The sequence below is a fragment of the Lactuca sativa genome, chromosome 1, assembly GCF_002870075.4.
Source record: "Lactuca sativa cultivar Salinas chromosome 1, Lsat_Salinas_v11, whole genome shotgun sequence".
Classification (NCBI taxonomy): Eukaryota; Viridiplantae; Streptophyta; class Magnoliopsida; order Asterales; family Asteraceae; genus Lactuca; species Lactuca sativa.
This window is the reverse complement of record NC_056623.2, coordinates 29,687,993-29,760,081: the sequence shown is the minus strand read 5'-3', so window position 1 is coordinate 29,760,081 and position 72,089 is coordinate 29,687,993. Positions and strand designations below refer to the sequence as shown.

At 37.7% G+C, this 72,089-nt stretch overlaps 2 protein-coding genes, 1 long non-coding RNA gene and 1 pseudogene across 15 annotated transcripts; 1 reads left to right on the top strand and 3 right to left on the bottom strand.

The window, feature by feature from the left end:
- Positions 1-27,970: 27,970 nt before the first annotated feature.
- Positions 27,971-30,291, bottom strand: LOC111889129 (cytochrome P450 81Q32-like; annotated as a pseudogene).
- A 10,643-nt stretch (positions 30,292-40,934) lies between these two features.
- Positions 40,935-43,533, top strand: LOC111889117 (uncharacterized). Its single transcript, XR_002849421.3, has 2 exons — positions 40,935-41,730; positions 42,935-43,533. It is a non-coding gene; the product is annotated as an uncharacterized LOC111889117 (long non-coding RNA).
- Positions 43,534-44,732: 1,199 nt separating this feature from the next.
- LOC111889115 (dihydrolipoyllysine-residue acetyltransferase component 5 of pyruvate dehydrogenase complex, chloroplastic) lies at positions 44,733-47,581 on the bottom strand. Of its 13 annotated transcripts, XM_023885255.3 has the most exons (9): positions 47,364-47,530; positions 47,095-47,256; positions 46,935-47,026; positions 46,780-46,835; positions 46,585-46,689; positions 46,400-46,483; positions 45,586-45,656; positions 45,414-45,497; positions 44,733-44,980 (listed from the first exon to the last, which is right to left on the bottom strand). In XM_023885255.3, the coding sequence occupies exons 5-9, from the start codon at positions 46,601-46,603 to the stop codon at positions 44,876-44,878; spliced, it is 363 nt and encodes a 120-aa protein (XP_023741023.1). In that variant the 5' UTR covers positions 46,604-46,689; positions 46,780-46,835; positions 46,935-47,026; positions 47,095-47,256; positions 47,364-47,530; the 3' UTR covers positions 44,733-44,875. The 13 variants fall into 13 exon arrangements, 5 of the variants coding, with proteins under 5 accessions (XP_023741023.1, XP_052625209.1, XP_052625208.1 ...); XM_052769249.1 differs by lacking the exon at positions 46,780-46,835; XR_008230816.1 differs by having other exon boundaries at positions 45,586-46,305; positions 46,585-47,026; positions 47,364-47,581.
- Positions 47,582-60,714: 13,133 nt separating this feature from the next.
- LOC111889103 (cytochrome P450 81Q32) lies at positions 60,715-63,344 on the bottom strand. The gene is made up of 2 exons (XM_023885245.3): positions 62,317-63,344; positions 60,715-61,469 (listed from the first exon to the last, which is right to left on the bottom strand). The coding sequence occupies exons 1-2, from the start codon at positions 63,193-63,195 to the stop codon at positions 60,849-60,851; spliced, it is 1,500 nt and encodes a 499-aa protein (XP_023741013.1). The 5' UTR covers positions 63,196-63,344; the 3' UTR covers positions 60,715-60,848.
- Positions 63,345-72,089: the final 8,745 nt, after the last annotated feature.

Here is a 72,089-nt window from a genome sequence, read left to right as displayed (position 1 = left end):
GATCCCAAACCAAAACCTCCATGGATTCATAAAAAGCTTGGACAAAGGGACACTCTGGACCTCCAAGGGTCCAGATCCAGAACCTAACTCGCTTAAGGGACCAAGGAAGCACTAGATCTAGCCACAAAAGGGCTCAATAAGCCCTAAATCAACATGAACATCACCTTAACAGAAAATGGTTCGAAAATAGTACCTCAAACGTGATGTTCTGGACCTCAGATCTTCAGGAAGTTGATCCTCTTGTTTCCCCTTGGCTATAGCTTCCTTTCCCTTGCTAGATAACACCTCCAAGGTCAATAATGGCTCCTTCTCTCACTCCAAACGCTCAAGCTCACTAGGGTTTCGCTCTGGGGACTGGTGAGCACAAATGACGGCCATAAGGCCCTTTAAATAGGCCCCAAACCTGAGAAATTAGGGTTTCATTAAACAGCGCAGACTCGCCGAGTCCACCAATGCGACTCGTCGAGTCCGGTCATTAATCCGGGTGAGAAATCGCGTCTCTACTCGGCGAGTCTACGCACCAACTCACCGAGTTCTTCCAAAAAAACTCAAAATAAAAAGAATAAATATAATACCTGAAATTCCGGATGTTACACGGTTGGTTAAGGTGAAGGGTCTCTTTGTGGCACATGAAATTTGTATGGTGAGGATCAAGCCAGCCCATGCCAACTGACGCTATTGGCTCTTTTCTATAATAGATGTTGGATTGATTTGGAAGGAATGGTTGTGTGGAATGATAGCATGTTCTATGTACACGTTTTTAATGTTACCAGTTTCGTCCTTGTTATCACTACTGTGAATGTTTTGCACCACTCTTAGTAAGTATTAGCAATATGAGTGCTCCAATTATTAGTGATGAGATTTGATAGGTTGGTCCCTACCAAGCCCTTCTATAATCGTTTGGTGTATACGAGTCATGTATAACTAAGGATGGGGAGACCGTCGACTGAGGGACTCTACCCTAAATCCAAAACCAAACAAGGAACAAGAAATAAGGCGGAATCACACACTCTAAGCCCTTAGAATCTCAATTATATATGACCCTAATGTATACACTAAGCCATCATAGACCACATTTTATGAAGGCTAGCTCCATTTAAAAAATACAGTCCATGACTCCTACTGGATCCTCTTTCCCACTAAATGATGACGACTTGCAAGTCGTAAAGTCCTTAAACTTGTAGTTGCCTCGGGGTTCATCATTTCTTCCGACCTGTGGTTTTTTTGGTCCTTCATAACTCTCAGGCTTGTTTTTTCCTTCCTAGATCGTTGTTGCATGAGAAGGAACCGGACCATTGTTAACTTGGTTGACAATTATTGGTTTGTTGATCACCGGTACTCCTCCCCTATCGTTAACTAGCTATTGGGTTAGCAGTTCTCTAAACTCACGCCTTTGCTGATCTAGCATGTTCTGTATCATCATCCAGACTTCATCCATCATGAATCGGAGCAGCTCCTACTCCTATGTTTTAAGGTGCTAGACCTCCTTCATTATTAATGACTCTTCCACTCATTGTGATCGTCATGCCGTTCTATTCCCGTAGGTTCGAGTAGTTTAGCATAGCAATTTACTACTTACTATATATATATATATATATATATATATATATATATATACATAACTGCAGTTTAGGTATCTCCCTATAGTATGCTATTGCTTAAGTCTATAGCAGTTTAGGCATCTATCCTCTAACAGGCCAAAAATCATGGATACAATTTTTATTTTAATTTAATAAAAAACCAGTATTCAAAACAACCCCAAACAAAGTATGTCATTATGTGAACAATCATCAGAGTATAACATCCAAATCATAAGAAAATACAGAACATGGGTGGATGCGTTGTGATCATGCCAGACCCTTCCCTTTTGAACCAAAAGTACCTGAAATGACTCCCCAAACAAAGTATGTCATTATGTGAACAATCATCAGAGTATAACATCCAAATCATAAGAAAATACAGAACATGGGTGGATGCGTTGTGATCATGCCAGACCCTTCCCTTTTGAACCAGAAGTACCTGAAATGACTCCAAGCCCAGATTGACCCATATGACAGCATGCAGCTATGTCGGGTCTGTATCAACCCAGAGTCCTTAATGACACTGAGCCCATATTGACTATATATATATATATATATATATATATATATATATATATATATATCATTTGACTCTATCAAACATAGTCACATAATCACATACATTCAACACATATAAATTAGTGGGCTGACATTGGTGCCTTCGACCCACTAGTGTGGTAAGAAGACTCACCTCTAAATGAAGATAATCGAACTGCACACTCGAGTTGCTGCTAACATGACTCCTTACACTAATTATATCCTAAAAATAACCCTAATTAATAATCTAGGTTTTAACCCATTATAAATGGTTCGATTATTCCATTATCCTAATAAGGGTAAAAAAAGGCATTTCTTATTTCTAAACCCAGCTCAACTTATCAATCCCAACCCTAAAGGTCCAAGGCTCAAAATAATGGCCTAAATGTTGAAGTCCAAGCAGTACGCTCCGTGTACACCCATGTACTCCCCACGTACAAGTGATTGATGTTGAAAAGGAATTCGGGGTCGAGGTGCAGTACGCATAGCGTACGTCGATCTATGCATGGCGTACGTACCACAGTTCAAAACCTCCTATTAAGGTCTTAATGCCTTAAGACCTTACGTTTAAACTTTAGATATGAGTTCAATAAAACATATAAGCCCATAAACTTGCAACCTTTATTCATTTTCATGGCTACAAGGATTCCAACACTAAAATCATAACTTATTCAACCATTTACAATTCCATAACTCTTGCATGGAAGCAACCAAGATCCAAGCTTGTATTTTTATGACATAAATCATCCTAAAACGTTTGAATCAACAATGTAAAGGCTTTGGAGTAATCCATACTCAAAAAGATCAAAGCTTTGGGACAAAAGAGTGTAAATCTAAGCTTAAATAATACCTAAAGAAGTATACATCAAGGTTGGAACTTTATACATCCAGAAGATGCACAATGATGAGTAGTTGCTAGATCCAAAGACTTGAGAGCAAAACCCCTTCCTTGATGATCTTCCTTCACACACAAGAATATACAAAACTCACTCAAAAGCTTCATCTTCACACACAAGAATATACAAAACTCACTCAAAAGCTTCAAATATCACTCTCAAGGATAGGGTTTTTGTGACAACCCGAAATCTTCATTCGGTAAAACCCTAAAGTCAATCATTTCAAATTATAAGTCAAGTTCACTTTTTTTTTTTTTGAAAATTTAAAGTTCGTTTGATTATTTTAATAATTAATCTTTAAACGAACGGGTGAAAGGAAATGTCGTCTTGGGTCTTGAAATTTCAAAAACCGCAAGTATCACGTAGTTAAGAAATTCACGGCCAAACTTTTATGTTTGGGCCAAAAATTTCCCCAAAAACCATAAACTCATGCTTAAGCATGAGTTTACTCCCCAAAACACTTCATTTCTCATTTGCAACCTCAAGAGTAAACTCCAAAACTCTCTCAAGTATCAACCAAGTTTTTATTCAATATCTTCAATCTAGTAAGTGTTTCTAGCCCTTTCAAGTTAGTATATCACTTAATCTAGTTATTGTACATCTTTTCATCCATCCATTTATGTGTTTTGACTAGATTTCCAAAACACCAAGAACACACACTAGTGTTCTTGGGCCCTTAGCACCTTTTCGAGCTTCTAACTTGTAAGTGCTTCTATCCTAGAGTCTTACAAGCTTTGTTACACTTCTATACATCTAGAAATAATCCAAGAACACCAAGATCAAAGGTGTTTACGGTTTAAGAACACCTTGGAGCGTAAACCCTATTTAGGGTGCCAAAGTGTGCTTTATCTTATCCTAAGCCTTGGGTATTAACTTAGAATCCTTCCTTGATTTGTTTAGCACATGAAAACCACCAAAATCCCTCATTTATATGTGTTTACGGTTTGGGGATCTCCCAAAACCGTAAACACCCCAAAGAGGTGTAAAAATGGCCCTAGTCCCTTCGCAAGCTTAGGAAACTAGTCTAGATTTATTCCTTGTTATGCTTGGGACTTGAAAACATCAAAATACCTTAGTCCATAAGAGTTTACGGTAATAAACTCATGGAGAAATGGTCCATGGACCGTAAACTCCATTTAGGAGCGTATTGATGCCACAAAACATTTCCTAAGGCCTAAACATGAAGTAGGAATGCTTGGAATGGCTTAGAATACTTCAAACCGACAAATTGTCAAAAGGTTATGAGCTTACGGCCATAAACTCAATAGTTTACGAAGGTAAACTCAAGGGGTGTTGGTCGTTAGGGAGTAAACTCATATTAGGGTTTCTCTTGAACCCTAAGCTCAATAGCTTTGTCCTACAACACTTAGATGCAATCCTTAGAACTTATAACACTTATACAAAGTGTTTATCATGCCCTAGGATGTCTTACCTTTGTTTATTAGTTGTTTAGAGACTAATTGGGTACACATATGTGATATTATATGTTATCTAGGATCATAGAGTGTGTACAAGTCTTCACTTGACACCTAGCATCCTATTTCAGTCCGTTCATCCCAACCACTTGCTACAGGTGAGTTCATACCCCTTAATCAATGTTTTAAATGTTTTTATGGGGGGGGGGGGGATACAAGTAGAATCATGCTAGTTATTATATCAATCACATGTGATTAATAAGCAGCATTCAAATGATTTACTACTCATTAGTTGTTTTACCAAACAGTTTTCTTCAAATGATTTTCATAAACGTTTTATATGTTCAAAACTCCTTATTAAACTGTTCATTATACACTGTATGTTTCATTTCAAACTCATTTACAATTGTGTTTCAAACAAATGTTTCTTTATACTTAAACTGTTTTATCAAACAAATACTTTCAACCCGTTTTATAGGCTGACATCAAGTCGACCTTTTCTTAGATAGTAATCATGTTCAAAGGTGTTACAAAACTTATTTTATGCTTTTATATTGTCAATTGCATGCCTATGTATGTATAGTTATATAAGAAATGTTTAAAGGACTTAGGAAGGCTAGCCGCTTTATTTCCTTTTCCCCGTTGGGATGTGGTCTAGTAAGGTACCGGGTATCCGTCCGAAGGTCGTTTAAATATTAGTTATGTATCATGTGTACATATATAGTCATAAAGGTTCTTCCTGTCAGTTCAATACCCTTGGGTAGCAAGGGTATACTTCCATGTTCATACGTACCAGTTATATTACTAGTAAGCTACCATATGGGTAGTTTAGGAAAATACTAATACGTTTACTAGAATGCGGAATCGTACCACGAGTCGGTTCATTCATGAGTCTATACATGCTAGATAGAGAGAGAACACACATTACAGCTAGTACACACAGTACATTACTATACATGCTAGATAGAGAGAGAACACACGTTACAGCTAGCACACGCAGAACATTACAGTACACTACTATACTATTACATGATTACGTTTAGATGATTACGCTTACATGAGTACGTTTACATAGATACGTTTACATGAGTGCGTTTACATATACGATAATAGGACAGACATGACTAGGTGCTATAGCATGGAACGATTTCAGGACCTAACTATACCAATGAATCACAATGCATTGTGATAGTTATATTGGGTATACGTGATCATTGTAATGTGGATGTTCACAGCTTGCAAATATGCAGGGTTGTGTATGGGTCCCAAAATCTCTTTGACAGGGGAGCGTCTAGCCTGGGATCTAGCCATCACATTATGCCTTATCCCTCAAATAAGGCAATATTAGTACAAAAGTAGTCACTTATTACAAATACTACAGTACTTACGAGATTACAATAGGTTAAAGGTAGTTAGTATGGTTGTAGTTATTTGATACTACACCATAGTACCATTTCATTTTCCCATTACATTCACTTCGTGAACATTCACACGATACACGGTAATGTAGAAGCTATATTTTAAATAATGATAGTCGGATTTGGGAAAATACACACTCCTACAAGAGACACACACACAAATACTAGATGCCTTGGTAGAAGGATACTTTTAGTAGGAAACATATGGTTTTCTAGGATGTTCAAAACGTTTTCCAATACTTACAGTTCATATACATACAAATACTTACATTTCATATACATACAAATACTTACATTTCATATACATACAAATACTTACATACAAATTAAGACACTAAAATACTTATGATCTCACCAGCTTTAAAGCTGATACTCGCTTTCAAAATAACTTGTATCCTCAGGTCAACAGTAGACAGGTACCGATGCAAGGTTTAGAGAAGATGGTGCTCGTTCAAGACTCATCTTTCATTTTTGATTTATACTTTAGTGTGTATTATAATTTGACAGAACACACTTGTATTAAAATTATATTATTAATGCAATGGATGATGTTGTTGCTTGCTTACTACTTTTCATTGTTGTGATACTGTACATGACGTCCTCTGCCCCAGAACGTTTCCGCCGTTCATGGTTTTGGGGTGTGACAGTTTTCATTCTTGCAGGTTAAAGGAATGGAGGTTGGGAGGTGAGAAGGGTTGGAGACCATAAAGTCTTTAAATAGGGTCCAAACCCTAAAAATTAGGGTTTATCCCCTGATGATGTAAGCCCAATGTACATATACGTACGCCCAACGTATGTGGTTAACTCCATGATTCTCATGCCAAGCCCATATGCCCAGCGTACCTGGCTCGTATGCCTAGCGTAAGGACTAATTTGTCAACTTCTTAAAACATGAAGCTAGAAATGAAAATACCCGGAACACTTGGTGTTATAAATCTCCCTTATGTGAATCAGACTTCGTCCTCGAAGTCCACAGCTGTAAACAAGTATGGGTAATGCTCCCTCATCTCATCCTTAGGCTCCCAAGTCCATTTCAATCCTTTCCTGTGTTGTCGTTACACATTTACTAGGTTCACCTCTTTGTTGCGCAGATCTTTGGTCTTCCTATCAAGAATCACAATCGGCCTCTCCACATAGTTCAAGCGCTCGTCAACCATGATATCATCTAGAGAAATCACCGTTGAATCATCGACTACACACTTTTGCAATTGCGAGACATGGCAAGTGTTGTGCATCTGGCTGAGCTCACCAAGAAAATCCAACCAGTATGCAAGCTTGCCCAACCGGGCGGTAATCCTGAAGGGACCAATAAATCGGGGGCCCATCTTGCCCCGCTTCCAAAATCGTATGAAACCTTTCCAAGGTGACACCTTCAGAAGCACCAAGTCCCTCACCTCAAAATCGAGGTCTGAACATCGTCGGTCTGTATAACTCTTCTGTCGGCTTTAAGTGACTCACAACCTGTCGTGCACCTGCTGAATTAGCTCAGTAGTCTTGAGTACTACTTCAGTACTCCCCATGAACCGATGCTCCACCTCGCCCTAACAAACCAAGGTCACGCACCTGCTCCCATACAACATCTCAAAAGATGGTCGGTTAATACTAGAATGATAACTGTTATTGTGAGAGAACTCAGACAATGGAAGGTAAGTATCCCAACTCCCTTCAAAATCAAACACACATTCTTGGATCATATCTTCGAGTGCCTGAATCGTACGCTCAATATGTCCATCGTTTTGGGGGTGGTATGTTGTGCTGAAGTGCAACTGAGTAACCAAATCCTCATGAAATGTCCTCTAAAACCTAGAGGTGAAACAAATATCCCGGTTTGAAACCACTGAAACTGGCACCCCATGTCGAACCACCACCTCCCGGATGTAAATTTCAGCCAACTTTTCCATCGATATACTCTCAATAATAGGTATGAAATGCATGCTCTTGGTAAATATATCCACAATGACCCAGATAGAGTTCACTCCACGCGCCGTCCTTGGCAGCTCCGTGATAAAATCCATGGTGATCTCTTCCCACTTCCACATGGGAATGGGTAATGGTAGCATCTTGCCGTGGGGTCTCTGATGCTTGGCCTTAACTTTTCTTCAAGTCAGGCACCGCTCAAAAAACCGTTCTATTTCCCTTTTCATATAGGGCCACCAATAACTCAACTTTAGATCCCTATACATCTTTGTGGTCCCTGGATGGATCGAAAACTTTGACTAGTGTGCCTCTTCCAGAACTGTCTGTCTCACCCCACCAATAGTCAGAACCTAAAATCTACTACACTAAGTCAACAACCCCCGACTGTCTCTGACAAATAAAAGAATTTTCCCTGATTCACTCAGCCTTCCAATTCTCATTTTTCAATCCCTCTACCTGAGCCTTTTTGATCAAATCCAGCAAAGGTGAAGTAATCCTCAAACAAATATCCCTGATAGGAGCACTCACTTCCTTATTAATCAAAGAATCGGACACTACATTTTCCTTCCTAGGGTGGTACAAGATCTCATAATCATAGTCAATTACCACATCTAACCATCTCTGTTGCTGCATATTCAAATTCGGTTGATCCATCAGATACCTCAAAAACTTATGGTCAGTGTAGATAGTACACCTATCCCCATACGGATAGTGCCTCCAAATCTTAAGGGAAAAAACCACAAACCCCAACTCCAAATCATGTGTAAGGTAGTTTGCCTCATGAGGCTTCAACTGCTTCGAAGCGCAAATAATCACATGACCACTCTGCATAATAACAACTCCGAAACCCAATATATAAGCGTCACAATAAACCAAAAAAATCATCCATACCATTGGGAAGCACGAGGATAGGGGCCTCACATAATCTTTGTCTTAAAGTCTCGAATGTTGAATGATGATTGGGCCCCCACCAAAAAGTAACATTCTTCTTTTTCAAGCAGATCAACGACACTGTAATTTTGGAGAAATCCTGGATAAATCTCCGATAATACCCGACACCACCAAGGAAGCTCTGAATCTCATATGGGGTCCTCGGAACCTCCGATCGCATCATGACCTTGATTTTGGTTGGCTTAACCAATATACCATTCTGGTTGATGGTATGCCCTAAAAACTGCACCTCACGTAACCAGAACTCACATTTAGAGAATTTGGCATACAACCTCTCTCTCCGCAGAGTCTCCAAGACCTCTCACAAGTAATCCTCGTGCTGCTCCTTGGTCTTGGAATAGACCAAAATATCATATATGAATACGATCATCGACCGACCCAACATCAACATCTAAACCCGATTCATGGGATACATGAACGCTGATGGTGCATTGGTGAGCCCAAATGGCATCACTATGAACTCGTAATGACCATAACGAGTCTTGAAGGTCGTCTCCTACACATCATCATCATCCCTGAATCACATCTGGTGGTACCCTAAACGCAAATCAATCTTGGAAAAACAAGATGCACCCGGAATCTATTCAAATAAGTCGTCAATCCTTGGGAGTGGGTAACGGTTCTTCACTGTTAACTTATTTAGCTCCCGATAGTCGATGCACATCTTGTGTAACATCCCGAGAATTCAGGTATTTCTAAATTCATCCCTTGGTTTTTAATGTATGTTATTTTGGCCCTTGGATTGGAGGAAGTGGTCATAAGAAGCCCTAGTGGCAAGTTTGTAACTTTGGGGTCAGGAGGAGTACGCTAAGCATACATGTGGGTACGCTGAGCGTACTAGGGCGCTCGCTAGTACGCTGTACGTACACGTGTGTACGCTGGGCGTACTCATGTCTGAAGGAAACCCTAAGTTTTAGGGTTTGTTAGGTATTTAAGCATCCTTATGGCTCATTTATCCCCACCTTTTCACCCTCCAAAGTCTTAGAGTTGTTCTTGCAAAACCCTAGCTTCCTAGAGTGAGATTAAGATCCCTAAAGTGTGTTCTTGGTGTTTTAGAAGAAGGAGAAGTGCATAAAGAAGCTTGGGAGCTTGAAGCAAGGATTGGATATGGAAGTTTGGCTCTCTTCTCCACTATCTAAAGGTATAAAGTTCATACCATTATGGTTTATTTGATAGATCTCATGTTTGAGTCTTTTTATGTTTCTTTTTGGTCGTTGTATAGTGGTAAGTATTCCCGCTTGTTTGAGTCTTTTTATGTTTCTTTTTGGTCATTGTAGTACAGGGAAGCAGGGTCGAATCCTCAGGGACACAGCCTAATGGTTAATGCCTTTTTTGCATCAGGCACAATCTAATTAAGACAAAAATTATTAAGAAGGGGGATTTCGATTAAACTAAAAACTAAAAATGCAGTGATATTAAAATTAAACGAAAATCAATATTAAAAATAATTTCAGCTCTGCTGCGACTTTCCTAATCATGCAATCAACATTGAACTGGTTATTTGAGATGCGTTCTATCTAAGCCGGTACTGAGAAAAATTAACAAGCTCTAGTATAATCTCTTTTACCTTATTTAGTTAACCAAAACAAACTCTTCAATTAACCCTAACTTTTTATTGTCTAATCAAACAAGCTCTTAATTAAGATCACAAAAGTTGCATTAAGTTCTTTGTAAAAATCCCAGCAGTACCTAATACTTCTCACAAGCTCGGAAGTGTAAAGATATGATTTTTACAGTTTATAATAAAGTCAAATCCCAAACACAGAACCGATTTATTACTTGTTACTTATTACCAGTTGATAAGAACAATTATGTACTCTATAACTGATTAACCGGAATGATAAAACCCTAGCTAGCTGATCAGACTAACAAGAATCAAAATCAAACATGCATTAAGAACAAAACTGAAGAATCTAGATAGAAACACAAATCAAAAACTTGATCTAATAATCAATCACATGAAAAGTACTCATATTTGCAGAACTAAAAAATAAGGTTTTAGAAAAACATGGCTAAAATCTGATAAAAACAAATGAAAAGAGACATTAAACAACTAATCTTACTATTCTACTTGAAGGAGATGATCCACAGTCTTCAGATCTTCAGAAATCGTTGAAATCGGAGAAGAAACGCCTCCGAAATCGTATTTTTGTTGTCTAGTACCTATGGAATCGCCAACTTAGGTTACTGGAAGGTTATGAGGGTCTATTTATATGTCCAACAGCAAAAACGACGTGCATGCGATCGCATGTATTAAAGTTGTGATCGCAGGTTTTGAAGAAAATGTGTCTCGGGCCTTTTTAATGAAGTAGGGTTCTATTTTGGCACGTTTTGGGATACCTGCAATCGCATAGAGGGAAGCTGCGATCGCATGTACATACGTTGCGATCGTATGTTTTCATTTTTTACTTCCGGATGAATTTTTGACACTAAAAAACCTCGAATCCAAGTTGCGACCAAATGTACGACCGCATAAAGGCTCCATGCGATCGCATGGACTAGATTTGCGATCACATGTTTTTCCTAAGATGTTCAAAATTTCGTCTACTTTTCATGTCACGTTGAATCGTGTCAATCAAAGTTACAGTTCATGAGATATGGTCAAAATACTGACAAGGGGTCAAAGCTGCCAACAACATCCTTTAACTTTAGATTGCAGATTCTATCTTCGCGTGATTAATTCAGTCGAATTTCTCTTGACCAAAGCATCTTCCAATCATTCCTTAACATACTCCATAAGTTCCAAACGCGCATACAACTGCTCCCAAAGCACTGCTCCACTCGAACTATCTGAAATTGGCATAAAAACATGAGCAGTAAGGGAATTCTAACGAAATAAATAAGTTGAACATTATTTAAATATATGACACGCAAATGTACAAAATATGATGCTAAAATGATAATAAAAAACTACCCTAAAATATGAAGGGTTTTGAGCATTCTAACACTCCTAAGGTGTACATGCAACCCTAAATACCTTGGATCTATGTTTTCTCTATTATACATGCAAACTTGAACTTCCCAAGGTATTACCCTAACTAGCATACAAAACTTGATAATTGGGTTACAAAACAAGTTAGATAACATTCCTTTTCTTGTAGCTTATTGGAAACCTTGAACCTTTAGCCTTTAAGAACTTAGCACCAATAGTGTGAATGCCTCAAATGGAATCACAACACACCATGGACAAAGGATGACATTTTGAGAGAGAATTCCTTTCACACAAAATCGGCTTATAGTTCTGTAAGAATCCACACGTTTTTGGTCATGGAGCAACATATTTATATGTAGGATTCCAAGGGTCATGGGTTAACCATAATCCATACCCATGGGTTTATGATCCATGGTTCATGTGGCCCAACTCTTTATGCATCCATACATAAACTTAATCCAACATGGATTATAAGCCCAACATATAAATATAACTAATTTACACAATTAGTCCCCATCGATTTAATTAGTTCTTTTGATCACTAAATTAATTCCAAACTAATTCTTGATCAATACTAATTAAATCATATGATTTCATATTAATATATTAGAACTTATAATATATTAATAAACCATATATAACCTCTTCTCAAAAGTCCATCCTAACAAATTGTCCTGATGATATGCAACCCAAATACTCTCGGGTCAAGTACATACCAATTATAGTTATGGGCTTAGACACCTAATCCAACAAAAGATGCATAAAATGGCATCTAACACATGTCCTGGATGTTTTGAGTCGTCCTTTCAGACCCTTGGAGGGGTCCTTAGTCATAATAATGAGGTCCCAATGGCTAGAAGTGTCCCATGCATTTGGAAAAAGGGTCTTAATGGATTAAGACCTTGTATTAAGCACTTTTGGATGTGTAAAGTCATAAATTTGGAGACTTTATGACTCTAGGGTGCATTTGGACCCCGGATCTGTAGTTTGGGTTTAAGTGCTTAAGCCATTAAGCACATTATGGGACTATTGGATATGCGAGGGTACGTCCAATGCAAGGGGAAGTACGCCCCGTGTACTCAGTCATTCACCTCGATGTGGGTCAATATGAGGCTTGGTGTACGCTCCGTGTACCACAGGAGTACGCCCCACGTACGCCGTCTGTTGGATTTTGGAATTTGGGCTTCAATTTTGGGTCACCTTTTGGGCTTGAATGCTTGGGCCCTTATTGGACTATCTATGTATGAGTGTTTTCGGCCAAGTGAAGGGTTGGACCTTAGGATAAGGCCCAAAAAGGAGTTTGGGCCCAGTTTGGAAAATTTGGGCCAATTATGGGTCTTGAATAATTTTGGGCTTTTTGGATCAAGAATGAGGCATGGGTCTTGGCCCAATTAAAGAAAGGGTAAAATGGCCATTTACCCTAAATATGGGTTCTTAGTCAAGAATGGTAATCCAATTATTAATTGGATGTTTTCTTTGTTGTGATAGTTCGGGGATTTTAGTGAGCCAGCAGCCGGAGGTTTTTAGTGCGATTCGTCAGTGTGAGGTGAGTCTTCCTTACTGTACTTGCAGGGCGAAGGCACCAATGCCGACCCTTGGATTGATATCCTGTTATGCATGCTTTTGTACTGTTGAGATTTGCATCCTGGTAGATAGGATGATGTTATGCCATAGTGATCTGTTAGATTGTTATCCTGGTAGACAGGATAATTTTATGCTTAGTGATTTATAAGATCTGTTTATTTGTTTTCTTGGTAGTTAATATTATGCTTATCTGTATTATGTGCACATGTTTGGTCGGTAGCTGAGGCTTCACTGCTTTGTGCGTAAGCCAACAGGCCAGGGCATTCTAACCCGATGGTTGAGGGCCTAGGGTATTCCATCCCAAGGATGATTGGATCCAAAGTATGTTGGCATTCCAACCTAATTGTTGAGGGGCCTAGGGTATTCCAACCTGATGGTTGATTAGACCCATAGTATGTTGGCATTCCAACCCGATGGTTGAGGGGTTGGGGTATTTCAACCTGGTGGTTGATTTGACCCATAATATTATGTTATTGCATATGTGTTATTTGTTGTGTTGGCATTTTGGGGGAACGCACTAAGCTTTGGGCTTACAGTTTTGGGTTATGTTTCAGGTACCTCATATGATCGTGGGAAGGCAAAGGCTTGATCGTGTACCTCCTCATGTTGTGTTTTTGTGATTTTGGGAAAACTCCGATGTTAAACTTGTTTTGAAAACTAGATGTAACAATTATGATTTTTGGGTTGGTTTGAAAAAGTTTAAAGTTTATGAAATTTTATGGATGTCACATCTTGTGTGAACCGTCCTTCTTCTTCACGAACAGGACCAATGCTCTGTAAGGTGAGCTACTCGGTCGAATAAATCCCTTGTCTAGCAGCTCCATAAACTACATAGACAACTCCTATATCTCTGGTGGTGCCAAGCGGTGCGATGCCTTAGCTATTGGAGCCATACCAGGCAATATATCATACCGCAACTCGACTTGCCTCTCAAGAGACACTCCTGGCAGCTCCTCATGAAACACATAAGAGAATCCCACACAATGGGCACCTTACACAATGATGTCGTGCCCTCAAATCGAGTATCCTCCACATAAGCTAGGAACCTAGAATGATCTGCTACAGATATCTCCTAACCCATGTGAAGCTTCCTCGCCTGGAATAATCAGTTCTCCCCCACTCGGGGTTCGTACCCACACCAGCTGGCGCTCACAGTTAATCATGGCCCCATTAGGGCCCAACCAATCCATCCCGAAAATAACCTTCGATCCACACAGGGGGATCGACACTAAATCAATGGAGTATCTCTCACTGAATAGATTCAGGACACACCCACAATGAACCCTTGAAGCACTCACATAACGATCATCCTCTATCTCAACCTCCAATGGGTAATCCAGAGTCCCGGGAGCATCAGAAAATTTCTTGCTAAAAGCAAGAGATACAAAGGATCAGGTAACACCCGAATCAAACAACACATGATGAGCCATACCATTGACCAAAAATATCCCTATACAAGATCAGATATAACATGAGTATAAATAAATAAAGCAATAAAAGACATAACGAAATTACATACTGGTAACCACATCAAGTGCCGCTCGAGCCTCATTGGTAGTCAGGTGAAATGCCATGCTCTTCACCACAAGTGCCTCCGCCTTGCGCTAACGGCCGTCAGTAATCCTCACAGTGGCTGGCGCATGCGCTGCTACTACTCCTCCTGGAAACTTCAGACAATTAGCCTTTTTATGGCTTGTCTGGTTGTAATGAAAACAGATCAATGCACAATGGGGGAAGTCCTTACTCATATTCCCAGTCTGACCACACCTAAAATATCCCGAAGCAGACAACCAATGTACCCCGCTGTGCGACTTGCCTAACATGTTGCAGCGACCCCAACCCTGCTGGCCCCTAGAATGTGGCTTTAAAGTCTTGGGCGTCTTTTCCTGGCCCACAGTTGTCTGCACCTGCTCCGACTTGTGCTTCGTCCGAAGCTCCAACTCAATCTCCCACTCTGCCACACTCATGTAGTTGGTAAGTTTCCTTTACCCCACCCCCCTCCTTAATGCAAACTCTTTTCATTTTGGTCCTTGGCTAGTACATGGGGCGTACTCCATGAGTACACTTAGTGCTTAATGTACTAGCTACATGTTGGTCGTGGTCATCACCCACATACGTTGGGCATACGTGGGAGTATGTTGGACATACACATGCTTTTGGCATACCCAAATTTTTAGAATTTGCACCATATTTAAGGATCATGATATCATCTCTTGGACATTTTATACTAGCCTCCATCTCCCTTTACGCTGAAAACAAAACCCTAAGAGCTTTTATTGAGATTTGAGCTTTAATATTGATTTGTTGGTGTTTTGTGGTGATGAAGAAGAAGAGGAATACCTGGAGGAGTAGCTTGAGCATGTAGATCCAGTATCACCTTCTCATTTGCAAGCTTTTTGAGGTAAAAATCTCTCGCCTTGATGATCATTTATGTTAAATTTACTGTATGGTGTTTCTTGGGCATTTTGAGCCTTTTGAAGTAAATATGAGCTTTTGATCTACTCCATAGGTATTGGATGCTAGATCTAAGCTCCATTTAGGCCCTATGTTCATAAAAATGCAAACTTTATGGATGTTTTTGGTTCATGTAAGTATTAAGACCTTTATTAAGCTCTTTTTGAGCTTTAAGTCCCATTAAGCCATGCACGAGTGTAAAGTTGCCAACTTTACGTGATAAGTTCCCCTTTAGGACCAGATCTGAGAGTTTGGCTTGAGGTCTCAACCGATTAAGTGCTTAATCAGTAGGTTGGCAAACTAGGTTGTATGTTGGACGTACCCAGTTGGTACGCTGCACGTAGTAGCCCCAGATGGAGTACGCTAACGTACGAGCCGAGTATGCCCTGGCACCCCGCGTACTCAACTTATGGGATTTTGGGATTAACAATCTCGATTTTTGGCCATAGCTTGGGTTTGTAGGTTTGGGCCTTGTTGGGCTACTAGACTTCTGTTTTGGACATCAGACTATCATGTTGGGCTTCCTTAGATTTAGGCCCATTATGGGTATTGGGCCTAATTTGGAAGATTGGGCCATAAATTGGGCTTTGGGTTGTCATAAAGGATTTGGGCCTTTTGAGTAGATGGATTGGGCCTTGGCTTTGGGCAAAGTTAGATAAAGGGTAAAATGGTCTTTTACCCTCGTTATAGGCCAAGTATCTTAGACTCTTCGTTATGGGTTTGAATCCAACTAATATTTGGATGTTATTTTGATGATGATAGCGCGGGGATTTTCGGACCAATAGACAGAGATTCATTTGAGTGATTCAGTAGCTAGAGGTGAGTTTCCTCACTGTATTTAGTGGGTCAAAGGCATCAATGTTGGCCCATGATTTATTATGTTAGGATGCTAGATGCCTGCGTGACTCTTGCATGTGTTATGTGCTTGTATGCTTGTCAGGCAAGGCCCGATGTCTTTTCTGTATGCTATTTATCTTTGTGATTATTGCATGTGTTATGTGTTTATTTGTTATATGATTATATGTATATCGGGCGGGGCCCGATGCCGGGCGAGGCGCATTATGTGTTTATTATGTATGGTATGTGGTATTTTGGGGAACTCACTAAGCTTTGTGCTTACGGTTTTCAGATTATGTTCCGGGTACTTTTGGTTTGAAGGGGAAGAGCTCGAGATGTTTGCAGTGCACACACCACCTCATTCCGCATTTTATGATTACTTTGATGTTTTATGATGTATTTGATATACTTTGTTCCACCATGGTTTTATGATGATGCTTTGGGATATAGTTTTATTAATTTAAAAATGAAACTTTTTGGTCTTAATTTTGGGACGTTACAAGTTGGTATCAGAGCCTTAGTTTGAGAGATTCGGATGTACTCTTGGGTATGTCTGAACTCAAACTGAGGGTTTCAAATAATTTTTCAAAAACAAATGTTTATGAAAAGGGTTTCTAATAAAAGAAAAGGGTGTGGTGCATGTAATCAATCGAGCTCAAGTAAGTTTTCCCAAAATACCCATACATGATTATGATATGTTTTGAGTTATGAATTTGTGAATCGCATGCTAGTTAGGGCTAAGGATCTGCTCAGAATTTGCATGATAGAATGCTAGGAGGGATGTCTTTGTATTCCTACTATATGAGCTTGTAGACATGCATGCTAGTACTGATCAGTCAGTGATAGGATGGTCTGTTTAGGTTATGCTTGATTCCGATTACTCAATGCTTCAATGCTGCTTGCTTTGTGCTTTTTTGGAGTTCTCATTAACCTTAGCTAAATAGTAAGCGAATATGCTAAGTTACATATTATTGAGACTAAATATATTTATAAGGTTAGGTTTTAGCTCTATTGCACAACTCTTGTTTGAGTCCAACCGTTGTAGTGTGAGACCTTTCATTCAAGGAATTATCTGGTGTCGATAATATGTAATTGTATTCATGAGCTAGTTAGATGGGGTTAGAGGGAGTTCCTTCTATAGCTAATAACAGAGAGTGGTGTGGTGATTGCACTAGGAAAGCCTAGGAAGTGATTTAGTGTTGGGAGCCTTGTCTTGTTGAGGGTTGTATGTATGGATAGGGGAGTGACTTGGAGGATTTGGAGCGGTCCTTAAGGAAAGTATGGATAGATGTTGAACGTAGTATGGGCCCGTACTACTAGAAGCAGAGGATTTGTACTCGAGTCAAGGAAAGTCGCGATGATACCAAGAAACTTGTAGAGTATGGGACTATATGTATGTTCTGATGGTTTATTTGGTCTATTTTACGTATGGTGGCCACACGAGGAGGATTTGGCAGTGGTTATGCTTCGAGTTCTAGAGCCAGACAGTGGATGAGTATATGCGGGAGTTCATTTCCTCTGAGGACACCCACAACATACTTGAACATACTCCTATGATCCTGGTACGGTCAAGGAGAGCATTTTGGAGATTTTGGATGAGCACTTGAGCGCTTTTCATTTTGAGATGGTGTCATTGATGGGAGCTCACATGTTGACTATCAGGGAGTTTCGGGCATGTGGTGCTCCAAATTAGATCGTGGAGAAAGAACCGATCGCGAGCAGACGGTGGTTAGCGGATCTCGCTAATGCCTTCCGCACTAGCAGTTGTCCTGATGGGGAAAAGGTCAGACTTGCTTCCTGTCTTCTGAAAGACAGAGCTCGAGATTGGTGGGAAGAGGTTGGACGCGCCCTAAGGGACGAGGCTGTTGATTCGATGTCGTGAGATGACTTTGTGACGAGATTTCTAGTTAAATTTGAGCTAGTGATTGAGGTGCAGTAGTTGGAGAGGGAGTTTTAGGACCTTCGCCAGACTACTGAGACGGTGGTTGAGATCACCATGATGTTCCGGGAGAGGAAGTTATTGGTTCTGTAGTATATGGCGGACGAGAAGATGAAGAAGGCCAATTTACCGAGTTTGGTAGTAGCGGGACCAGTGGTAGTACCCGCTCCAACGATTCTACGTGTTACTGATGGCTTCTAGGGCAAGGCGGATGCGCCTGTTGTGAGGAACAGGGGTTTCAGCTGACAGCCGAGGACGATCGCGCATCACTTGATGTGGTGACGGGATCATTCCTTGTGAACGATATCTCTGCGTTGGTATTGTTTGATTCAGGGGCTACCCAATCTTTCGTATCTCTTGCGCTTAGCAAGAGGTTTGTTGGTGCTCCGGGGAGTTGGTTTGTCCATTCGAAGTTAAGATTTCGGATGATCGATTTGTTCGGGTATCGAGGGTTCACTGAGTTTGTGTTTTAGAGATGTTCATCGAGTAATATCTGATCAATTTGGTTCCTATTCCATTGCGAGAGAACAAGTTTATTGTAAGGATGGACTGGTTGACCACCAATGTGGCAGCGATTGATTGCGAGCATCAGTTGGTACGTATTCAGACCCCAAGTGGGGGAGAGTTAGTGATTCAGGGAGAGAGTGCTAAGTGTGGGCCGATTCTATGTTTAACAGTTAGGATTAGATGTTATCTTCATCAGGGTTGTTCCGGCTATGTCGCCTATGTTATGGATACCCGAGATATGGGTAAGGTGACTGCTTATGTTATGGATACCCGAGATTTTTCCTGGAGTGTCTCCGGAGAGGCAAGTAGAGTTTCAGATTGACTTGGTTCCTGGTACGGCTCCAATAGCTAGGGCACCGTATTGATTAGCTCCTCCAGAGATACAAGAGTTGTCTACACAGTTGCACAAGCTGTTAAACAAGGGGTTCATTCGACCGAGTAGTTCGTCATGGGGATCATCGATCTTATTTGTGAAAAAGAATAATGGGTCGCATCAGATGTGTATTGACTACCGTGAATTGAATAAGCTAACAGTAAAGAATTGTTATCCACTCCCGATGATTAATGATTTGTTTGACCAGCTTCAGGGTGCATCTTGGTTTTCCAAGATTAATCTACGTTCAGTTTATCATCAGATGAGGGTTAGAGAAGACGATGTGCAGAAGATGAGCTTACAGACTCGTTATGGTCATTACGAGTTCGTGGTGATGCCCTTTGGGCTCACCAATGCTCCAGCCGCGTTTATAGACGTTATGAACCGCATATGCAGGTTGATGTTGGATCTGCCTATGACTATATTAATTGATGACATCCTGGTCTACTCCATTACTAGGAGCTCGATGAGGAGCACTTGAGGGAGGTATTAGAGACTTTGATGAATGAGAGATTGTATGTGAAGTTCTCCAAGTATGAGTTCTGGTTATGCAAGGTGCAATTTCTGGGGCACCTTGTTAACCAGAATAGTATTCTAGTCGATTCGGCCAAGGTCGAGGCTATGATAAGTTGGGAGGTTTCGAGATCTCCATCTGAGATTCAGAGTTTCCTTGGGTTGGAAGGTTACCACCAGAGATTCATTCAGGATTTCTCCAAGATAGCGGTTCCTCTGACTCGATTGACAAAGAAGACTGCCATTTTTCGTTGGCGGCCTGAGCAGCAAGCAGCTTTTGAGACCCTGAGACAGGGATTGTGTGAGGCGCCGATTCTGACCTTGCTAGAGGGTGTCTAGGATTTTGTGGTTTATTATGATGTGTCGATCACTAGTTTGGGCGCAGTTCTGATGCAGATGGGTCGTGTTATTGCTTACGCTTCGAGGAAGTTGAAGCCTCATGAGGCAAATTATCCTATGCACGATTTGGAGTTGGGGGCTGTGCTTTTTGCCCTAGGATTTGGTGACATTACCTCTATGGGGTCCGCTGTACTATTTTCACGCGTCAAAAGAGCCTGAGGTATTTGATGGATAAGCCGAATCTAAACATGAGGCAGCATCGGTAATTGGATGTGGTGAAGGATTATAATTATGAGATCCTTTACTATCTGAGGAAGGCCAATGTGGTGGCCGATGCTCTCAGTTGAAAGGCGCTCGCGACTCCGATTAGGGATATTTGTATGAAGATGACAATGATTACTCCACTCTTGGAGCAAATTCGAGAGGCTCAGGTTGACGCTATGAAGGAAGAGCACCAGAAGAGTGAGTGCATAGTAGGTTTGGTGGTTTCCTTCGATTATGATATCCGGAGGTTAGTGACTCTCCATCGGAGAGTGTGGGTTCCTTATTGGGGTGGTGCACATCAGGTTCTAATGGAGGAGGTGCATAAGTCAAGGTTCTCTATCCATCCTAGAGCAACAAATATGTATCGAAATCTTCGTCCTAATTATTGGTGGCCCTGTATGAAGCGGTATGAAGCGGTATGTAGCTTGTATGTGGAGAGGTGTTTGACTTGTAAGAAAGTCAAGGCCAAACATCAGCAACCTCACGACAAGATGTTGTTGTTCGACATTCTCGTTTGGAAATGGGAAGAGATTACCATGGATTTCATTACAAAGTTGCATCGGACAACGTGCAGAGTGGATTCGATTTGGGTCATCGTGGAACGATTAACCAAAAGCGCGCATTGCATTTCGATTCAGGAGAGTATCTCTGCCGAGAAGTTGGATGACATATACATCAGAGAGGCCGTGGCACGTCATGGGATGCCGTTTTCAGTGGTTTCAGACAGGGATGTCCGATTTACTTCCAGGTTTTTGAAGAGGTTTCACGAGGAGTTGGGTACTTGTCTGCACTTCAGCACGGTTTTCCACCCGCAGACTGACATAATAAAAAAAACCATTCGGACCCGTACAAAGTTTGGGCACCTAGTTTATATAATGTTTAGAGGTAACAAATTATAAATATTGTAAAGTTTAAAATTAAAATCGCAATCATAATCATAGGATGATATAATTCAATACAATTCTATATATGTAAATTGATCTTAAATTTATCAGGGTCGTTTATTGGTAAGATCGGTAAATGATCGTAAAATCGTAACCTCTTTTAAATAAATTCTAATATTCTAATGGACTAATAACTTAGAATATTGCTTTTGAATTCTTTATCATTAGTTGATGTATTGTTATGTTTTAAAGTATTTATTGATAACCGAATAGTTAATTAATATATAAAAATGTATTTTTTTTAAATGTTTCGGCAAAATAAAAACACGATAATATATAAGATCCCGATCATAACAACTTTAACCTAAATCTCTTCCAAAGCAATTAAATGTTGGTTGTGATTTAGGAGTGAAATGAAACATGGTATGGAAATTAGAATTGGCCGATTAGTTCGATTGTCAAGGTGATCCACTCGTGCAATAATTTTTGTTATGGTAGATCGAATTGACCCCAAACTACTTTCATTGTTCTTATAAGAACTTGGGATGAGATTTAAATCATAAAGGAAAAATGCCCCAAACTATTTTCATTGTTCTTATAAGAACTTGGGACGAGATTTATATCATAAAGGAAAAATGCCATTGTACTTCTATGAAGTATTCATTTTTGTTTTAAAATGTCTACAATCTTATTTGTTGGTAGCCATATTAGGGGGATGAAGTCTCTTTTTACCTATTAAGAGTATATGGCAGGTACTGATCGGATATAATACAATTTAGTGAATTCTTTAAATTTTGAAATCGTTGCTTGAGTTTCAATTGAAGTATGTTAACTACAACTGAAAACTCCAATGCTAGATTTGGACTATGGAGAGTGTCTAGACATTCACATCCATCTCCATCGCTAGAAATGGAGGTTCAAATGATTGTGTCAATCATGGAGAGTATCGAACTACGTTGAGGGGTGTAGTGACAACGGTTACAGTAACATATGGTTGTTGTGCAAGCAATGTGGTCATGTCAATCATGTTGATTGTTTGGCGATGGATAAGAATGAAATCAAGAGAAGATGAACCTCATACGTGGATACTAAAAGTCATGGCTTACCTTATGGAGATCGAGAACTTCCTTCTACCATTTGGATTTTCTTGGACAAAATATGAACTTTATGCCCCTAAAGTATCAAATTATCTCCAAACAAGTGAAATTGGATAAAAAAAAAAACAAGTTTAATACCCTATTTATCAAGTGAATATGGACTTATGCCCTTAGAGTACTTAAAAATTAGATAAACGACTTCTTAAAACAAGAATGATAAGTTTGGATGACTAAAATGTTATTTTACCTATGATAAAAATACAGAACGGGGTTTATATATGATTTGGTTAAAAATCATTTTGAACTTCCATAAGTCATTTTCTTTATAAAATTACTAAAACTTATACGTTTTGATATCATAAAATAACTTATATATTTGGTTTTTTTCCGTATTACATATCAACTTTATTTTTTTTCTAGATTTATTTTAATAATTTTTTTCCAAAAAAACATCTGATATTTTTCCGGAAAAACTTTAGACCTTTTAATATTTTCCGAAAAAACCCTTAACTTTTTTTTTTCTGTGTTTCTTTTCCAAAAAAACCTTTTTATTTGTCAAGGTTGTTATTTTTTATTTTATTTTATTTTTTGAAAAAAGTTGATAAATGGTCAAACCAAAATAAAATGCAAATTATAAAATCTTTTTCCGAAAGTAAAATAAAATAAAGTTAGTCTAAATTCTGAAAAATATACTATATATAAAGTCTTTAATGTTATTAACACCAAAAAATAAGCTATTAGACACTAATAAGTAATAATTTGGTAGCGCATCGTAAACAAAACACATAGATTGAAAGAGAATACTAGAAATTTTGTGATGCATTTCACATGTTAAAACCGGGTCCCCTGGACCTTAGGCTCAACTATTAGTCCAACGGCCCAGACAATAAATACATTATTAAAACGTTTGGAAAGAGACAATAGCCCACATGTCAATCGATAATAATTAAACTTGTTCAAGTGCATATATATATATATATATATATATATATATATATATATATATATATATATATATATATATATATATATATATATATATATATATATATATATATATATATATATAGAGAGAGAGAGAGAGAGAGAGAGAGAGAGAGGTGGGTTCAATTGAGAAAATAAAAAAGATTGAGAATGGGGGAATCATTCTCAGCCACTCATTTTATTCAAGCATAAAAAGACACGGTGGCAAACTTGTAAATATGAGAACAACCTTCAATCTCAAATACGTATCTGTAGTTCAAACCCATTCATCGTTCATCATCCAAATTTCTTCTCCAACTTTCAACAATCATTCAGATTTCTTCAATTAAACCACCATCAACATCATCCAGTGCTAATCAATCATCAATCTTCGTCAATAATCAACACGTTTCAACAGTTAACAACAAAAATTCGTTTTTGGTTCTTTTAATTCAACCTTCAATTGTGCTTGAATACGATCAGATCTTCAACATCTATGATTAATTATACTCCCAGCGTTATTAGATCAACATCATCGATAATCAACAAAAATCCACTTCATATCATTCATTCAACATCGATTATCAAATAAAACTTGAAAACTGAGGTTAGAAAAATATCAAATCGTTTTTTTTTTTTTTGAAAAATTTCATATAATTTTCTATCAATCTACTCTTTTGTAAGATTTAAATGGTCAAAATATCATGTTTTTAACATTTTAAAAAAAAGTTAAATTGTATGTACTCCAACTGTTTGATGAAATGCATGAACTAAATTACCACGTTATATTCATATATGAATATGTTTTCTCAGTATATGATTATTAAAACAAAAAAACAAATATGCAAGTCTGTATGTTATTCATATGTGAATAACATATAAAAATTATATATATATATATATATATATATATATATATATATATATATATATATATATATATTTGTGAAAATACCTTGTAATATTCATATGTGAATATACTGTGTAATATTCATAAGTGAATATATCATCTAATATTCACAAATGAATATACTATGTAATATTCACATGTGATATATCATGTAATACTATGTAATATTCAGATATGAAAATATTATCTAATATTCACAAGTGAATATACTATGTAATATTCATAAGTGAATGCATCATCTGATATTTAAATATGAATATACTATGTTTATTATATGTTATATTCATATATGAATGATACTTAAATTGTAAAAAAAAAATTAATCATAGTTTTTATTCATAACTGAATGACGAATGTACTGTAGTAAAAACCTGATTCATTTTTATTCACTTATGAATAACGATAGCTGAAAATATAAAAAAAAAATTATTTTATCTTAAAACTATATCAATATGGATGTCTATTTGTAGAGAATAAAATCATGAATTTTGGTATATTTAAAATCATTTTTTGATAAAAATAGCTTATAAAAATTAAAAAAAAAACGAAAAAAACTATGTTTTTGTATATATTAAGGTAATGATTACCATAGTTTAAGGAAATATGTTATGTTGGAAATTACATGTGCATTCGTTTCCCATTTCCGCCGGTACAATGGAGGATTTTGCGGCAAAAATAAATGATTGGCTGAGAATGATTCCCTCATTCTCAACTTTTTTTTTTCTTAATTGAACTCTCCCCTATATATATATATATATATATATATATATATATATATATATATATATATATAGAGAGAGAGAGAGAGAGAGAGAGAGAGAGTTAGGTTCATATATAATACATATTTATTGTGTGAACGTATGACTAATTTTTAACCAATTATTTTGATAGGGGTAATTTTGTAATTTTATTAATTAAATTAATTATTTCTATTTTAATCTACTAGAATTATGGTAACTGGGTTTTGTCTATAATTAAGGTCACCAAGAACCTACACAAAAATCAAACCCTTCCCATCACTTATCGCTCATCGGCATACCACCATCATACACGACCATTGCACCTACCTAGCACCAACCAAGATGGAGGCCCGTCTCAACCTCATCGTTAGAATCAGACCCGCCACACAACAGTGTCCTTCGTTGTTTGTTCTTGGACCGACGTAATCGGTATGGGTCTCGATTTCAAGATTGAGAATCCCTACCTGCTACTTGTTTTGAAGATAATTAGTTTATCTCCCCTTGTAATAATGGAGATTTTGTAACAATTTCAAATACCCATATGTATATTTTTGTAAAATCAAGAGCAGGGAGACACAAGTGATTTCGAATGGGTATTTTTTTCGTTGTCTCGGTTCTTCACTGGTTCGAAAACGAAGAAAGAATATGAACAAGGTTATTCCTCGGGATCAAGTAAGAGCAAATCACTTCCACTTTTTCTTTAAAAACAAATTTTTTTAACTTCGATTTGAATTGATTTTTGTGGCGTGTTGTTGTTTTCTAGTGTTTGAATTTGATTTTGAGTTTTATCATATCTGATTCGTTAGTTTCCTAACTACTCATGACAATGTCAAATGTTTGAATTCTTTGATTTTTTTTTTCGGGGTTTCAGTTTATGATGCACAAAATTGAATGGAAACCACAAATTATAGATGAAAATTGAGGAAAATAGAGATTAATATTTTTTTCTGGAAAGACCAATAAACTAGATGAAAAAATGGATGTGAGTTTTTTTAAGTTCATTAATCGAATTTATATGATCATTTTGTCAAATTTATAGATAGTTAAAAGTGATTTCCAAATTACATTCTCCAAAAAAGCATATCGTAATCCTTGAGAAATTTGTTAGAATCATAATTAGTGTATTTAAACTTTATGAATCTGAATGAGATGTGAAGAGACATTTGTGTTAAAATTGATTGTCACAATTTCAAAGTGGTAGAAACAACATCCAACAAAAATTATCTCATTCTACTTTAGGATTAATTTGTGTTTCAGTACCATAAAGTTTAGAAGCTTGTGTAACCTGATGTATCTTTTGTACAAATCATCAAAGATAAGCCCTCTTATCACTCTTAGAATCACACTAGTTTCTCTTCTTGATGTTATTTCCATTTGTTAGTTTAAGACCTGCACTTCGTTTTCGATCCTTTGGTGTTTATCTAGGAGCACACCAAACAACATATATATGTGTTTAGGTGCCAATTACTTTCTATACCTTTTTCTCATGGATTGAGGAGATTAAAGACGTGCCCAGCAAATGATCGGTATATAATAAAAAAAACTACATACGTCTTGACCATTACAATAAATACTTGTTGTTGAACACCTTTGTAGAATTATATTAAATCTATTTATTTATGAATATGGTAAATATAGTCTCAAATACTTATAGTTTCAGCAACAAATTTTGATGTCCAATTTGACAGTTGACTTTCTTTTATGAGGATATTTTATATTCTATTGCATACTTCAATCTTCGATATCAACTATTTTAGGATGCATTTTTGTTGATTGTGATTGGACATCATTCTCATGAATGTTCTTGAGCTATTTTGAATCATATGATCTCTCATGTATGTTATTGTGTTTTAATTGAATGATTTGTGTGTTTATGTTCAAACATGAAGAGGTAAAGTTAGAGGCATTGGAAAACCATCAAAAAGAAAAAACAGATTCTTAAAGAATGATGACAAATTCTTTAAGAATGTATTATATATATATATATATATAATACATTCTTAAAGAATTTGTCATCATTCTTTAAGAATCTGTTTTTTCTTTTTGATGGTTATATATATATATATATATATATATATATATATATATATATATATATATATATATATATATATATCATATTTTTTTTTATATATTCTTCAAAAATGATGACAAATTCTTGAATGTAGTATAGAAGCTTGTATATATTATTTAAAATGATGTATATTTATTCTTGTTTTATGTTATTTATTTTCATTCTTAACCATTCTTTCTCACTTTGTATTACTCTTACGTAATATGATAAAAAGAATGCAAAGAATGCTCATATTCTCACAGAATACTCTAATACTACGTGCTATGAGAAATTATGATTTTTTTTTTACATTATTCTCAATAGAATATGCCAACTTTGCAGTAAAAATTATTGTTCTATTTATTCAAATTGTTATTACTGAAAAATATATAAAAGTGTATTCTTTAAAAAATTTAATTCTCAAACAATCATTAGGTTGTCGTTGGATTCTTTAAGAATGAAAGGACCATATGTGTTCATGGTTAAATGACCTGAAACAACGTTCTACAAAAATTGTTAGATAATACGGATTTGAATAAAAAAAGAATCGTAACTCCCTCCTGAAGAATAGCCACTTCCTTACTCGATGTTGAATAAAATGTCTATAATGTCCTTAGATACAAGTTTTTTTTAATAAAACAATGTTAATGTGTGATCTATGACACAATAATTATGGTATACCATAGCAATCTTAGCCATTAACAAATTATAATCCAATGGTCAAAATCTAGTCATACAATCACACAATATTTGTGATTCACATTTGATCCTAGCCCTATATAGAGTTAGGTTCATATATAATATATATATATATATATATATATATATATATATATTCAGAACATGAACTATGATCACATAATTACATAGCACACAAATCAATAAATCGTATTGATCCCAACATTAAATTCTATTAGGAGTACACAAATATTTTATAATTGTATAGAAATACTATAACATTGAACTTGCTTCTGAATAGACAATAGGCCACATGACAATCGATTCATACATGCAACAGTAGCTTCTCCATCTGTAAATGTGGTTTGTACTTGACTACAAGTAGTTTAGCCTTAGGCATGTTAAGCCCAAAACCTTCGGTCATATCAATCATCTTTTCACTCATCCTTTCCTACTCAAAACATTGAAGAAGCAACCTCAAAGTCAATCTAATTACCCGCATTGTCAGCCCTTCCCCATGACAACTCCTCCTTCCCGACCCAAATGGCATAAACTTAAACCCGTCTTTTGTCCCCTCAAGCCCTTCAAACCTTTCAGGGTCAAATCTTTCCGGGTCGACCCATATATTCGGGTCATTGGCCCATTGATTGACAATTAAATTGTGCCACTTGGGATTTTATACCCACCGACAATACAATCTTCTGATGACTCGTGAGGGACGAGTAGCGGGTCTACCGGATACAATCGTTGGGTCTCGTTTATGATACAACGGAGGTAAGGGAGGTTGATTACGTCTGATTCATCAATAAATCTGTCTGTACCAATGACTGTATCCATCTCGTGCTATGCCTTTTGTAAAATTTGTTGGTTGTTTAGCAAAAGAGACATAGCCCATTCCATAGTTCTAGCCGAAGTATCGGTTCCACCCGATAATAGAACCTAATCGATCAATCACCATAATCATTGATTGTATTAGATGCCGCATCGAAATTCAAAAGCAAATCATATATATATATATATATATATATATATATATATATATATATATATATATATATATATATATATATATATATATATATATATATATATATATATATATATAATTGTAATGAAAAAAACTTTATACATTCATTTACATTCTAATTATCACCGACAGATTTATGTTAAAGTCTTTCCAAGAACATATTTTGATCGATCAATTATTCAATTATTAGGATTATGTTACAGTCAACTAAAAATCCATATATATCAAAATATTTAATGCCATGGACACTATCAATAATTGAATATTGAATGGCCTCCATTACTAAAGTTTTGAATGTTCGCACGTAGGTCTCTTAAAAAAAGGTATGAATGAATAGTGTAGGATTGAAATATTACAGTTTCTATGGTTTTTTTTTTCCTTTTTTTTAATGGTTTGGAATTACTTGAAAAAATGGAGGGATGGAAAGATAGAGATCCATTATACCGGATTTGAAATATTAAACTTGAAAATTACAGAGAAACAAAAAAGAGATATTACCATAAACAAGCCTCTAATCATTTCGTCGGTGTAGTAATTGGGATCTGATTCTTGACGAGATAATAACACTTCAATCATCGTCTTCTTCTTTTTATCTCTCGACTTTCTAAGTTGTTCGATCAAACCTTGAAAAAACACATCCCTCTTTTCCTTCAACGCAAGCAATTTCTTCTCCAGTCCCTTCCCTCCCAAGCAACTCAAAATCGGCAAGTAATCACCAACATTAGCTGCGTCAGAAAGCAAAAAACTCTCTTCTAGTATCTCCCTTATCTTTTTCCCTTCTTCCTCCACCTCCGGTGTATCGTCGCCGAAATACCTCTTCCCGGAGATCATCCTCATCATCACATTCAACGTATCAGCTCATACAAAACCGACTTCATATTCACCATGGACGAATGAGAAAGTAGTTTCCGGATCAGGGTCCTGCCTTCATCGACACGTATATCCTGGAACTCGTTGAGGCGAAGAGCAGAGAGGATCTCATTTGAGGCAATTCGCCGGAAATTACGTCAGGTATCAGGCTATTCTAGTTGTTGCTTATGATCTTACCGAATAGCATGCGAGGACGGTTGGCAAAAATGATGTCATTTTTGGTGAAACATTCTTCAGCTCCAGAAGGGGAAGAGAGCAAGACGACACGGTGGGATCCAAGGCGGAGGAAGAGGACTGGACCATACTTGGCGGAGATCTTGGTGAACGTTCTGTAAATTGGTGGTTGTAAAAGATATAGGTAAAAGATATAGGTGCCGATTATGGGGAGGTTAGGGAAAACAGTTGGTGGAAGGTTGGAGAATTTTCGATGCATATGGAGTGTGAAGAAGTAGGAAGCCAGAAGCAGTAGGAAGGAGATGTACATGTATGGAACCTCCATTGTTGAAGGCTTAAAGCTATTGATGCATGCTTTAATTCTTTGCGGATTTGGGTTTTGTTTTTATAGGACATGCGAGGTAAAACCAAGGTTAAGACTTACAAAAATACCACTTTGGGTTACAAATTACTCAATATTGATTTTTGAAGTCCACTTGTTTATTACTTGCAATGGTTATAACTTACAAATTATAAAACTCATTTAAATAAGACCACAAAACTTAGGAACCTCGAAAGCAAAACTTAACATTTGATTAAGAAAATGGACAAATAAGATACACCGATTTTTAGGGGTGTTCACGGTACGGTTTAGTACGGTTTACAACAAAAACCGCAAACCGCATCACATATATAGTTTGGGTTTTTCGAAAACCACAAACAACGCAGCGAACCATGTAAACCACATTATACGGTACGGTGCGATGATCTTTATGCGATTTGAAAAATTATATATATTATTAAAGTATTATAAGATATAATAAAAAAACATATAAAGAATTAATATAAAAAAAGATGTTTATGATAAATGACACACAGGTTAAACTATACAATTATCAATAACTTGAATGAAATAAAAAGTTTATCTAGGTTATGAAATCATTTCAATCCATATCTTGTATCCTTCAATCTTCGATTTGTTTCTTCGCTTGTTTATATGTATGAACAATTATATATATATATATATATATATATATATATATATATGTTGTGGTGCGGTTTGAACCGTGGTTTCATATTTAAAAACCATAAACCGTACCGCGAATGTTCCAAACCACGGTATGTGGTGCGGTGCGGGCGGTTTATGCGGTTTCTGCACACCATTAATGATTTATTTTCTTTGTTGTTTTTGGTTTTTTTAGTAAACGATGGCAAAATCGTAGTAAACATTATTAGTAACTTAATAAAACATTCATGGTTCAAATGCAAGGGGAAATAACTTAAAATGTTAACATTGTTCATGATTAGTCATTATTATTATTATTATTATTATTATTATTATTATTATTATTATTATTATTATTGCAAAATACATTATTAAACTTGTTGGTTTTGTTCACATGATGTCCTTATGGCATGTTGTTGCAAACTACATCATTAAACTCCGACGAGCCTCAGATCACTTTGTTTGGCGAGCCTATGATCACCACCTTGCCGGAATTTTCACGAATCTATTTGACGTTTAATTTTCACTAGTCTATTTGATTTTATAAAGATTATAAAGAAATAAATCAACGCCTAATAAATTATATTGTTCTAAACATGTATGTAACTAAATTCTAGCATGTACTTGAATGAAAATGGAGACCTGAACCAGGTTCGATGGCTACCACATTTACTTGTGACATCCCCAAATTCACGGTTTTTTTAAAAATTATATTGGTGTTTATTTTAAAATCAGAGTATTTTTTTCAAAGAATAATATTGCGGAATTTGTTCAAAGCAAAACATGATAAATATGTTATTAAAACATTTCTAAAGAAATGTATATTGTTTATATTAACTTTAGAATGTCATTGTCAATACAAAAATATAAGCATAAACAGACCTTACATTCATTTACACTAGTGATTTACATCTTTTTTAATCTCCCAGTGTAATGTAGCTTCATATCGACATCTATGATACAAATAAACTGAGTTAGTCAGGTTGGAAAACCTAGTGAGTACATAGGGATTTCATTATATATATATATATATATATATATATATATATATACACACACACACACACATCATCAAATTTTAAGACAAAGTCTTAAAAATAAAGAGATGGATTTTTGTACTTTGAATTATTTTGGATCACTAGTACAGAAGAGGTTTAATAAAGCAGTTTTTTTATTTCTTGATGCGGTTATTCAACTGCTTCAAAAAATATAGCATTATAAAATACTGTTGTTTTTTCAGGCGGTTCTACAACCGCCTTAGAAAATGTCCAAAACCGCCTCATAAAAATAGCTTCATAAAATAGACTTAATTTTTGATATTGTCCAAAACCGCCTCATAAAAATAACTTCAGAAAATAGACTTAATTTTTGATGCTGTCCAAAACCGCCTTATAAAATATAGCTTCATAAAATAGACTTATTTTTTTATGCTGTTATTGACAGCCTTAGAAAACAAACTGCCTTTTAAAATACATTACAAATGGCAACATAAAATATCATCAATCATTTGTTGATGCTATTAGTCAACAGCTTTAGAATATATAGAACCACCTTATATAGATAAGAAAGGCGCCAATCTCACTTGTTATTTCCTTTTCTTATGATTGCTACTTTGGTCTTGTATTCTTCCCTCAGGATGCTTCTGTAAATCAATCTCACTTGATGAACTCACGTTACAAATAAGACATATCCACTCCATTTTCTTCTTTAAACCCTCACTTGAACCTATAATAACTAGCAATGACGGTGGTGGTGGTTTCTTATCTTTTTTTGAATCATCTGGAGCACATTCAGATGAGTTCTCAGCAGACTCCATGGATTTGACAGAGTTTTCGGTTGTCAAATATGCCACTTTGGCTTGATGTTTCTTTCTTGCAAGATGTTCCAGTAAACCACGCTCAGATATGCACTAATTTTCCCGATCGAACACCTCCTCTCTTCATTCCCAACATCTCTTTTCCCATCATCATTTCCTTATTTACTCGTGCTTCCTAAATGTAAATATGCTCCACATTGTAGCACCTGGTTCCTGGTACGTAAATCTTATTTGAGTATTCTTTTTTTGTAGCCTTGGACTCGGCGAGTCATAGGTCCGACTCGCCGAGTAGATATGGGACCCGGGACACGTTTAAGTTGGCGACTCGGCGAGTCCATATCCTGGACTCGGCGAGTCACCGCTGTTGGATGAAACCCTAAGTTTCAGGGGTTTGCACCCTATTTAAACGTCTTATCCGCCCCAGGCCAGCCCCCAGTCACCCTCAGAGCTCCCAACCCTCGTTCTAAGCTTGTTCATTAAGAGTTTGAAGAAATTTTTGTGTGTTCTTGAAGGTTTTGAAGCAAAAGGGGAGTAGATCAAGAGGAAGGGAAGGAATCCAAGCATCTTTGTGCTCTCTCAGCAGTTCCTTTGAGGTATAACCCGTTTTCCCCCTGTTTCTATGCTTATTACTTCATTTAAGTCATTCTTGAGCCAATCCCCAAGCTTGTATGTGCAAAATAAGTCGTAATAAGTTGATTGGCCTTTAGATCTAGGCAAGATTGAGCTCCAGGAGCTCAGATCTGTTACCTTTTTGGACCCATGTTGCTTGTTCACCCTAGATCTACCCTTTTGAGGCATTTTGAGCCCTAAATCCCTCATTGGTGAGTATCTACACGTAAAGTTGGAAACTTTACGTGTCATTCATGCTCGAGGAACCCAGATCTGTAAATGGCATGGACTGGAATCGAGCAAAATCGCATATATAGTGAATGCATGGCGACGACTCGGCGAGTCGTTCATCAGACTCGGCGAGTCTGCTCGCGAGTCTCCGAGTTGTCCCCTTTTCGTTGTGTCGAGTGGGTGTAGTGAGTCACGGGGTGTGACTCAGTGAGTTGGAAGTCAAACTCATCCATGGAGGAACTCGGCGAGTCCATGCCCTGACTCGGCGAGTTCAAGGCAATCTCCTTAGATCAAGAACAGACTCGGCGAGTTGTTCCTACAACTCGGCGAGTCACAGCATAAAGTGTTCTTCGGATGAAGATGAACTCGGCGAGTTGTTCATACAACTCGGCGAGTAGGATGAAGGACTTGAACCTCAGTTAAGAAGAAGAACTCGTTGAGGCAACGCCTAACTCGACGAGTAGGGTCGGGATCCAGGACAGTCGTTTGGTTAGGGACTCGGCAAGTTGGAGAGCCAACTCGGCGAGTCGGGTCAACTGAAAGTTGACTCTGACTTTGACTTATGACATGATCAGGGGTAAAATGGTCATTTTACCCAATGGGCAGTTAGTAGTGATTGACTGAGTATGTTGTGGGATTTGTAGCCGGAGGATTTCCGGAGCAGCAGTAGGCAGTCAGTTATCGACCAGATTAGCAGCTATTTCGAGGTGAGTTTCCTTTTTAGTAGAAACGGGTCTAAGGCACCAAGGCCGACTCGTGTAGACGAGATGTTAGTACGAAAGTGTGGGCCGAGCCCGTATCTCTGGGTTTAGTCGAGTATGATATATGTGTCAATATGATAGAGTTGCTTATACTTGTTGTCTGTGTGATACTTGTATATTATGGGTTAGCGGTTGAGTGTGGGCATGACCCGTATCTCTCCGAGGTTGGAGTGTGGTCTAGGCCCGTATCTCCCAGATAGTAGAGTGTGGGCGAGGCCCGTATCTCCCGGCTAGCGAAGTGTGGGCAGGGCCCGTATCTTCACAAGTGTGGGCGAGGCCCGTATCTCCCGGCTAGCGAAGTGTGGGCAGGGCCCGTATCTTCCCGAGTGTGGGCGGGGCCCGTAACTCCTAGCTGAACGTGGTTTGTTATATGATTGCATGGTATGAGGTATTATGGGGGGACTCACTAAGCTTCGTGCTTACGGTTTTCAGTTTTGGTTTCAGGTACCTCCTCAGCTAGGGGAAAGGAGCCGGCGCGGTAGCAGCATGTCACACACACTCTCTTGGTTCCGCAGTTACGAGTTTATTCTGGGATTGATACTCTGATATTTTGATCGATCGAATGTTGTGGTTTTTAATTTGGTTTTCGATGTGAAGTGGTTCAACTAAACAATGTTTTAATTGTTAACATTTTCTATGTAATGTTTTATAAACGAAATTTTCGAACGTGAAATTTTGGGTCGTTACACACATCCTCTAATATAATCTTCATGCTGAATCACTTTTCTTATATCTATCGATCCTCCTTGAAAAGTCATAGAAATCCCGGTTTAAATAAAAGAAAAACAACACAAAACATGATTATTTCAACTATACTTGATGAAATCGAAAAAAACACCAAATTGAATAATGCTCTTTAATTGAATAGTTATTGTGATCAATATTGAGTACCTTCCATAGCCTTTTTTAGGGAAAAAAATATTATAGTTGGAAGACGTTGATGCAGAAGGTGTAGGACATACTTGATTGCGTTCATTTTGAGACTGAATCCTGGCACCCTGAAATCTACTGCTACAAGGATGGAGATATTTAGGGTTTTGCACTAGGGAGAAGTTTAGTCGAAGTAAAAGAGATGACGATGAATTCTTAGGAGTAAATTCTCATTTATGAAGAAGAAGCAGAGGATTTAGTGGTTTCATCAGATGCAAAATGGAGATAACCAGTAACGTTTAGGAATATGAATGGTTGATGAAGCGATTTATGAGGGGTCGGTTGGATTTCAATCATAAAATTTTCCAGTGGGAGGGAAACCTAGGTCGGAGGGAGATTAGAATTTTTTTGAAGGCGAGAGGAACTTAGGTTTGGGTGGAGATTAGAAATTTTGACCGCCATTGGGGGGAAATCCGCTGAAAATATTAGAAAGCTAAAACGAAAATTTTAGAGGGAAAGAGATGATTTGGGGCGGTTTTAGGTTTTACTGATGCGATTTGTGTGGAATTTGGTGGTGGCTATGGAGGGTTTTTAGAAAGCTAAAACGAAAACTTTAGAGGGAAAGAGATAAAGATTTAATGATGCTATTATATTAAAAAGAGCATCAAAAAATCCTTATTTAATGATGTTTTTACGTGAAGTAGCACTAAAAAATCATAGTTTTTTCATTTGATGCGTTTTTCAAAATATAGCATCAAAAGACAAAGATTTAATGATGCTCTTTTATAAAAAGAGCATCAAAAAATCCTTATTTAATGATGCTTTTACATGAAGTAGCACTAAAAAATCTTTTTTTGATGCTATTCATTGTTAACCGTCTTAACAAAAGCTTTTGGAAATTTATCTAGTGCTTTTTTTAAAACGGTTTGTGTATTATTTAATGCTCTATACACTACAAGGAAATAAGCAATTAGCGGCGACAAAAGTCGCCGGTAAAGGATCGAGAAGTCGCCGCTAAAGCTAATAGCGGCGACACGTCGCCGGTAAAGAGTCGCCGCTACTGCTTTGTCGCTATTGATCAGATTGTCGCCGCTAAAGACAATTGTCGCCGCTAATGTACCTGTCGCCGCTAATACTTCATGTCGCCGCTAAAGACAATGTCGCCGGTAATACTGTTTTTCAATTTTTTTTATATATATTTGCAATTTTGGGTATAATTTATTCCAAATACTGTTATAATTAATTATATACCAAAAACTACATAACAACATCAAATTAAATACCAAATACTGTTATAATTAATTTAATACCAAAATAAAACAACCAAAAGTTTGATAATTCTAACAAGTAGCAAAGTAAGTTTTACAATTCTAACAAATAGCAAAGTTTGACAAGTATAACATACAAATAAAGCTTCTCCCTACATATCATCATCTTCTGTTCCCATCATGTCCTCCTTGATTATTCTGTGATTGAAAAAACGAATAAAGTTCCTCCCTACATGCCGGGTCGTTGAGCAATGCCCGAAGATTTTCCAACTACATAATAAATAACAACATATATAAATTATAAGTTAAAATTTCCAACTAGGGACGAAAACACAATTACCAAATCCACATGCATTTCATGACGCCAAAGTACATTGCTATTTTTAAACTAAGACAAAAAAAAAAAACAAAGTACATTGTTATTTCTTGCATATGGGACAAAAACTCAAATACCAACAATTTAAGCAAATACTCACCAAAAACCAAAATGACCAAATCAACTTACATTTTATGATGCCAAACTACATTTCTATTTTTAAACTAAGCCAAATAACCAAAGTACATTGTTATTTATTGCATTTGTGACAAAAACATAATTACCAAAGCTTTTAGTAAATCATGATGACCAGCACCTCTACCACCCGGGAAAGGTGGGTCCTCAGCTCCATCACCCCCATGTCCACGGCCCATAACAACAACCATGCTATACACGAACAAAAGCCAAATTGACAACATTTCCTGAAAAATTATATACAGATACAATTTTTATTACAAAAATTCACATTACATAGAAATAAACATTTACATAGGAATAATTTATATTTAAACTAAAACTTTCTAATATTTGTATATAAGTTTTTAACCAATTTTATAACATTTTTTTTGTTTTTTTTTTCAATTATAACAATAATTTATTTTTTTTTTCATTTTTTTCCAATTATAGCATCCTACTTATACCAAAACTTTAGATTTGAATTTATTTCCTTAATGCCTTTTACTTTTCAAATTTTCATATCAATAGTTTGAAATATTATGCAAGAATGAATAAAACAATAATAATAATAATAATAATAATAATAATAATAATAATAATAATAATCAAACAAATGTAATGTAGACTTTATAACACATGACATATATATAATTAAACTAAAATTTCACATATTTATTAATTTTATTTTTTAATTTTATTTAGACAAACTACACATATATACATTGACATATATACAATTAAACTAAAATTTCACATATTTTGACATATATACATCAAACATCAAACACAGCACCTACACATATATACATATATACATCAAAGTTTAACATATTTTGACATATATATACATCAAACACACATACATTGACATATATACATTGAGACACCTACAAATATTTTGCAATTAAACTAAAAATTCACAATAAATAGAAGTAAATAGAACCTGTGGTGGTGGAAGTCAATGAAAATAGTCCAGTGGTGGCGATAGTCTCGGGTGGTGGTCGGGAACGTAGTAACACAATCAACAAAAATGAAATTGAAATTTTTTTACAATTAACCACTCCAATAAGCATAAAATCAATGTTACAAGACAAAAAGGAACGAAAATTGACCTGAAAATAGCTTGGTGTCGCCGGAAAAAGTTTGGTGTTGCCGGAAAAGCTTGGGCCTCACCTGGAAATCTTTCTCCACCGATGGTATCTTCTTTGTGGACAATTTCACCCACCCAAAATTGATAATTCTCACTGGTAGCCCACAATAATCGGTGAAGCAAGATGTAGACGAGAGAAGAGAAACAAGCGAAGGGAGTGAAACTGAAAGAGCAAAAGGAAAAAGATCGAGTTTTTGGGGTTAACTGCGTCGGCCTTTAGCGGCGACACCTTTACCGGCGACAAATTGAGCTTTAGCGGCGACACCTATCAATAGCGGCGACTATTTTGGATCATTACCGGCGACAAAAGTCGCCGGTATTTCATTTATGCGTTCCACGAGCACCCTATCCGTTGGATTAGAAAAACGATCGGACTGTTCGTGTTTGCCAAAACGTCAAAGAGCAGATCGGTGTCATTCAGCCTTTAGCGGCGACTTTTTAATTTGTCGTCGCTATTGGTGTCGCCGCTAAAGGCTCTATTTCTTGTAGTGATACATTTAGAGGGTGTTTGTTTTATCTTTTTGAACCAACTTATATACTTTATCTTTTCCAAAAAGTTAAAATGGGGTAAAAGATGGTTGGCAAATGTAAAAGATCTTTTAAAAGTTACTTTTCATAAGGAAGGATTTAAGGCATTTGGAAAAGTCACGTATCTATGACTTTTTGAAACTTTTGAAGGCTTTCTCAATTAAATGACTGATATACCCCCGCTACCCTAAAATACTCTTCTCGTTCTTTTCTTTTTCTTCTCGTTCTGTCCGCCCACCGTTCCTCTCTCGTTCATCCGTCTCTCTCGCTGTCGTTCATCATCAACTTCAACAAGTCGCCGGCAATCTCCAAGGCATCGACGATCGTCCGACGATTCACACAACCAGCGATCTCCTTTCTCCCTCTCCGACCAGGTATTACTCCGATTTTGTTTTTTTTTTGTCTTGATTTTCGATTTTAACAGCAAAAAACTGTGAAGCTTCGTTTTTGCTTGTACTGTAAGTGGATTTGTTCCTTAGATTTCGATTTTCCTTGAATTATATGTTATTTGTTCCTTCAATTTGTTCCTTGTTCCTTGCATGGATCGGTCCCTGTAGTTGTTAACAATTTGTGTTGTTAATAGTTTAATACAATTGTGAAATTGATAATTTATTGGATAATTATTAGTGAAATTCATGAATATATGGATGATATAGATTAAAGTGATGAAATTTTTTTGTTCCCAGGGACTAATATGTGTTGCTAACAGGTAACATTTGTGAAAATTATTCCAATTTCTTTATTCTGGTTTGTGTTATTTTCTTCTATTGTTGTTCTAATTTTTCTGTTTTAATTAAAAAAAATGTTAAGTTGAAAATAATATATGTAAATTACTAAATAATTGTAAATATATAAGCATGTCATTTTTAGTCATTTTACATGCAAAAGTTAAACCAAACATTTTTTAAAAACAACTTTTGACTTTTGTTTCTCAAAAATTAATCCAAACACATTTTTAAAACCATCTTTTATGAAAAGTTCTTTTACAAAAAGTCATTTTATAAAAAGGACTTTTGATGGTAAAAAAAAATAAAACAAACACCCCCTTAATGAGTCGGTTATTACCATCAACCACCTCAAAAATAAAAAATAGTTCGCATTATTAAATCAAGTGTGTAGTAGTGGATAGTTAAGATTGAATAGATGGTGATCCACATGAATAAGATTAAACGCATAAGACTCAAGTATTACAAATTAAGCTTAAAATATAACCCATAAAAGCATGCAAACTCAAAACCCATATCACACGGATCGGATACCCCGATTTTCATATAGATTAAAGACAAAACTGCAAAAATGGTCCCTGTGGTATGCATTTTTTTGGGGTTTTAGTCCAAATCACGACTTTTTTGGATTGGTGGTCCTTTTGAGCTAGTTTCATTGCGTTTTTTGTCCCTGTGAATAGTGAAATGACTGTAATACCCTTGGGGTATTTATTTTCCATTTTTAAATTCATTTTTTTCTAATTTAATAATTATTTATTCATTTTAATTATTAAAAAAATAAGAGGGCCCACCTCTCTCTCTCTCTCTCTCTCTCTCTCTCTCCTGATTGTCCTGATTGGTAGAAAGCAAAGACTGCAGCACCTCCGTCGCATCATTGTCACCGGCCAGATCGATTGTTATACAAGCTACAGTATAGGGTGTAGTCTTCTCCGACACCGACAACAATTCCGTCCTCCGAACGATTCTTCCAGAACATCACCACCTCGCATCCGCCGCACAATCTTCCTCTTCTTCCCGTTCCGCCGGAAAAGACCACTGGCTCAATAACGCAATTCTCCGGCAACAAGGCAGATTCGGTGGCGGAACCGGCGACGGCAACAATAATATCTTCCTCAACCTGCAAACGAACCACAATAATTCAGATTCTGCAGCTACCACGTCATCTCAGCATCACCACCATCAACAGGTTGCTAACAATAACAACAGTCAGTGGCTATCGAGATCGATATTTCAGAGGAACGTTAGTGATGTTAGAGGAGACGACGGAGTTGCGGAAGTCTCTCTCTCCTCATTCTTCATTTACAACCAAGAATTCCTATCGACTTCATAGCCAAATCACTTCAAAATTCCCTAAATCACATTCATATCGGGTTGAAGATAGTGGCCCTGATCAAAATTCCTAAATCACATTCAAAAAATACCTAAATCACATTCATATAAAAAATCCCTAAATCACATTCATTGCTTCAGTAATCCCACCATCAAAAATGGTGGCCTCGATCAAAATTGTGTAAGTAATCACCAAAGGTTTACAGTTATCCTCCAGTAGCTTATCCTCCAATTGGCTGAATCGATTTGACGAAGGATCTGAAAACGGAGGATTTAAAACGTCTTTGAGCTCAAGAGAAAGAAGAAGTAGAAGAAAAGCACAGAAACAGAGTAATAAACCCTAGTTGTTTTCACTCCTTTAATTTCAATGTTAATTCCAAAAAGCTGCAATTGCTGGTGATGGCAATATGGTTGCTCCGTTGCTCCTCTCGGCTGCTTTCCCCTTTTGTTGTCGGCTGTGGAGGTGGGTAGCACACGAAGTGAACGCAGGGTGTTTGGGCTATTTGATCGACGGGAAAGAAAATGAAGGAGGAAAGGAGTTGCAGAGGTTAGGGCAGCCACCAATTCCTCTTCCCTTGCTGGTGGTATCCAAGAACGAGAGAGAGAGAGAGAGAGAGAGAGAGAGAGGTGGGTCCTCTATTATTTTTTTAATTGTTAAAATAAATAAATAAATATTAAGTTTAAAAAAATGAAAGAAAAATGAAAAATACATACCCCAAGGGTATTATAGTCATTTCAATTTTCGGAGGGACCATTTTCACATACAAACCACTCCAAAAGAACTACGAAACCAAAAAAGTCACTGTTTGAACTAAAACCCCAAAATTTTGCATACCACAGGACCATTTTTGCAATTTTGACTAGATTAAATAATTTCTCCGTTTTAGACGCTTCGTTCTCCTACCCTTCCGTTTAAATCAAAACCCTAATAACATTTCTAACCCTCACGCTCCCACAGTACCCACAATCTTTTGCCTTCGCGGCTTTGCTGCCGGGTCCTCAACAATAACCACTACCTAAAAAACCACCACCATCCAGCTAACTCCGCCGCCAAGCCTGCCACTGTCGAGGCGACCCATATTGCTAATCCCTCTATCATGGCCAATGACGAAGGTTAAGATGTTTAAATCTCTCTATCTCTCTTTCAAATGTGATTCCTATGTTGTTTTTTCTGTAAACGTTTCTCTGAAACCATTTATTCTGATCGGCCACATGTTGCCCTCACCGATGCTGCTGCTACTCACCGGAAGCCTGGCCCCTTTTTCAGTAAAAGTAGGGAAAGCTCTCTGGATCATCGTTGTTTGTGAATGCAGAGGAGTCTTAATTTAAGACTATTTGGTACAAGTCCGTATGAGTACAGCTGGAAGTGACTCTAATCGGACATAGGATGAAATAGACGCTTCACCTTACAACATCAAAACTCTATAAAAAACTGTATGGCCCTTGGTTCTTGGATCCCCGACGTTCCATTTCCCTTCGGCATCCTTTAAAGCAAAAAGAAACCCTAATCCCGCTTCAAACCAAACTGTTCCAATTCTAAAGCCCTAAACTCACCGTTGGCGACACCTATTCGGCTGTCAGTAACAACCTCACACCACCGTTTGTCGCCGCTAAGATCACCTACCATTGAGACCAAGAGCTTTATCTTACTTCTCTCTCTAACCAAGCCATCTTAGCCTCTTTCTTGCTATTGTACTGAAGAATGCAAAGACTTTGTTGCTCCATGCACGAACTTTAAGGTTTGGTTGGCACAATCGTGATGTCTGTTTTCTGTTACACCTACTCCCATAGCACATCATCTGAACACATCCATATCTGTATCTATCCTTTTGCATGTTAATCCTTCTCTCTCTCTCTCTCATCCCTCTTCGGTCATCGCTACCTCAATTGCTAATTGACTAAGTAAGCATAGTACGTATAACATATGTATGATGCTTTTATTTTATTCATTTGTTGATCTCTATAATTTTATTTTCTGGTTCCTTGTATTTTTTGATGTTTCGGTTGAAGAACCAAGATTGATTTCAGGTTAGACGAACCAAGATTGACGACATGTTCATACTTTATTGATCTTTTTTGGATTTTTATTTCCATCCGTTCTGTTTTTAATTGAAACTGTATATCGGGAAGCCTCCCAAATATTAGTGCTATATAAACTAATTTTCTAATTTTCATGCGTTATTTTTTGCTCCACAGTTTTATCTAAATACTACAGTTATCCATTTAACATGTATCTCTGTCATGATTGATTTTATTGTTTTCTTTGTCTTTCAATATGCACAATCTGATTATTATACTGTTCTTGACAATATAACAGTCATGGGTGCTAAAACGAAATTTAATCCAGCCACTCAAGTAGAAAAAGAGTTTTGGTGAATGAACGTTTGCAAATGGTGTTGTAAGTTATTCTTTACTGGATTTAGTTCTTTAACGTTCTAAATGTTGCGGAGCCAGTTTTTATTTGTCAAATTAGAAGTCTAAATATTAGTGGCTAAAATGATTTAAACTTTTAATGTTTGTTTCAATCTTTATGTTATTGGGTTTTCATCCTTTTTAAACTTTTGTTGTTTACTGAGTTTTGTCTTAATTTTAGATGTAAATTTGTATAGGTCCAAATGGTCCCATGTTGAAAATAAGTTGTTATGTAGATCAGTTGTTCAAAAAAATGTTGATCGGTTGTTTTGAGTGAGGGCAAATTTGATGAGATATGTGAAGTTGGACGATTTTGCCCTTGATGTTTTTTTTTGAAAAAACAGGCATGAATCATGAGATAAAGTTATGCTTTTGTTTGATAAAGATGTTACGGTTGTTTGTTTTTTTTGGTTTGTATTTATTTGTTTTGTTCAAGTTTTGTTGGTAGTTATTTAAATCTCATTGTAAATTTGAAAAACGAAATCAAGAATTGGTAGTTGTTAATGAGATCTTACAGATAAAAAATTGTGTTTCTAGAGTAAACATTGCATTAACATTTACTTGTTGATTTTATGCTTAATTGGCTCTTGATTTTTTGATCCAAGCTGGAGCTTCACATGCAATTTAGACCATTACTCTCTTTGGGTTAGCTATGAGTTGAAGATTATATGTACTAACTTTTGCTAAACTTTATGTCACCAGTCTTTTGGAACACAAAAAATAGATTCAATCTTGGAATTACTAAAATCCTCTCATCTATTAGCAACATCATTTGTAGCATTTCCAGACTTTTTAGTGAAAAAAACATTGCTATAAAAAAAATAGTTGTTTGGTGGGTGCTTCTGATAGTTTGTAACTATATATGTAATTTCTCTCCATATTAGAATAATATGTGTTGTAATTTCTCTTAGGGAGGAGGGAGTCGTTCCCACTGAATCCACTGCCACATCAACTTTTCTCTTTGATTTTTCTTCATCTTTTCAAACTCACAACACACGGAATCTCTATCTTTTTCAACTCACTCAACCCACTCAATAAAAAAAATACTAAACAACTAAGATACAAAGTCTTAAAACATATGGTACAAGAGAAATTGAGAGAGAGAAAGTAGAGAGAGGATGAAGTGGGTTCGTGAAACCAATTAAACAACCTGCCGAAGAGGGAGTGTTACCGGCGGTAACTCTATTGCTAATTAAAATTTTACCTTGATTATTTTGTATACTTTTTTTAATTGAGTGGGTTGAATGGGTTGAGAAAGATAGGATTTTCAGGAAAAGATGAAGAAAAATCAAAAAGAAAAACTGATGTGGCAGTGGGTGGGTTCGGTGGATTCAATGGGAACGATTCCCCCCTCCCTTAATCAAAATAAATGATTTTTTTGGTTAAAATTGGTTTTTATTTAAAAGTAATCATATTTTTAATGGTATAACTAGAGGGGTAACCCGTGCGTTGCGCGGGACAGAATGTGTTTGTTTTCGGAGACAAATAAGGAAGTACATTGCATAAATGGGTATCAAAATTAAAGTATGTTGCTATTCTGTGTAATTACCTGATATAGAAAGTAGAAAAGATTTTTTATGCCAACTTTGATGTTGTAGAAGCTATATAGATGACAATTTCAATAACCTGTTGCTGGAGATGACAATCTCAATAACCTGTTGCTGGACGTACAATTTATAATAGAAAAACAATACACAAATAAGTTCTGATAACTTATACATAAATGAAAAGACTCTAGTTTTTGCATGGGTTGGAATGGTGTTAGTTTTTTTGTTAAATGTGTACATTGCTGAATGTTGAATATGTGGAAGTTATTCATATAGACTACATAGCAAAGGCATACACATTAAAAAACATAAATTTTCAAAAGTACGCATCTGGTTTTTGCATTTGCCGACTTAAAGTGCTTAAAAGTAATATCTATGGGTGACTTGACCACTTTCCTTTTTCCCTGCATAATAAAATAATTAAACTGTTAAATGTAATAAATATTAATGTACTTTCGTTAATATTACATCAATACTTTCATTTCTCTCTATTTCAACATTGTACTTTGAAAAATCTATCCAATTAAAATAATGTCATCCAAAACTAAGCAATTTTGATTGCAATATTTGAATAGGATTCTGAATATACAATACCATAATAAGAAAAAGAATGTTGTAATAGGATCCTATGAATTTTAATGTATACAACCAGGTTGTATACATGTCTGCAAGAACAGTGCAAGATCCGCCCAATATATTACCCGATGATCCGCTGTAACATTTACTTGCAAAATTATATACACCCAACCCATGTAAGCAATATGTGCAAAAGACATAAATGCCCTTCTCCTCATGTCATGTGTAGCAAATGCAGCCTAAAAGTAATTGTGAACATACCTGCATCTGGCTCTTCATGCCGATTCGACCATCCTTGGTGGCGACAACAGTGGGCTCAGACGCCCCAACAGCCATGATTGCACCCTGCACAAAAACATGATTAAAAGAACATATGATATGGTAATGTTAATGTCCCATATGATAGACCTTGAGGTTAAGTATGGAAACTAACAGTTCCTGGTGGCAAGATGGCATCAAAGCGATCCACTCCAAACATTCCAAGGTTGGAAAGAGTAAAAGTACCTGCAACAGATTAAAGAAGATTCCTTACAACCAACTTTTCAAGAGATGAAACCATAAAAAGGATAATATTTGACAAATACTTAAAAATACGCTGCTATATTTCTTATACTTAACCCACAACATTATAACAAAACTTGGGAACACAACAAAAGCAGTTTAACATGAAAGGGTACACAGATTTCAACTCTTGAGGTTGCAACTGTTTTGCCCTGGCCTTGTCCACTAATTCTTTCCACTTTCTTGATAATGAATATATATCAACCTTTAAATAAACAATAAAGTAAGCATCCATCAAGTAAACTAAGGTGCTTTTTTTTGGTCAAATTTTAACATAAATACACTTTTTCTCTTCTAAGGATCCTATTTCCATTTTGTAGATAGATACATACATGTATACAAACTGGTTAAATTTTAATGTATACAACCAGTTTGTTTATGTAATAAAACAAAATTGGGCCTACAAATGAATTAGACAAAAAGATTTCATTTTTTTTATGAATTATAGCCCATGAAATCTGTTAATAATTAAAAAAAACAAAAAAAATGTTTAAAACCTGGGCCTGAGAAAGTCCAAACTCGAAACTTTTGCTATGAAATCCCAGATTTAACAAAAAATGATTTCAATTAGAGAAACCAAGAAGGAAACTTCCTACACAAAACACATGACAAATTCCATAACAAAAGGCCACACATCATCGTCCCATGGATTAAATTTGTAATTTTGTTGTTTTTGTTATACATACCTGCTCCAAGAAATAACTGGAAACACTGGGGAGCATTTCCAATTCCATTCTCCTCTTGTAAGCACAACATCCAATTAAAAGAAGCTTTTGAGGGGCATTTTGGTCAAAATAGTCTAGGATTTAAAAAAATATTCGAAAACAATAGAAAACATAAACATGAAACATATTTATAAAAAAGGTGTCACCTCTCCCCATATATATCATCTGGTGTTTTTTTGTCCCTCTTCTTGATAAGATCCATTAGCATTAACCCAAAAGTGAGCATTACCAGCACATTGGACTCCGATTAGCTGCAACATTTAGCAATTCACATGATGAGTGGAAAATGGAAATAATAAATACAGAACAATTCAAAGAAAAATGCAAGATTTGTGGCTTACAATGACTTGCAGCAGATTAAGATATAAAATGTTATGTTGTAATCACAGGAAATCATCTAACAATGTAACAGATCGAGTAAATGATTGCCTTGAAAGGTGCTTCCTCGATGGTGAGGTTGGAATGTGGTGAGGGACGTAAGGAAAAAAAAACAAACCTCGTCTATTTCTTACGTGAAGGTTTAGGGTTCGTTTGCTAATTCATTTGTAGGCCCAGATGGTGGCATATTTGACACAAATTGTTTGAAACCTGATGGAATAGACAACAAATTGGTGGAAAGGTTTTAAAAAAACCTAATTACAAATCAGATCGTGTACCTTGGGCTTATCGGATTCCGCTATGGATCGATGCGGCTGTAGGCGTATGGCCAGTGACCTTCATGAAGCAGAAGAGAGGCGGTGGCCGGGTGAGTGGAAGGAGCCGGTTTCGGCCGAGTCGGTGGCGACGCACAACCGTTCGGTAAACGTAGAATTTCATTCCTGAAATCGGCTAAGATCGTGAAGTTGGTGATACAGTAACGATCGATTATACCTAGAAGCACAACCTGGAAGAAAAGGTGTAGAAGAAATCCACTCAACAAACTAACCAGTGATTGTGGTGGTGCGAAAATGTTGAAGATTTTGACGTCTTCTTCTCCACCTGTACCGGTGCAAGATGCCGACCCAACAATAAATTCGTTTACAGAAGTCATGGCGGTGGGTGGACAGCCATCGGAAGATGAAGCAGGACACGTTCCATCCAATGAATTGGACACGGGGGTGAAGTCGAAATAGAACACCTTTGCATCTCCAGATTTACAAAACACCCCCTCTAACTAAACTAAAAGGGGCACAAAAAATGTAACAATATTTGAGGGACCTAAGTTGGACTAAATTTCAACAGTTTACTGTTGAAATTTTTCAATATATATATATATATATTAATCATATTATTTTAGTTAATATATGTTTTATTAGAAACCAAGTGGTTAAACTAATCAAAACTCAAATTATATAGTTAATTTACAAAATCAAAAGTATTATATACTTATTGTTTTGAAACATAAAACAAATTATTAACAATTAAACTAAAGAGTTATTTCGGCTGCAAAAAATATAACCCTCATTTTCAAAACATAAGAGCAAGATCTATATTACTTAAAAGACGACTTTGATTTTGCTCTTAAAACAATATGTTATCTATGTTTATTTTTTTGATTGAAATTGAATTTACAAATATATACAAAAAAAAAAAAAAAAAAAAAAAAAAAAAAAAAAAAAAAAAAAAAACTAAACAAAAGAACCGTACAATTTTGAAAAGCATGGTGAGTAATAAAAACCGATATTTATATTACACGTACGACTTTGATTTATTTATTAACTAAATATATACAAATGAAAATTTTGAAAAAAAAAAATCTAAAATATATATGATGAAGCATGAACAACTATAAATAAAAAATATAATAGAACATTTTGAATTAGAAACAAGAAATTAAACTTTAGTATAAATAAAAAGCTAATCTTAAAACTAGAAATTAAAATTAGTAATAGAATCAACAATTGGTGAAGCATCTCTTTATGAGCTTAAAAATTAAGCATTAGCTAAGCAAAAGTCAAGTTTTAAGCCTCAAATTTGTTATTTGATTCCAGTTATGGTTTTCATTATAGTCTATTTTTAAAATAAATAAAAAAACATCATGCTTCTTTATATTTTTATCCGAATACAACTAACATACTTTTATTTGTATCTAAAAGAATTCACATAGTTTTATTATTAGCTAAAAAGACAAAGATAGTAGCATTTTTAACCAAATACAACAACATATTTTTCTTTTTAACCAAAACCATTAATATAATAGTATTTCACTGCAAAACAGAAACATAATTTTCTAACACAGAACAATGTACAACGTCCTTTCATTTTGAATCATTGAAATAAACTAATCGTCACCGCCGCATCGTGCGGGTACACAACTAATATATATATATATATATATATATATATATATATATATATATATATATATATATATATATATATATATATATATATATATATATGAGTATGATCAAAAGAGAACACCTAAAAGGTTGAGAACGCGAGAACAGATCTGGATCATCTAATTTTTAAGATGTGTGGCTATAATTAATTGTTATTTTTCTAATTATTAATACATGTAAAATTTAATTTTTAAATTAAAGAAAATTATAAAATGTATTAAGGTAAATAAACATTACCCTAATTTTGTAAACTCCTATAATTACTCTCTGCGTCTCTATTTCGTTGACAATTTCCTACAGCATACAATCGACACCTCCATCGTCTTACCGTCTCATACCCACGTGACCATGCTACTTTTATCATCATCGGACCTTGCCATCACCAAAACCCTCCAAGGCGTCACTTGACGGGACTGAAGAAAACAAAGAATCAAAAGCAACAAGGTCGATGAAAGACGTAGGAAGGAAGTGAAGGCAGTCGGCGACGTCTGTGGTCGGCCGTCGTGATGGCAAGGGGAGCGTCTCCAGGGTCGACGAGGATGAAGATGAGGAAAGGAGGAGGTGGCAAGGGGTGGGTCATCGGTCTCAGTGGATGCAACAATGCGATCGGGGGTTGAAGATGAGGCACCTTTGGTGCTTGGCTGGATCGAAGAGAAGAAGAAAAGAGAATGGAAGCAGCGGGATATGGGGTTTGCCATTGGTTTCCAGTGACAAAGCCTCGACATTGGGTTGTTTGGTGATCGAGAAAGACAACAACGATTCAACAACACGTACGGGTTCCTTATTCTTTTTTTTTCTTCTTGTTTGATTTGGCAGAACTCGATAGGCTCAAGTGGGTGTTTGTTTGATTCCCTTTTTTTGTTCTGTTTTGACTGAAATTTATGGAGTTTGAGGTGGGTTTTTGGGTTTGCTTTTTAACAGAAATTGATGAGCTTAATCAATAGATTTTGGTGGTGTTTTGTTACTTGAAATAAATAGGAAGAAGATGAAGAACGACGGTGTTTGAATACTGCAACGACAGTAAAGGGAGCGATAGTAAAGGGAGTGATGGGAAGGAAGCCTTCAATCCACCTTGGGCTACGATGAACTCAACAGTACCGATTCACTCTTGATGTCGCTGTAGTCGATCGACAATAAAAAACGAATAATGAAGGGGGGTGCGTGAATGATTGTATTTATTTATGAATAGCACGTGTATTCATTTATGAATAACAGTGTAGTTATGTGTGAATGGTTGTATTTATTTATTAATAGTAGTGTATTCATATGAATGAGTGTATTTATTTATGATTGGATGTATTCATTATATGATAGAATGTGTATTAATTTATAAATAACAGTGTATTCATTTGTGAATTGGAATGTATTTATGTGTGAATGATTGTATTTATTTATGAATAGTAGTGTATTCATGTGAATGAGTGTATTTATTTATGATTAGAGGTATTCATTTTATGAAGAAATGATAATTTTTACACTATTTTTATTTTCAGTTGATGAAAAATGCATTGAATTATTTGTATTTGATGTGTTTTCATTTATGATTGGATGTGTATTGATTTTGGAATTGGATTTCTATTCATTTTTTTTAAAAACAAAAACGTGAAATAGTATAAAATAATAATTTTTTTAAGATTTTCTTTTCAGATTTAAAATAAAATGAAATATTAATTTTTTTAGGTAATTATTTTGACACGATCATAAATTATTTTTGGGAAAAATCATAATATATATATATATATATATATATATATATATATATATATATATATATATATATATATAATTCATTAACTAAAAGGAAATATTAATTTTTTTAGGTAATTAAAATCATTATCCCTAGATTTTAGGAAATCATTAATTAATATTTATATAAAGTTACTAATACACCCTTATAAAATGATTGGTTCAGAACTGTTCTCGCGTTCTCAACCTTTTAGGTGTTCTAATTTGATCCTCTCCTTATATATATATATATATATATATATATATATGTGTGTGTGTGTGTGTGTGTGTGTTTTAGAACTCACAACATATACAATTTCACCTCATATAAACAATTTTACCTCACCCCGTCGACCTTCACAATGACAGCGTCTATACTATCGGATCTAAAATTTACCTCTTTACCTAATCCATACTCCCGGATCAGGTAGGTCTAATTCATGCTCTCAGATCAATAACTATGCCCATTCCATACTCTCGGACTAGGGACAATTGGTTATGTCTAATCCATGCTCTTGGATCAATAGTTATGCCTATTACATACTCTCGACTAGGGACAATTGACTATGTCTAATCCATGCTCATGGATTAATGACAAATAACTATGTCCTTTCCATACTCTCAGACTAAGGACAATTGACTAAGTCTAATCCTTGCTCTCTGATCAAAAGCAAGTTTTAAAGTTCTACCCTTCGTGTATATCTAACTCGTACTCATAAGGATATACAACCCAATAATCCTCTTAATTAATTTAGGTTCACTCTGTATCCTAAATCATCATGTATTATCAGATATGCTGTTAACACGTGTTTCAGGAAATATCAAATATTTCACACACAAACATATAGTTAATACTTTAATCAATACTTGTATTAAAATCATGTTCATTGAAAGGGACTATACACTCATTTGTTAAAGTGATGATTCCAAAATAGGGCAACACTTCGCTTCTAACAATTTTTTTTTCCTTCGATGAAACCTAGTATCATTACGCTAGATTTTAGTCTAATATTTATAGCAAATATTTACAAGCAATCTTGTTTTATGAGTGTTAAACAATATTTTTCAATCACTATGTACAGATAGGGGCCAGACATGAAACACCGGAGGGCAGGATCATTTTGGCATTCTAATACTTCTGAAATCCAACAACCCTATGTGGCCCTTCACACTAGATTCTCAGTACGGCGAGTAGTTAAAATATATTATAATAACACTTTGTATATTATATATATATATATATATATATATATATATATATATTATAAGTTCATAATAACAATATTGAACTTAAACATAAGCTATATTTAAAGTATGGTAATCACAACTCACTTACTAGGAGGTTTGGCTAAGAAGTGGGCTAATTAAGATCTAATTAAGGAATAACCAGGTAGGATCATATCGGAGGTAGGGTCCGTTTGGCATACAAAGTATATAATTTGGAAATACCACTTTAAAGACCTCACTAAATCCAGCCTAGACATCACTCCCGTAAGTAGATCAATCAGTATAACCACATGGAATTACTGATAAATTTTATTTATAGGTTCATAATTATGACTTATGACCATAAATATAAGTTACACTTAAAATATAGAGTGTAGCTTAGCTTACTGAGCTTTTTAGCGGAAAGTTAGGAATTCAGTGAGCATAATTCTTATACGGGAGCTTCTATTCACCGGCTATCTGACAACGTATGGCTTCTACTTGATAGAAATTAACTAGTACTTCATATATCGCAGGGCTTCGTCGAAGCCTAAAACTAAGGGAAATTGGGGCTAAGATCGAAGGAAATCGAGAGAGAAAGTGTGGGTGGTGTAAAGGAGAGTGAGACTAAGCATTCTATTTTTTAGCCATATGTGCGATGTGCATGAGGCGTGTGTCGTGCACTCCAGCCATGTCGATCCTCTCATTTTGCAACACGTGTCAGGTCCAGATTTGGCTGTGTCCCTATGTCGACAGCCTACTGCACGTCGTGCCCCTCGCGCGCATGTGTGTGTGTAACAACCCGGATTTCCAGGTATTTTATTGTTTTGATATTTTTGAGTTTTGAGAAGGGACTCGGCGAGTTGGAGCTCAGACTCGCCGAGTAGGGTCGCGATTCTGGACGCGGGATTCGTCTGGACTCGGCGAGTCCAGGATATGGACTCGGCGAGTCCACGCTGTTTAATGAAACCCTAATTTCTTGGGTTTGGGACCTATTTAAATGGCCTTATGGCCGTCATTTGCATCCATCAGTCCATAGAGAGAAACCCTAAAAGTGATTTAGCGATTTGAGAGAGAAAGGAGGCATTTCTTGACATTTGTGAGTTGTTTAGCAAAGAAGAGGGAGGCTCTAGCCAAGAGGAGGCAAAGAAGACTGTTATTTGGTGGATTTGAAGCTTGACCCTTCAATCTAAAGGTATGATTTCGGCTCATCTCCTGTTTTGTGAAGTATAATCGATTTTAGGGTTTCTTGTGGCCTTGTTGAGTTGATTTGATGGCCAAATAGTCCCATGCTAGTGATGAGACTTCGGATCTGGATCTATAGAGGTCCAGAGAGCCTCATTCTTCAAGCTTTATAGAGAACAATGGAGGTCATGACTTTGTGTAGTGAGATTTGTTGATGATTCTTCATAATTGGTCATATAGAGGTTGTTAATGCATCAAGACTAGGACTTTACGTGATGAATCAGTCTAGGAGGGCCAGATCTATGAATTGTTGGAGTAGATCTGACCTTAGAAGCAAGTTTGAGTGGTTGCATGGCATTGACTCGCCGAGTCTGATGAGCAGACTCGGCGAGTAGCTTGAAGATTGCCTTAGACCGGTCAGTGAGTGGTCCAGTCGAGTCAGGGGTTGACTCAGTGAGTCAGGGCGAGTTAGAGAGGGTTGTCAAAGTGGACTGAGTAGAGTTGGGACTCGCCGAGTCGTTCTTGAGACTCGGCGAGTTGAGTCGGGGTGGCCCCGCGATTTTTCTGCCAGGTGAAACTCATCGAGTCAGGGGGGAGTACTCGATGCGTAGAAAGGGAATCCTAGAGAGTTGGTGAGAACGTCTAGACTCGCCGAGTTGCCGTGTGCACTCGCCGAGTCCGGTCAAAGCTGACCGTTGACCGTTGACCGTTGACCTGTGTTGACTTCTTAGGGATAGTCAACCTTAGAGATAAAAAGTGTTAATTAGAGTCTTGTGATGTTATAGGAGGATTAGAGCTCGGAGGATCGAGCACGAGGGATTTCCAGGGATTGTGAGATACCGAGACACGCGAGGTGAGTCTTCTCACTATACTTTACCTTGAGTAGGTAATCAGAGTCATGTGATAGAGTATGTGTATGTTATGTGTATGCTATGTGTTGTACTGCATGATGTCTATGTGATTTATGTTGTGCATGCTTATAGAGTTGGAACCGGAAGGTTCCCAGAGTTAGAACCTGAGGGTTCACAGAGTTTGGGTGCACGGACCCACAGAGTTATAGCCTCGAGTGGCTAATATGTGTTATATGTGGTATTTTGGGGAACTCACTAAGCTTCGTGCTTACAGTGTTAGTGTTGTTGTTTCAGGTACCAGCGATGACCGTGGGAAGGCGCCGGCTTGATCTGTACACACGCAGGGGACTTTGATATAATTATGTGATCTTGGGATTTGTATGATACATATTGGAATTTGAAACTTAATGTTTTATGAAATTAAATGAGAAATGTTTTTTTATATATTGCGAAAAATTATTTTGAAATTCACGGTGTAACAGTGTGGATTTCTTATATTTCAAAAAATCATATCTTCTTCATACGAGTTCCGTTTTCAACTTTCTTTATATCCATGGAAAACACCCAATGAGATCTTCAACTTTCGTTTAGACTTCGTCGAACAATTTGACTTTATTTTTAAAGCTATATTTTTAACAAGCTTAGACTGTTAAAGTCTGTTAAAAATTCATAACTTTTTCATATGATATTCGTTCTCGGCTGTATTTATATCGACGGAACCATATGGAAGAGATCTTCAACACTCGTTTATATTGTTTTTCCTAATAGTCAATGGATCTCTACTTTGGTTTCTGAGTTGTATACTGCTGCGCTGAAACTTCGAAATATCATAACTTCCTCTAATGAAGTCAGATTTGGATGTTCTCTATATGCATGATGTTGATTTTAATGGCTACTATGAATTTATTTTAGACCTCTTAGGCTAAAAATCAATTTATCAAAAATTCACTTTTTACGATCCGTAGAGTCATGTCGGTTTAATCGTGAAACTTTGAAGAAGCATAACTTCTTCATACGAAGTCGGGTTTTAGCGTTTTTTGTACATACGGAACCCTTGTCACGTACACTATAACTTTGATTAAGGTGATTTATCCAAAATAACCTTCTATCAAAAAGTCATTTTTATAGCTTATTCTGTTAATCGACTAGCCTGAATCTGCGGACGTTACAATTAAACTTGAAACACTTGATTAATACATAGTCTTCTCACCCTTTGGAAAAATCAAGTATGGGCCAAAAATAGATTTGTGTTAACAGGATATTGTTTGACAAAATCAAATATAGGCTAAAGAGAGATCACAGAATTTGTTTTGTGAACCCATCTGTAATCTCGCCAAGTAATCATAAAGGGAAATCTAAGAATATCGATAATACAAGTAGATTTGTTGCAGATCAATTGTCTACAAGCTACAACAAGGAGGTAATTCTATAACTCTCTTTTATATTGATTATGTCATTTTCATGCTAGGTTTAGACTTAATGCTTTGGAAACAATATTGCATGTATAATTAGAGAAAAACATAGATCCAAAGCAATTAGGGTTGTATGTGCACCATAAGATGTTGTAGTATATTAAAACCCTTAGGAAACTCACATGAACTACTCAACAGAAGCCCAACAGCTACCTTAACATCACAGCAACCAACCCAGACTTGCTAAAACCAAACATGGACCAATTCTTAGTCAAATACTCAATTTTACCCAAGTTTGACCAAAGGTCAAATTTCTCAAAAAGTCAACGGGTCATAAGTCAAAAAGTCTAAGTCCATGGCAGCTGAGTACGCCCAGTATACTCAACTTACGCCCAACGTACATAATCTCAGCCTAGTACTCCTAGGTACGCCACGCGTACACGAGCTGGTTCTAATATTCCCATTGAGCACTTTATTCTTTAAGGCTTTTTGTCCAAAGCTCAACTCTAGACTCAAAACATCGACTTAAGTCATAAAGTTTCCACCTTTATAACTTTCCATGGCTAGCAAAGGTCCTAAAGCTAAAACCCTAACTTATTTATCCATTAAGACATCTTAACTCTTGCATGGAACGGATAAAGGACCAAGATCACATTTTTATGGTTCCTTATAGCTCCATAATGGATAAATTTTCGAACTTTATCCATTAGAATGGTCCAAACCACCAAGATCTAGTTTTTAAGTCTCAAGGAGACCAAAAGTGCATCTTTTTCAACTTAATCCATCAAGTCCTAGTCTCCAACCTTTAGATCTGAACCAATATGATGTTTAGATGGATAAAGTTTTCAACTTTATCCATTACAAGGTCACAAACTTTCAAGATCTAAACTTTATGCACTAAAGTGACCAAAATCTCATAACACCCAAAACTAGCTAGATCTAACAAATGCATCATCAAGATTCAAGCTTTATACCTCCAGAAGAAAGATCAAGGTGAACAAGGTCTGGATCTACAATCTCCAATGGAACCAACACTTCTCCAATAAGTTCCTTCTTTTCTAAGATGCACCAAGCACACTCCAAAGCACTAAAAAACACCTTCTTTAGCTCACAAAGCTCAAACTAGGGTTAGGGTTTCATGGGAGGACGTTAGAGAGGTGGAGGTTGAAAATGATAAGAGTTTAGGGGAGTTAAGGAGCTTAAATAGGCTCAAAACCCTCAAATTAGGGTTTGAGGTCTGATCGCGTACGCCCAATGTACCAGGTTGATCCCCACGATCCTTATTGCCTAGTACGCCCAGCATACGCAACTTAACCCAAAACTGTCCTAACTTCAAACGATCGTAACTTCTTCATTCCAACAACATTATCTAAATATCTTGGACTAAAAACTTCTCGAACAAAAATTCATATTTCATGCAAGAACCCGACCTATGACTTTTCCCTTTTTGCCCTTCGGCCCAAACACAATTCAAGGGTTAAATCTATTAACTATCATTACCTCCTTCCACAAGGACTAAACTTTGCTTCCTTAAGGCCCAAGGTCTTACACAATCGACTTCCGACCCACGGCCATGAATCACAAAATGATTCAAAATAGTGTGTTACAAAAAATTTGAAGGATAAGAAAGAAATCGAACCTATGTGTTCTTGAATTTTCATTTTCAGATATCATAAAGACACAGAGAGAAGATACAAGAATCGAAAGTGAAAAATAAAGTGACATTTGTGACATAATGAGTCGTCGAAGAAAATGAATGAACGTGTCGCTGGAGGTGAAAAACTTATTTTACATGCACTACCCAGTCATAATAGTATATTTTAAACACCATAAACAATTTCAATGGTTAAAAAATATAAGTGGCTGGATTTGGAGATGGGTCTTTGTCAATCTTCAACCACAAAATTTTGTTATAATAAACAGACAAAGAAAGAATTAGGGATTTGATATGATCAATTTCTAATCCTCAGCTGGGTTGTTAAAAGTACTGTAACGCTCTAAAAATTTCGAACAATTTAAACTTTTCAAAAACAACCCCATTTCATTAAGTTATTACAAAAGGTTTTCAATACAATTATTATCAGAGTCTTCCCAGAACCACATCATAAAACATATATAATCATGAGGAGCGATACGATCACGTCTTTGCCTTGCCACGGTCTCCTGAAGAACCTAAAAAACATTAAACCACAACTGTAAGCCCGAAAGCTTAGTGAGATACCCCCAAAATACCAACCACAAATACCATACACGCACAACATGCCATATCATAACAAAACACAGAACAACCATGCACTTCGGGTCTACTGTGTGACTGGTCCGCCGCAGCGGCCTTCAGTCCACCTGGTCCACCTTCCGAGTCTAGCCATACATATCGAGTCTACAGTGTGATTGGTCCGCCCGCACCGGGCCTTCAATCCACCTGGTCCACTCTCTGAGTCTATAGTATGACTGGTCCGCCCGCACTGGGCCTTCAGTCGGCCTGGTCCACTATCTGAGCCGCGGCATGTATGGTCCGCCCTCTTGGGGCCCACAGCCTATCCGGACCGCTCGCTGGGCCTTCGAGACAACCGGTCCGCCCTGGGTATGTTGGCCTACAGCACAAAGCAGGACCCGCCTCAACCCAACCCCAGTCCAACAACCATATGCACATAAACATTCAATCATATAACAATTCACATTCAATCAAGCCGATCTAGCAGATCACATAACATAACATCATCCTAACCAGGATACCGACCTAACCGGTCACTAGCATAGCATCATCCTATATACCAGGATGCAAACATAGCAAAGCAATAACATAACAACGATACCCGGATCACAATCCGATAAAGGGCCGGCCTTGGTGCCTTAGACCCTGTTGATATAGTGAGGATAACTCACCTCGCAACTGCTGACTGAAAAGATACGACCGAACTGCTCCGACCACTGACACGATCTCCACCACTAGCCAACACCAACATTGAACTCAAAAAAATGCCAACAATTACCAAAATGCCCCCTGGAAGTCAAACTGGTCAACCCTTGGTAAAAATCAAAGTCAAAGTCAACCCCTGACTGACTCTACTCGCCGAGTCAACCCGATGACTCGCCGAGTCCCCATGCACATAACTTCCCCAAACCGCGACTCAACTCGCCGAGTCACCCCGAGACTCGCCGAGTCTCACAACTCTGAGTCCCCTCGCACTCAACTCACCGAGTCCTCCATTGACTCGCCGATTCATGGCTCAACCAGAAGAAGGTTAGGACCTCACGACCAGACTCACCGAGTCCAAGAACAGATTCGCCGAGTCCAAGGCTATCTTCAACCAACTCGCCGAGTTGTTTTTCCAACTCGCCGAGTTCCTGCCCATCTTCAAGCAACTCGCCGAGTACACCTTTGTGACTCACCGAGTACCCCTAGATCTTAATCCTTACATAAGCTTTCCAGGCCATGCAGATTATCCAAACCATAGATCTACCCTTCTACAACCCATCCATCACGTAAAGTGGCAAACTTTATGTGAATCCAAGTAGATCTAAGCATTTTACACTCCAGGGCTAGGGTTTGGGACAAAAGGACTTCACCCACAACTCTTAAGCATAGACTTTATGGCTTTCTGGATTAATAACAACCTAGATCTGAGGTAGCAACCTCAGATCTTACACCAAACTTGAGATGGACCTCATTTATGCCCCCAAAACCCCACAAATGATAGATCTAGATGCACAAAAGCTTAATCAGCAGATTATTACCTCAAATGAAAGCTCCAACTGAAGAATAAGCTGAATCTCTGCAAAGCCCCTTGCTCTAACCTTCTTGCTCTTCGATTTCTCCCCAAGATTCCCTCCACAAAGGCTCCAATCTCTCACAAGGAAAGCTCACACGAATCTACGGCTTCTGGAACTCAAGAGGAAGGTAAAGAGGCTGGGGGAGAGGACATCATGTTCTTTATATAGGGCTCAACCCCCGAATTAGGATTTTCTCCACTCAACACCAACTCGCCGAGTACAGCCACCGACTCGTCGAGTTGGCCACTAAACACGCGACCAGAATCGCGACCCTACTCGTCGAGGCCACCCATGGACTCGTCGGGTTGCCCTTTCACATTTACACTTTGAACCCTGAACTTGCGCTCCTGAACTTGGGATGTTACAAGTACAAGGGGAGGGGGGTATGTTTTGCAGTGAGATCTTAGTTATCAACTATTACATTAGTGGCAATGAGTTTGTAGGGTTGGGCTTTTGTGATCTACCTCTTTTGCAAAAAAAATAGTTTGATCATAATATCCGATTTTTTCATCAACAAATGGATTTTAGATGTGAAAACAAGAAAAGGAGACAAATGAGACGATGAACGATTGATTCGAGTCCTTAATGAAACTGTTGGAGAGAGAGAGAGAGAGAGAGAGAGGTGGGATAAAAAAATATGTCCTTCTATTTTATAATATTAATTAATATAGGCAAGTAAACAAAAAAAAAACATAAATTGAAAAGGATAAAATTGTCTTTTTATCCAAACCAACACAGAGTTGCAATTTCTCTTATAGACATTCATGGTTGTTATCAACTTTTTAAAGTTTGGTTTAAACCTGCGAAATAGACCAAACCGTAGGGGCTATTTCTATAATTTATTCTTTTTACTAAGTTCATTTAAAATGTCGGTTTCTATTTATTTTATACTAGGTGTGAGACCCATGTATTACATGGGTTTAATTAAAAAAAAATATATGAAATTTTAACAATTTGAAAAGTTTGAATTTATAAGAAAAATGAAAAAAAAAATTGAATTATTCAAATTATTGAAACTTTAATGTATTGAATACATTACATATATAAACGTTTTCTAATAAATACTTTACATATATATTACCTTAGACATTAAATGTGGAATTTTAATTTAATAAAATGAAAAATACAATAAAATGACAAGTGGAAAATAGAAAATTTAAAATTTTTAGAAAATGTCAAGTATCCAAATGAAAGAGAAGAGGACATGTGGCAAAAAAACTTTCATTTATTATAGTAGATTCAAATTATGTTGAATCTGTAAAGATATAGCAAAGCTTCTTTAGCATTATTGACTTGATAGTTCAAATTATGGCATGTTATAATTTGATTACACTGCCGACCAAGAGTGTGCCTGTTAACAACGCTCAAACTTTTAATTATGTGCATAAAATCAAGAGTAAATTGCACAAATGGTCTCTATGGTTTAAGGTAATTTGTATGTTTGGTCTCTAACTTATTTTTTTAACTCAAAATGTCCCTACTGTTTGTTTTTGTTGCATGCTTGGTCCCCGACTTACCTAAAAAGACTATTTTGCATTTAACTTTTTTAATTTATTTAAATAAACACACCATCAACCCCACTTCCACCTCACCTTACACTATCTTACCTACCCCATTTTATTTAAATAAATTAAAAAATCAATGTTGAAATAAACTTTTTAGGTAAGACATGGACCAAACGCATAACAAAAACAAATTGTAAGAACCTTCCAAGTAAAAAAAAATAAATTAAGAAACAAACGTACAAATTACCCCAAACCATAGGGACCATTCGTGTAATTTACTCTAAAATTAGAGGGATATAGTTGGAATGATTTGTTAATATAGATGCTATAAACAAGCAAAACTTGGTTTACAAGTCGATCAATCATGTAGTTATTATTTCGATTACAAATTTATCATACAAATATCTATAATTTCAAAGCAAAAACACCTTTCACAGTTGGGAAAGTAAATTCTTCATCTCAAGACGTGGTTTGCACTTAGCTACAAGTGGTTCAGCCTTAGGCAATGTAAGCCCAAGACCTTCGCTCATATCAACCATCTTTTCACTTATTCTTTCCCACTCAAAACACTGAATCAATAACCCTAAAGTCGACCCCATAACCCGTATAGCCAACCCTTCACCAGGACAACTCCGCCTTCCAGACCCAAATGGCATTAACTTAAACCCGTCTCGTGTCCCTTCCACCCCTTCAAATCTTTCCGGGTCGAATCTTTCCGGGTCGGTCCATATATTCGGGTCATGATGTATGGCCCATTGATTGACAAGTAACATTGTGCCACGTGGGATTTTATAGCCCCCAACAATACATTCTTCTGATGACTCATGTGGGACTAGTAGCGGGCCCGCTGGGTACAATCGTTGGGTCTCGTTTATGATACAACGGAGGTAAGGGAGGTTGATTACGTCTGATTCATCAATAAGTCTGTCTGTACCAATGACTGTATGGATCTCGTTTTGTGCTTTTTTTAGGACTTGTGGGTTGTTTAGTAGAAGTGACATTGCCCATTCCATTGTTCCTGCTGACGTGTCAGTGCCAGCTGATAGTAGGACCTAATCAAGAAAATCATATAATCGAATTGTTTGTCATATGTTTGATTTAGTTTGTGGATTATGGTGACGGAATTCAATTTCATCATGTTCCTTCAAATTTCGTGGTTGATGGATTTCAACATTTATAGGAAGGGTGGAAGGATTTAATTTTTTTACTAAAAGTTATGTATATTCAAAATAAATAAACAATTATAAAAGTTATTTCAATTATTTATTATTATATTGTATTTTTTTATTGCTAACCAAACACCTGAATTAACTCCCCTGCTGTTTTTCATTTAATAATTATGAATCATATCAAGAATATTTTGTGATGGAATCAAATCTTGGGTTCTATTTTAAATTTTTAAAAAGTCTGTATCTAATTATTGTTATGAGAGGATTCCTGCAACAAATGATGACAAAACTAATGTAAGATATAAAGACTTTTGAGTACTCGTGTAGGAAGGAGTCCAAAATAAGCTGCTCAATGTTGACAAGAAAGATTGATTAATTTCTATGTTTCCACTTCCATTCATAAGTCAAAAGTTTGACTATCCATGCGTCAAAGTCTCAACCACTACGTACTTTACCTTTTTCATTCGGCAAAAAGCTAATTAAGATTTCTTGAAGATTATCCTTTCTAAAAAAAGGAAAGATTTGTTTTTTACTAACTTTTTAAGTTTTAATAACACTTTGATACATTTATTGCGTTTCACATTTCACTATAAAAGTTGAACTGTGACATAACTGTTAATATGCTCTTTTGTACATATAATTTTATGGCTATGTTGTGACTGTTATAAAATGGGTTTGAGATAATAAATTAAAACTAAAAATTGGAGCAAAAACGGAAGGAAGATCATACCAGAACGAAGCTTTTGATCATTTCATCAGTGTAGTATTGGGGATCTGATTCTTGTAGAGATAATAGAACTTCAATCATCGTCTTTTTGCTGTTTTCCCCTTTCGATTTTCTAATGTGTTCGATCAAGCCTTGAAAGAACACATCCCTCTTTTCCTTCAACGCGTTTAATTTATTCTGCAATCCCTTCACTCCAAACCAACTCAAAAAGGGCAAGTAATCGCCAACATTGGCAGCGACGGAGAGCAAAAAGGTCTCGCTCAGTATCGCCCTGAACCGTTTCCCTTCTTCCTCCACCTCCGGTATATCGCCGCCGAAATACCTCTTCCCGGAGATCATCCTCATCATCACATTCAACGTCAGCTCATAGAAAACCGACTTCAGATCCACGGCGGAAGACTGAGAAAGCAGTTTACGGATCAGGAACCTGCCTTCATCTACGCGTACGTCGTGGAACTCGTTGAGGCGATGAATAGATAGGATCTCGATTGAAGCGATGCGGCGGAGGTTGCGCCAGTTCTCGCCGTAGGGCGACCAAACGAGACTGGTGTAGTTGTTGCCGATGATCTTACCGAATAGCATGTGAGGGCGATTGGCGAAGACGATGTCGTTCTTGGTTAAGCATTCTTCGGCGGCAGATGGAGAGGAAACCAAGAGGACACGGCGGGATCCGAGGCGGAGGAGGAGGATGGGGCCATACTTGGCGGAGAGTTTGGCAAAGGTTCTGTACAATGGTTGTTTCAAAAGATATAGGTGGCCGATAATGGGGAGGGTTGGGAAGACGGTTGGTGGGAGATTGGAGAATTTGCGACGGAAGTGGGATGTGAAAAGGTAGGACGCTAGAAGCAGTAGCAAAGAGATGTATAGATAAGGAATCTCCATAGTTGGAGATCTTGGTGTGTATGATTTAAATTTTAATGGCGGATTTTTGTTTTTGTTTTATAAAGCGCATTGAATGTGAAAGGAAGAAAGGAGCGTTGATTTTTCACGCTACGTTATCTAGAAACTAGAAATCTAGAAGCAAGAAAACAAGGGAGGGAGACTTGGACCTGTTCTAAAAAGTCTATGCATCTTTGAATTGTTTGTAGAGACGACAAAGTTTGGGGAAAAGTATTTAAACTGTTTATTTTCGGGGAAATCGACTAAAATAACCATATGTTAACAAAAAAAAAAAAAAAAGTTTAAATTGTTTATTGTTAGCAAAGTAATCACTGCTTCATAGGGCTGGCTAGGAGTATACCAGTATAGAGTATAGACAGAGTGTACCACAGGAGTATACCAATATAGGACCTTTTTTTTAATACATTAGTGTTTAGCGACTACTAGTAACAAACTACGTAAGTGACAAATTTTATTTTGATTAATTTTATAATAATTATAAATTTATTAAGAATTTTTTTCTATGTAAAAAAAATATTTAGGATCTCATTTTTACTTTTTGTACAAGGTTTTCAAATCAACGGAGATAATCACCTACTTTGGAATAAAGCAAATCATACCAAAGTAGACAAAAAATGGTTAAGCCTAAAACTGAATTCGGTCCTATATATGGGACCCATATTATATACCGGAATGCCATCAAAAAAAAAAAAATTAAATAAATTTGGAAACCATACTTTGAAGTTTTTCTCTTTTTCAACCATAGATTTTACAAATGAGATTAGTTTTCCATATGTATATGTGTAAAATCTGATGACCCATTAAAACATGGTCCCTTGTGTCTTGTATGTCCCGACTCGCCGTAGGTCGACCTGCATGACATATATCTACATAAAAACTCATCCATTGTAATTTGTTGTACCCTAAGTCCCTATCACATTATAAACATGTTAGTGAGGTTGTCTTGCTAAAATATCATTTTGGGGTAGAGTGAACAATGTTTTAAAAATGAATTATTTCTTATGTTTTGAAATTGTCAATAAATTAATTTTATTATAATAAAATAAATATAAAGTATATAAATGAAACAAAAGTCACTATATTTTTACACACACAAATAAAAAAGATGAAATAAAATAAAAAATCATTTTTGGCAATACGTTATTTTTTGTATGAATTTAGTCATTAAGTTTTTTTAACTTTTGTAATTTAGTCATTAAGTTTTTCAATTTTTGCAAAGTTGACCAACTGATCAGTCAACTTAGTTGTTAGCTGATGTGACATGTTGATGTGTTAGTTTAGTTTTACTGATGTCTGTTTTACCAGGATAGAAATCAATAAGCATATCATGCAATAAACCCGGATACAAATCCGAAAAGGGTCGGCATTGGTGTCTTCGACCCTGTTAGTATAGTAATGACAATTTACCTCACAAGTAGCTCGGGATGATAAATGTCAAACTCCCTAAATACAGCTCCAAACTCAATCACCTACATCCACTAATGATCCATTTTCATAAATTCCCAAATTACTAAAATACCCCTAGAAGTCAATTGGTCAACCCTTGGTCAAAGTCAAATTCAATGGTCAAGGTCAATAGTCCATGTTGACCCGACTCGTCGAGTTCTTCCAGAACTCGAGAAATCATGAAAACCCTAGTTGACTCGCCGAGTTTCCAGACAAGCCGTCGAGTGCATGCGATGTCCAAGTGTAGGGAAAACCCTAACTGACTCGTCAAGTCATGTCACTAACTCGCCAAGTCCATGTAGAACCAAAAACGGACAATCTTCATTTGACTCGTCGAGTTGACCATGTAACTCGTCGAGTCCCTTCAGTCCATTTCTCATTCAGAGATTTTTAAGTTATCCCAAAGCTCCAAAATGTAGATCTAGCTTCCTAAGGCATAGTTACCACGTAAAGTTGCAAACTTTACGTGCATGCAAGGTCTTAAGGGCCAAGACCAAGCTAAAGAAGAAGTTCTAGGTAAGGAGAAGGCCATAACTTGCTAAAGACTAGAACTTTATGACTATAAGGACTTAGAGGAGTCCATATCTGAAGTTACAACTTTCGATCATGCCCAATACCCGAAATAACCCATAACCAACTAGAAATGGCCCTAAACCTTTGCATGAAGAGATCTAGCTAGAGAGAAGTCAAGGTAACGACTTGTTACCTTTAAGATGATGCCAAGATAAAATAGAAATCAGATCCACAAGTTTCTCCTTGCTTCAAGCTCCTTAGACTTCAAGCTCTCTTCACAAAATCCACCTCCAAGGCTTCTTAACACTCAAAAATGGAGAATAGGCATGATTAGGGTTTTCTAAGATCAAGGGGGATGGTATGGGAGGCATAGGGAGGCTAATGATCCTTTAAATAGGGTGTAAAACCCTGGAAATTAGGGTTTCATTTTCCAGCTCCTACTCGTCGAGTTAGGGTCCTCCGACTCGTCGAGTAGACCTCATAAATCACGCAGGCTGACTAATCTATACACGACGAGTTGGGGCCTATAACTCGTCAAGTAGGCTTCTTTAATTGCATGAAATCCCTAAAATCTCATTCCCGAAAATCGGGATGTTACATCTGGGTGCTCGACCTGCCCCTTCAGTCTATTTCAACCGGATACCGGGTGTAACCTCCTGTTTCGGATCGTTTTGCAATTCAAGGCTCGTGGGTCGTAATTCGAGTATGATAAAGTTTTAAGGCTTTTAAGGAGAAAGGTTTAGGCCCTTTTTGGACAGGGATAAGGTAGGTTGTGTGATGAAAGGGTTCGGGTTGTGCTTTAGATCCAAAGAGTATCGATGAAGGCGTTGGCTAAGATCTTTTATGAATTTTGGGTTTTTGCTCGTAGAGTTTTAAGGCGGTGATGAGTTTCTAGAAGCATAGGGCTTCTCGCCACCTTTCTGTGGATATAAGGTTCATTGGAAACGGACTTATAACGAAGAAATTATGATAGTTTGAGGTTTTGGCAAGTTTAGTCCTTATTGAGAAATGGGTGGCAATTGGGTACGCGAGGCATACACTTGTGTACGCGTAGCGTACTCATGTGCGTATCATGAACGCGGAGATCACCTAATACGTTGGGCGTACTAGGCTCAGAGTGTAAACCCTAATATTTTGAGGTGACCCTATTTAAGGAACATGATGGCCTCATTTTCAGCCACCATTTCTAGTCTCCAAGCCCTCTCAAACCATAATCTCGTTTCCCCTAGCTTGTGTGAGTGTGGTGGCTCATTTGAGTGTTTTTGGTGAAGAAGGAGTCTTGAAATAGGATAGCTTGTGCATCTAGCTTTGGGATATGATTTCTACTCTTATTGGTGCATCTTCTAGAGGTATCAAGTTTGAAACTTGCTCATTGTTGTGCTAGTTCTTGTTTTGGGTCCATTTTAGGGTTTTATGTCCCAAGATTGGAACTTTGTGAGTTTGGTGAACTCCATAGCAAATATCTTGTCCTTTTAAGTGTATTGGGTTGCCTTGATTCATAAAAATGAGAACTTGGTCATGTAGACCTCTTCATGCATGTGCTAAGATGATTTAAGAGAGTCTCAATGATTATTTTTGGATTTGGGTCCCATTAAGACTTGCAAACTGATAAAGTCGCCAAATTTATTAGTTAGGAGCTTGTCATGAAGCTTCCCTGAGGTTTGGATGCTTTGGGCTGAAGTGGTTAAGTCGAAAATAGAGTTTTTGGATCTGATCAGTATGCCCCGTGTAAGTCCCAGTTCACCCCGCGTACTAGTCTAGTTTCCCCGATCACGATTTGCGAGTACGCTGAGTGTACCAAGGGAGGTACGCCCCTTGTAGTCTCGTTGTGGGTTTGTTGCATTTGGGCTTCACATCCTTGGGCCGTTTTGTTGGACTTGATGTTGGGCCTTTGGGCCATCATGGAGTATTAATGGACTAAGAGAAGCTTTGGGCTTAGGATAAGGCTTACATGGGGGTTAGGCCCAATGTAACGACCCAAATTTTACGTCCAAAAATTTTGTTTATAAAACATTACGTAGAAAACATTAATAGTTAAAACATTGTTTAATTAAACCAATTCACATCGAAAACCAAATCGAAATCCACAACATTTGATCAACCAAACTATTAGAGTGTCAATCCCAGAATAAGCTCGTAACTGCGGAAACAAGAGAGTGTGTGTGACGTGCTTCTACCGCGCCGACTCCTTTCCCCTAGCTGAGGAGGTACCTGAAACCAAAACTGAAAAACGTAAGCACAAAGCTTAGTGAGTTCCCCCACTGTACCTCATACCATATAACCACATAACATACATAAATTGTCAAGCATATCTGGGTGCCCGACCTACCCCTTCGGTCCTTTCGACCGGATACTGCCTAGCATATCTGGGTGCTGGCCTCCCCTTCGGTCCTCTCGACCGTACACTGCCTAGCATATCTGGGTGCTGGCCTCCCCTTCGTTCCTCTCGACTGGATACTGCCTAGCATATCTGGGTGCTGGCCTCCCCTTCGGTCCTCTCGACCGGATACTGCCTAGCATATCTGGGTGCTGGCCACCCCTTCGGTCCTCTCGACCGGATACTGGGGAACTATTCCTCCCCTCTACTACTACCACATAACATGTATCACAATATAAAAATCTATCTAGTATGACTGGGTATGACTACCCCTTCGGCCCTATCGACCGGATATCTTGGGGACTATCTCCCCCTATTGTCACAGGCACATAACATCATCTCATACTAGCACATAGGCATAACACAGGTAGTAGAAATCCCTAGATGAATATCACAAAGACAATCATCTACATACAACTCCTACTGGTGAGCCGGCATTGTGGCCGTAGACCCACCGCTACAGGAAAGTAACTCACCTCAAAGTAGCTGCTGATCTGATCGGGAACTGACTGTCTACTGCTGTTGCTGCTCCGGAAATCCTCCGGCTGTAATTCCCACAACATACTCAATCAATCACTGTTAACTGTCCTTTGGGTAAAATGACCATTTTACCCCTGATCATGCCCTATGTCAAAGTCAGAGTCAACTTTCAGTTGACCCGACTTGCCGAGTTGGCTCGCCAACTCGCCGAGTCCCTGTCCAATCGATTGACCTGGGTCCCATTTCTACTCGTCGAGTTAGGCGTTGAATCGACGAGTTCTCCTTCCAAACTGATGTTTAAGTCCTTCATCCTACTCGCCGAGTTGTATGAACAACTCGCCGAGTTCATCTTCATCCGAAGAACACTTTATGCTGTGACTCGCCGAGTTGTATGAACAACTCGTCGAGTTTGTTCTTGATCTAAGAAGATTGTCTTGAACTCGCCGAGTCAGGGCATCGACTCGCCGAGTTCCTCCATGGATGAGTTTGGCTTCCAACTCACTGAGTCACACCCCGTGACTCACTACTCCCACTCAAACAACAAAAAGGGGACAAACTCGGAGACTTGCGAGCAGACTCGATGAGTCAGATGAATGACTCGCCGAGTCGTCGCCATGCAGTCACTAAATACGCCATTTTGCTCGATTCCAGTCCATGCCATTCACAGATCTGGGTTCCTAGAGCATGAATCACACGTAAAGTTTCCAACTTTACGTGTAGATATTCACCAATGATGGATTTAGGGCTCAAAATGCCTCAAAATGGTAGATCTAGGGTGAACAAGCCACATGGGTCCATAAAGGCAACGGATCTGAGCTCCTGGAGCTCAATCATGCCTAGATCTAAAGGCCAATCAACTTATTACGAATTATATTGCACATACAAGCTTGGGGAAGGGCTCAAGAGAGACTTAATGGAGCAATAAGCATAGAAACAGAGGGAAAACAAGTTATACTTCAAAGGAACCACTGAGAGAACACTAAGATGCTTGGCTTCCTTCCCTTCCTCTTGATCTACTCCACTTCCTTCTCAAATCCTTCAAGAACACACAAAATGCTTCAAACTCTCAAGGAGATAAGCTTTGAACGAGGGTTGGGGGCTCTGAGGGTGAATGGGGGCTGGCTTGGGGCGGACATGAGGCTTAAATAGGGTGCAAACCCCTGAACTTAGGGTTTCATCCAGCAGCGGTGACTCGCCGAGTCCAGGATATGGACTCGCCGAGTCGCCAACTTAAACGTGTCCCGGGTTCCGCCTCTACTCGGCGAGTCGGACCTATGACTCGCCGAGTCCAAGGCTAAAAAGAGAGAATACTCAAATAAGATTTACGTACCAGGAACCAGGTGCTACAAATCTCCCCCACTTATTCTAGACTTCATCCTCGAAGTCTGCGGCTCGATCCTGAAACAGCTCGGGGTAATGCTCCATCATCTCCTCCACCGGTTCCCAAGTCCACTGCGATCCCTTCCGGTGCTGCCATTGCACCTTCATGAGTTCCACTCGCTTGTTCCTCAAATCCTTCGACTTCCTGTCAAGGACTGCGACTGGGCGCTCAATGTAATTCAAGTTGTCATCAACCTGTATGTCCTCCAACGGCACTACTGTTGAATCGTCCACTAGGCACTTCCGCAGCTGAGAAACATGGAAAGTGTTGTGGATCTGGCTAAGCTCGACTGGCAGATCCAGCCTATACGCTACCTTGCCCACCCGGGCTACAACTCTGAATGGTCCGATGAATCTCGGGCCCAACTTGCCCCGCTTCCTGAATCGAATGACGCCTTTCCAAGGCGACACCTTCAGGAGAACCATATCCCCAACTTGGAACTCCAAGTCGGATCGACATTTGTCGGCGTAACTCTTCTGTCGACTCTGAGCAGTTTGAAGCCTGCTCCGAACCTGCTGGATCCTCTCGGTCGTCTTGAGCACCACTTTGGTGCTCCCCATGACTCTCTGGCCAACTTCACCCCATCATATCGGGGTCCTGCACCTCCGTCCGTACAACACCTCGAATGGAGGGCGGTCGATACTCGCGTGGTAGCTGTTGTTGTACGAGAACTCAGCCATGGGAAGATAGGTATCCCAGCTACCACCGAAATCCAACACGCATGCCCGCAGCATATCCTCCAAAGTCTGGATGGTCCGCTCGCTCTGACCATCCGTCTGTGGGTGAAAGGCGGTGCTAAAATGTAAACGGGTGCCCAACTCGTCATGAAATCTCTTCCAAAACCTGGAAGTAAAACGCACATCCCTGTCCGAAATAACCGATACTGGCACCCCATGCCGCGCCACGATCTCCCTGATATAGATGTCGGCCAATTTCTCGGCCGATATGCTCTCCTGGATCGGAATAAAGTGAGTACTCTTGGTCAATCGATCCACGATGACCCAAATCGAATCCACTCCACGCACGGTCCTAGGAAGCTTCGTGATAAAATCCATCGTGATATCTTCCCATTTCCACAGTTGAATATCCAACGGCTGCATCTTGCCATGCGGTCTCTGATGTTCGTCCTTGACCTTCCTGCAAGTCAAGCACCGCTCAACGTACCATGCCACATCCCGCTTCATGCAGGGCCACCAATAATCTAGACGAAGATCCCTATACATCTTCGTCGCCCCGGGATGAATAGAGAATCGGGACTTGTGCACCTCCTCCATCAAAATCTGGCGCACGCCTCCGTGATATGGCACCCACACCCTACGGTGTAGTGTCAATAGTCCTCGGCTATCATAATCAAAGGAGGAAACCTGACCCACCACACGCTCGCTCTTCCGATGCTCCTCCTTGATAGCCTCCTGTTGAGCCTCCCGAATTCGCTCCAACAGAGGAGTCACCACGGTCATCCTCATGCAAACGTCTCTGATCGGCGCCGCCTTGCGGCTAAGCGCATCGGCCACCACATTGGCCTTCCCCGGGTGGTAGATGATCTCGCAATCATAATCCTTTACCACATACAACCACCGACGTTGCCTCATGTTCAGATTCGGATGATCCATGAGGTACCTCAAACTCTTGTGGTCCGTGTAGATGGTACATCGAACCCCATAGAGGTAATGCTGCCAAATCTTGAGGGCAAAAACAACCGCCCCCAACTCTAAATAATGCGTCGGGTAGTTCGCCTCATGAGGCTTGAGCTGCCTCGAAGCGTAGGCAATGACATGCCCCCTCTGCATCAGTACCGCGCCCAACCCTGAAATGGATGCGTCACAATAAACCACAAAATCCTCTACGCCCTCTGGCAGGGCTAAGATCGGCGCCTCGCACAATCTCTGTCTCAGCATCTCAAATGCAGCCTGCTGCTCGGGCCCCCACCGAAAGACTACGGCTTTCTTCGTCAGCCGCATCAGGGGCACGACTATCTTGGAGAAATCCTGAATGAACCTCCGATAGTAGCCTGCTAATCCCAGGAAACTCCGAATCTCAGATGGAGACTTCGGAACCTCCCATCTCATCACGGCCTCGACCTTGGCCAGATCGACCAGAATCCCGTTCTGGTTGACAAGGTGTCCGAGAAATTGCACCTCACGCAACCAAAACTCACACTTAGAGAACTTGGCATACAAGCTCTCACTCCTCAGGGTCTCCAACACCTCTCTCAGATGCTCCTCATGCTCCTCCTGAGTCTTGGAATAAACCAAGATGTCATCGATAAAGACTATCACAGACCGATCCAACATCGGTCTGCATACGCGGTTCATGAGGTCCATGAACGCAGCAGGAGCATTGGTGAGCCCAAACGGCATCACCACGAACTCATAGTGGCCATAGCGCGTCCGAAATGCGGTCTTCTGCGTATCCTCCTCCCTGACCCTCATCTGATGGTATCCCGAACGCAAATCGATCTTGGAAAACCAAGACGCTCCCTGAAGCTGGTCAAAGAGATCATCAATCCTCGAGAGTGGGTAACGGTTCTTCACCGTTACCTTATTCAGCTCCCGATAGTCTATGCACATCCGGTGCGACCCATCCTTCTTCTTCACAAACAGGATCAGGGCTCCCCAGGGTGAACTACTCGGACGAATAAATCCCTTGTCTAGCAGCTCCTGCAACCATGGTTGTAGA

Bases quoted from the DNA above. Each gene is read 5' to 3' on its own strand.
- LOC111889115 (XM_052769248.1), bottom strand. The intron at 45,657-46,399 runs GTATGTATAACA...AATCTGTTGCAG, and splicing joins CCAGTTATTTCTTGGAGCAG to GTACTTTTACTCTTTCCAAC. The intron at 44,981-45,413 runs GTATGTTCACAA...TTTATTATGCAG, and splicing joins GCATGAAGAGCCAGATGCAG to GGAAAAAGGAAAGTGGTCAA.
- LOC111889103 (XM_023885245.3), bottom strand. From the start codon at position 63,195: ATGGAGATTCCTTATCTATACATCTCTTTGCTACTGCTTCTAGCGTCC. The intron at 61,470-62,316 runs GTATGATCTTCC...TTTCTTGATTAG, and splicing joins TGATCAAAAGCTTCGTTCTG to GTCCTACTATCAGCTGGCAC.